Source organism: Stegastes partitus, unplaced genomic scaffold (assembly GCF_000690725.1).
Source record: "Stegastes partitus isolate 25-593 unplaced genomic scaffold, Stegastes_partitus-1.0.2 Scaffold0, whole genome shotgun sequence".
Classification (NCBI taxonomy): Eukaryota; Metazoa; Chordata; class Actinopteri; family Pomacentridae; genus Stegastes; species Stegastes partitus.
The window spans coordinates 2,132,217-2,204,305 of record NW_007577731.1 but is presented as its reverse complement, the minus strand read 5'-3'; the positions used below and the strand labels follow the sequence as shown (position 1 = coordinate 2,204,305).

General features: G+C 43.7%; 1 protein-coding gene across 1 annotated transcript; it reads right to left on the bottom strand.

The window, feature by feature from the left end:
* Positions 1 to 24,981: 24,981 nt before the first annotated feature.
* Positions 24,982 to 47,074, bottom strand: LOC103362031 (BMP/retinoic acid-inducible neural-specific protein 3-like). The gene is made up of 7 exons (XM_008288316.1): positions 46,812 to 47,074; positions 42,583 to 42,785; positions 36,768 to 36,991; positions 33,508 to 33,613; positions 31,040 to 31,276; positions 27,320 to 27,542; positions 24,982 to 26,116 (listed from the first exon to the last, which is right to left on the bottom strand). Exons 1-7 carry the CDS (start codon positions 47,072 to 47,074, stop codon positions 24,982 to 24,984), a joined length of 2,391 nt encoding a protein of 796 aa, XP_008286538.1.
* Positions 47,075 to 72,089: the final 25,015 nt, after the last annotated feature.

Below are 72,089 nucleotides of genomic sequence, written 5' to 3'. Positions count from 1 at the left end.
CAGCGGAGACAAATTTATGCCGGTTGTGTATTTTTATGCTAATTCAAAAACTCTTGTCGTCGGCTCTTAAACTGTGTTGTCTGTTGGGGGGAAAAAAAGTAAATGTTTTCTGTTGTTGGAGCCAAAAGAATAAAAAAAGGCCATTAAAGGCACTGTGTGGTTCTGCAGTTCCCAAAACAACCATGATGAAACTGGAAAATATCGATTTATTTGCTTTAATACATAATACGTTTTTTTTTTTTACGGTGGTTATAAATCCACTGTTATATGTATTAAAGCTTTTAGAGGCTGACAATGTTGCTGTTTGGAAGCTTTTCATCATTAAATTGAGAGCAAATGTGACACTGGCCATCAACAAACTTCCCATGTTGCCACATTCCAGCCTCAGTGGATTATTTTTTTCTTGGATATCGGACCACAAACCGAAGACTCGAGTGTGGGAACTTTGTGCTCCCAGAGGCAAGAAGATGATGCATCACTGCGTGACACAGCATCTGTCATGTGGGTGACAATATTTCTTATCTCAAAGTTGTGGAAATCTCATCCGGTGCTTATCGACAGTGACTTAGAAACTTTGGTTTTCCCTCTGAGGAAAGTGGATTCTTGGCTCTAGGCCTCCTGAAACCCAGGCATGTTTATTTTCATTTGCAAAAATACGTCTCCTGAGACTGAGCAAATACTGGAAATGAACCAAAAGCCACAGATGCACCTGACATATCAACAGAAATGACTTTTTTGTTTTCCTATGAAGTCAGACAAGAGAAGAAAATACAGCACACGTGAACAGGTGACACATCAGCACCCGTCCTTTTTGGTATCTTTTGGTCAAATGCATCAAAGCTCAGTCGTGCTGGCAGTTAATTCGCCATGTATGTGAATGAGAGATGATGTAATGCTAGCACGTTAGCGTTAAAGAGCGGCGCTGCAAGAAGGATGTTAAACTGCTGGCGGTTGGTTTGCGGCTATTTTTACCTGCCGAGGGAGTTTTCACACGTCCTGGCGGTTGCAGTTTACATCCCCCCCCCTCGGCTGATGCTGCTGCATCCATAGTTCCGTGTCCCAGCTGCAAACATCACACCCTCACGCTCTGATCGTCACCTCAGGAGACTTTAATCATTCATCGCTCTCTACCACTCTCCCAACATTCAGAGCCAGTGCGTGGACCGCTCAACCGGAGCCGGTGGGGCCTTGGAGCTGCTGTGTGCCGACACCAGGATGCACATTACTGAATTATTGTTATTGTCCTGTACTATTCTATTCTATTCTATTCTGTTCTATTCTCTTCTGTTCTGTTCTGTTCTATTCTATTCTAATTCAGCATCTTCTTGATGATCCTCTCCTGGTCTCACTTTATTTCCTTTCCAGCGGTTTGCCAACGAGTCACGCCTCTTCTGGCTGAGATTACATCAATCCTATTTCTCACATCGGACACGGTCCCTCGGCGTTGGAGACGTTCCTGTGGCAGCAGCAGCGGCGATGACAAAGGGCCACGTTATGAAAACCAGTCGGCAGTATCGCTGCTGACCACTGATGAGGCAGCATGTGACCTAAACCGCTTACATAAGGTCACTGTTGCTTCATGTTTTAATCCTCATATGTATTTGCTAATCTATCTCTGATGACGAAATAACAAATTGGCACTCCGAAACATACCACAACATCTGGAAAGGAAAAAAAAAAAAGGATTCTTCTCACATTACAGTCATGTTAATCCGATTATTGTGAAATTTTCAGCCTATAAAGAAGATTGAAAAAGCTAATTGTGACGGGAAATGAACTGCATCAGATATATTTTTACTGAAGGGTATTTTCAAGCTTCTGAAAAACAGCTTTTATTCTGGAATTTGCAAACCGCAGCCAAAGTGGAGCGTACACTCTGAACCAAGTGTGATGTTGAGCGTTTGTCCAGCAGATGGCGGCAGAGTCATGTCGCTGCTGCGTCGTCAGTGTCACATCCCACCAACCGCCTCTTTGTTTCAGCACCTTCTGTTTACATGAACAACAATCTATTCTCCTGCATACGTTGTTTTCAAGGTTCAGCAGGAAACAATAAGAATACGGTGAAGAAAAGGGGGGAGAAAAAGAAAAAAGTTTCCTGTCGAGCTTTGTCAGTGGTATGTGAGGAGTTAGGCATTCAATCCAAACAGCAGATTGCTTTGAACTCCAAATAGTGGAGACACTGGGCACGGAGCACAAATAAACCATTAAAGTGAAGGCCTTAGACACACTAAGCACGCTTTGTGTCATTTATAATAGGATTGTGTGAGCACGTATGCCTGCGAGCGGCGAAATGCGTCTTAAATGCTGTACGTGGAAGTTGTGTATTATTTTAATGCATGCAGCATTTTCTGCAGATAGGAGAGATGAATAGAAACTGGCGAGAAAAAGCTGTTTTTGTTTTCCCGATCAATTTTCTTACCCTGCAGAAACCCCTGGGTACTTTGTATTGTTTTTGTCTTGCATCTCCCCCCAACGGGCCACATTATCTTGCATATTTCCATAGCAGACAACAGAGAAAGTGTTTATAATGCTTTCATGTGTTATCCACCGGGAGCAGATATGCATGCGTAAGCATATTTTATCACGTATGCCGGTATTTAGCTGTAAAGAAATCCAATCATTTCAACTGTATCTCTGCCGTTTCTTTTCTTTCAGGGTGCACTTGAACAAAAAGCCAAGGTGGATTTTACAGTACACAGCCGTGAGCGGTTTTCCTCTATGAGTACGCTTTAGTTAGGTGACTTTAATGCATCCTCATAAGAGCAGCCTCTTTCGAGACTTATTTTGTCTACTTGGACCAGTGGGTGTGACTAAAGCCTAATGGGAATGGATGATGGCTTTAAGAGCACCTGTCTGAAGATGATAGCTTAAATCAGTATTCTCTCTTGCAATGCGAGGTGGAAATGGGGGCTGGAGTTGAGGCAGTAGCGATGTCTATCCCCTGATCTGTGAAATGGCTCAATCTCCTCGGCCGATTCACTGTTTGATTGTTATAAATCTTTTGGAATCACATTATCTTGGCACCCCCTTTACTGACAAGTGTGATTCTGAGCGTGTGAGGAATAAAAAAAACAGAAGCTATATTTTCAAAAACCCATTCTGCCGTGTTGTTTTAAATTTACAGTTTCTGCACTAAAAAAAACAAAAACAGATCAATGTTTTGGTTGTTCCTTTATGAACCTTTGTATATTGAGCCTGGCGCTATGCACACAGTTTGGACTGAGGATTAGGAATCTACAGTCATGCACACACAGCTCTGTGAGGCAGTATTTTTGGCACAGCGGTGCTTTGAGCTAAATGCTAATGTCAGCTTCACAGCACGCTCAAGACTGACAGTGTAAGATGCTGATGTTTAAAACATGTAATGTTTACCATTTTCACCATCTTAGTTGAGTGTCTTTGCATGCTGATTCGCTAATTAGCTCTAACCACGAAGCACAGTCGAGGCTGATGGGATTGGCCTTTCCCAGGTATATGGTCATAAACAAACTTATTGGAAAAATGCAAATGTTGCAGCCCGATGACAGTGCAACAGCAGAGTCACTTAATGAAATTTTAAAGAGATTCCGTCATCAGTAAGTTTTGTTGTACTGTGACCGTGAACGTCTGCACGAAATGTCACGCGAACCAATCAGTAGTTGTTGAGATTTTTCAGTGTGAAACCCTCCACACACTCCACATATTGTATAATATCTTCTGCACTAATACAGATGGGTGACAAATGAAAGAAAGACCTGAATACATTAGCGGAGAAACACAACAAATCCAGATGCTTCCACACAGGTGCCCTGCATGATACAATTAAACAATTAACATCCAGTTGAGCTCTGTGGTGTGAATAAAAATGCTGAGCAGCTCTAGTTGATTCTGACTTTGTTTGAAAATAGGAAGATGTGACTAGAAGAGAGTTCGTTGTTGTTGGGGCTCAGACGGCAGGAGCTTCAGTCAGAAAAGCTGCTCAACTGGCTTCAGCAGGTACAATGACTAGAAAGACTTGTGCATTTAAAACTGTGGAGAAGACGTCAGTAAACAGGCTCAAAGTGTTCGACACGTCAGGCCAGTCATGCAAGTACAGTCTATCCGCGGTAACAAAGTAGTGTCGAGGTGTGTCAGAAAGGTTCCAGGACTGGTGTCACCAAAGATAGATTTCAAACCCAAACTACAAACTACAAGTTTTGCCCTTCAGATGATCAACCAGCACGTCTACAAAGAGATCCGTTTGCTTTGTTCAGAGAAGAGGCCAGAGTTGTGGCAGCACAAGTTGTGGCTGCTTCACCATGACAACCTGCTCACAACGCCCTGAGCATCCCACAGGTCCTGGCTGAGAACAACATCTCCGCGCTGGAGCAACCTCCCTACTCACCCCACCTGGCTCCGTGGGGCTGTTTCCTCTTCCCCAAGCTCAAGGGGGTCATCAAGGAGACCCGCTTAGAAGACGTGAACGACATCAAGATGGCTGTGAAGACGAAGAATCCTTCCAGGAGTGCATGGCGGCGTGAAAAAGAAGGCTGGGGAAGTGGGTTAGACTCCAGGGGGATTACTTGGAGGGGAAAACTTGTAGTTTGGATTTGAAATACAGTCGTGACTCGATAATCCGACGCTAAATGTAAAACCTTCTTTTATGTTAGATAGCAAGGCTGTTGGAATGTCAAGACAGAGGTTGTCTTGACGCATGCGGGACACTTTTGGGTCGTATGAAGTTCACACAGCAGATCACATACAAGTCGCATTTAACTGGAAATGTGAACGAACTCACAAACAAAAACAGATTTCACAAAAAAATCTGAATTGAGCATCAAGTCCTGCAGTGTGAACGTAGCCAATCTGTGGGATTGTTCAGTCAGATAATACGCCGTTATCCTGATTGGTGATATAAAATGTCATGTCGGAGTCAGAATCCAAGGCTGTCGCTATGTTCAGGCTGTTTTTCTATGGGCTACCTGTCGGATAGCAAGGTTTAGGATTGTTAAGGGTCGGATTATTGAGTCACGACTGTATATCTTTTGTGTCACAAGTCCAGGAACTTTTCTGACACACCTCGTAGAAGTAGGGTGGCAGTGCACGAACCCCTCATTACAAAAAGATAAAAGCGCATTTGAGAGTTCAGTCTTGCTAAAACCACTGGCCCTGGTCTACAGGGAGGTAGAAATAATTTGGATAAGTCATCCTTCACTATGTTTTAGATAAGAGCATTTGTGGCGTACACCACGAGAACAGTACAGGCCTGAATGCTCGCCTCTGTCATTGACATCCACAGGGCAGGACGGGTCCCTGAATGATTTATCGAGTATAAAAATCATTTGATGATGCTTTCAAAGTCACCAAATCTCAACCCATGGACCGATATGTAAGACAGTGCTCTCACCAAATGAGGGAATATCCTTAACAGAATAGTGTTTAATCCTCCAGTACAGTTCCAGAGAGGAGTAGTGAAGCTAATCTGGCAGCCTGGATGTGGCCCATGCTGATATTTTCCTTTAATTTGTCACCTTTCTGCATGTGAAAAACACCAATATGATGTCATTAACACACCCACATAAATACGCTTCCTCCTTTAAAGGACCGGGAGGTTTATTCTATTCTTGTCCGTGCTTTCCTGCAGAGTGTCACAGTTTGACCTCCAAGTTCACAGTTTGCTCACAGTCCTGCCCATGCCACCCGACCGCCATTAAAGGGAGAAATCCGAACAATTTTCTGGACGTGTTAACAGAGAATTACAGTCGCACGGGGGAGAGGAAAATGGGGAAAAATACGCCTGCAATATGTTCAATTTTGAGCAAATTCATCAGAGCACTTAAGCTAAAAGGGTAATTTCATAAATGGAGATGAAAGCCATTGAAGTGATTTGTCTTCCCTCCAAAGAGATTTCAATAGTCTTTTCAGTAAGAGGGAGCTATTTGGAGCACTGTGCTCTTATAGGACCATTAGCTATAACAAAGAAGTCTTTTTCGGCAGGCGACGCTAAGAATATCACTAATCTTATCATATTTATGTTGCAATAATGAATGAATTTATGCTTAAAGTGCAGCGCTAAAGATAAAAGGATTATAGATCGCACTGTTTTCATATAAGACACATCAGTTTGTTAAGAAAACCATATTGACTAAAGCGCCTTTTTTATCTCTCCTTGCTCGTAAAAAAAAAGTAGCGCGAGCCAGAGGGAGCGGGATCAGGTAGGATATTCACAGCCAATGCTACCGTTGTGTGTTCTCAGCATACGTAATAGACTATTTTAATTAGATACGCTGAATATTTTAAGAAACACGCCTTCAATATCAAACATTCCTTGTGTCTGAGGCTGTCAGTCAGGAGCGCTGACAGAAATTTCAGGCCACAGTGAAGCATTTGACACCAGGGCCCTTATAGCTGCTGTGATTTTGTCTTCATGATGTATTTAAGATGTTTCTGAGCTCCGCACAGACAGAGGGCTGTTAAATTATTTGTCTCCCTCCGCCCATCTTGCAGCGCCCATGCCTGCGGTTCTTAAAGTTTGATCATTATAAAATATTTTATCATTGTTGAGGGTCATTAACCATCTGCAATAGCAGTAATAAAACGTAGATATAGTTCATCCCCTTAAGTAATTCACCGAGCCTTCAGTTGCCAAATTAGCATATGGCAACGGTGCCCGTGGAGGCCGAGCTCGAATGTGAGCCGTTCCGTTGCAGCGCAGCTTAAAATGTCAGTTTCGGAGTGAGATGAAAACTCTGGAGAGTTTTAACGACCACGTTGGTGATATAAGAGCGTGTTCTTTTAACTCACTGGGGCGTCGCGGCGCTGCTAAAGACAGACTGCTGAGGACGAACAAGGGCAGCGGGAACGAAGCAGAGCTTAAAGCTAATCGTAATCCCCCCACACTGCCTGTTGGCGCTCGCTTTACCCTGGAGAGCTCTTATGGCTTATCAAGACAGAAATGAAGACTTAGCCCGCGCTGATCGTGTTTAATTAAGAATCACTTGCGGATGCCTACTGCGGGTCTAACGTCTCACTAATAGAGGATAACATGTCTTAAGAGACCCAGGTCACTTTGGAAACACCTCTCATGGCTATGATATGTAGATAAGAGCCGTTTCCTGATGCGGTGTGTGGAGGTGATACGCAGGTTAATCGCAGCGGCCAGTCGTTTAATTAAAACTGTATGCATAAGTGATCATGCGTTCGAGTGTCCTGTAAGACGTAGTCCCAGCCCCAGTTTGTCTCTGTGAGGGAGTCGCATAGAGAACGAACTGGAAAGGGTTCTTTATCTGGTGAGTTTTGGTCACATGCACAAAGAAGGGCATTTTATGGCCCTTAAATATACCGTCTGAGTTCGAGTTTGGTATTTAACAAGACTGATAGTCGACTTCAATTAGCGTTGTGGGGATGTACTTGGAGCGTGCAAAACATCAGAGGACTGAAAGTATCGCCCAGCCGGTGAAGTCCGAAGGAAACTCCAAAATTTAAAGGACGTGTCAGTCCTGATTTTAGGACTCCTTAGTGTTTGGTCAAGACTAATTTACAGAGTATTTTAACTCTGTAAGTTGCTCTGAAGTCAGTGGCAGTCCAGAGGATTCTCAATCAGCCGGCTGCTGTTGGTAATGTGCCTTGTTGAATCAGTGTTTGGAAACTAGGGATGCAAGATACATCGGCGACCACATCGGTATCGACTGATATTTATGTTTTTCCCATATATCGGTATCGGTCTGATCAACAAATTTAGTTGATGTGAAAACCCGATGATTGTCTAACATCAGCGCCTTCGTCTCCACGTTTGATATCGCTGCTGTTTCACAGATGTTTATACTTAAATGGTCCTGGACTTACATGTGTTGAAATGTGTTTTACTTTTGTTATGTAATAAAGAAGACTACGTGGTCTAATCTGGGCTTCTTCTGAATGGTTTTCACTTTCTCACAGTGCTTAATTATACTCATTTTTCAGTGTGAACAAAAACTGAATATCGACATCAGTAATATCAGTTATCGGCGATATCAGAAATCTTAATATCGGATGTCAGTATCGGCCAGAAATTTTAATATCGTGCATTACCATCATAAATAATACAACAGTAACTTCTAAAAAAGCCTGTTTTAATGCTGGTCTTTTTTAAAATAAGGACTCATCAACAGATCAAACCAATCCCATGATGCCGGAGATGCACAAATCCATCCTGCTTGGATAATAAATAAACACGGATCCCAGTGCCAACGACCCCAGAATCATCAGATTTACTGAAAGCACAAGAACGTCTTTTGTTCTGCTTGAGATTTTTCCTGGCTCAGTTATTGTAATGCAGAGATGAACTAACGGCCACGTTGCCGTGGAGCTGCACCTGCCATGACCCCCGTCAACGTGCTCTGACCCGCGAGCTCTCAGTAGTCATTACTGCATTATTAGCCGTGGCGGTGTGTTGTTTTTCCCCCTGTGAGTCCATGTGTGAATGCCATCACGGAACACAAAGGCGAGCACTTCAGCAGGTGTTTGTACGTCTGTGGACAGATTGTTTTAGTGAATCCTCGTCTGTATTGTAGCTGGTTTTGATCCAGATTACATAAGTCCTCAGTGGACGGACCACACGCATCTATAAACTACATTTTGCTCTGAGTGGCACATCTACAAAGGTTCCATGGCTGCATCTTTTACTGCTGGGATGCTATTGCATTAGTAAAATCTGTCCACAGTCAAACATACAGACACCTGGCAGAGTAATGCACCATCTTTATTGTACTTCCTGCTATCGTAGGTGTCTCACATGTGCCCTGACAAACAGACGTACGAGGTGAAAACAATTCCAGCGATACAAGCTACACTATTAGAACTGCTAATAAATATAAATTCATTGTTCATGTGCAAATGTATAATAATTTGCTTTGTCATCTGGTAAAAATGATACCATACAAATCCATCCATCCATCCAGTCATCCATCCCTCCATTTGTCCATCCATCCATCCATCCATCCATCCATCCATCCATCCATCCATCCATCCATCCATCCGTCCCTCCATCCATCCATTTGTCCGTCCATCCGTCCATCCGTCCGTCCATCCGTCCATCCATCCATCCATCCATCCATCCATCCATCCATCCATAACCCTATCCATCCAATTAATGAAATAAAAAAATAAAAAAATCAGCCGTCTAAGTTCATAAAGTAAATCTGCTAATCATTTCATCCCGTACTGGTTACCTGGCTGTCTCTGTGTTCAGCTCTCAGTCATCACTTGAAAGGGAAAAAAATAAATAACAGGGAGCCTAGAGGGAGCAGTTTACATAACTGGAGTGTCTCAGAGCGCCACCGGAGGTTTGTGCAGGGGGGCCGGGTGTGGTGGGAAGCTGCGATTTAACAAGTGTGCCAAAATAGAAACTGACAAGATCCTCTGTTCCTTTGTTTGTGGCTTCATGAGAGAAGTGATGCATTTTTTTTTTGAAAAATGTTTATATAATGACATTTATTTTTAGTCGTTTTTGTACGTTGCCAGCATAACTTTGCGATGACATCAGTTTGGTGGTTTTTGGCGTTCGGGTTTGATGTAAATAAACAACAATGAATTAAAGAAAGGATGCTTGCAGCGACACAGATTTATCACCTGAAATTCCCCTCAGCTCCTCAGAGTTTTTCATCCCATTGTTCTATCTGGTAGGAGCTGTTATTTCCGAGCCCTGTGTGCGCTCCCTGAGCCCCAGCAAACCAAAGACAGCTCGCGGCCAGCTGGCATCGAAGCCATTTTAAGGTATGAAGGGAGTATTTTAATGGAAGACAAATATATAATTAAGGTTTATTCTATGTCAGATCATCAGTTTTTAAGAACAAGTTCTGCTCGACAACAACCCTGATTTGCTTGAAAGTTTTACAAAACAAATTATGGATATTTATAAAGATGTGAAAATGTTTTATTTATCAAATACTTTTTGAGATAGACCACTGACCCACTTTCTGCAGGTTTTTTTTTTTTTGCACATTAAAATTTGGCACAATTAAAAATAAAATCCTTAATATATTAAAAGTAACACTGGACAAGCAGATCAAGTAGACTCTGATTATGGATGAGTTGAAGAAAAATTGAAGCTGTTGTGAAAAGTCCCGTCTCACGAACAAATCAAAACGTTAATGCGAAAGATGTTTTCTGAACTATATGTAGTTACAATAATGCAAAATGAAACATATAAAATACATTTTAATATGAAATACATGGTCACAGAAATGACAAGGAAGTTGTTTTCGCTGGATTTCGAACAGAATCCTGGAGTTTCAAAATAAAACTAAGAAAACAGAAAAATGATCTCGGAAAGTATTTGATATGTCGGTCTAAAAATTCACAGATATCCATAGTTTATGATAACAGTGTTAACCCAAATCAGAGACGGTCTAGCAGAAGGCCCCTGATGATTTGAGATGGAATGACCTCCATGCAACTTTGAAACCGAAGATGATTTTTAAGAGGTTTAATCAATAACCACAGCGGGACTTTGTGGTCAGTGTGTTTCGTTGTAGCCTCTTTTTACACAGTCCGTGCTTTTTTTGTGTGTGTTATAAATTTTTATGACCCCCAAAAGATTTTTCTTTTTCTCCGGCTGAGAGATTCTGTTTTGCTTGGATTGCTGCCCACGTTTCCATTTCCAAGTGAAATGAAATGCAAGTTCACTCTGATTATGAAGGTACAGTTCAGCGGGCGCAGCGAGATCGTACAGGTGCAAATGTGTTGATCTACATCGGGCTGCATGAATACCGTTCAGGGAGTTACGGAGAAAGAACTAAAACATCATCAAAGTCTGAAAAAAAGTGAAATTAACCGATACATCCCCGAACATTTCCTCGCAGAAGTCATTTCAAGAGATCGGTTCAGTCTCGGCGTTCACACAGTCCATCAACCCCCACAAACACATCACTCCCTCGACTTTCATTCATCTCATTCGATGCATCGAGCGGGATACCCGGGGCACAGAATTTGGGATATTGCTCCTAAATCACTCCATCTTCTTCTGCAGGATTTATGAGGACGGAGTCTCTGGTCAGACCTGTTGCTGTCACCCTGCATGTCTTTGACGCTTTATGATCTGTGAAATAGACGCTGCAGATGTTTGGAAAGCTGACACGTCTTCTCTTCTCTTCTCTTCTCTTCTCTTCTCTTCTCTTCTCTTCTCTTCTCTTTTGACCTGCCAGGGGAGACGAGGGGGCCACATGAGGAGGATAGCCAGTGACAAATAGAGAAGACGCAAGGTTATCAACTCTGTCAGACAGTCAATCAGGTTGACTAACGGTACAACGGCGTCGGGTTACACCGTCAGGTGGACTCTCATTCCCGAGCCGTGCTCTGTGTAATTTGTTTTCGCTGTCATATTGACACAGCAACAATAGGCGTTACAGACAGAGAATGAAAAAAATACGTCATACCTTCACTCTGCATTAATTTCAAAAGGAACTCCATCTGTAGTGCAGCTCAGCCGATACCCTTTTCTTTTCTTTTCTTCTTCTTGCCATATTAGATACTGTAAGTATGAGCTAAAAAACAGGCTTTCTATAGTTTTGATGTTTGCTGGAAGGTGACACATTTATTTACACAGTATAGCCTTCCTAAAAAAAAAAAAAAAAGCCTCTCAGCACAAAAAAAAAGGCAACACAGACGAGCCAACCTAGATCTGATGAGGAGTCAGACAGAAAATATAATGATGGAATTCAGTCTAAAAAAAAAAAAAAAATCACAACAAAGCACAAGGAAACAAAACAAAGTAAAATAGCACACCATGCCGCCTGGCCCGTCTAGCCTCGCTCAATTTACCCAGCATGACCATTTCAGAACATGAGCGATGGAGCAAGAGGGGAAAAAAACAAAAAAAAAACACAATAGAATGTTTGACGAGGCCCATTTTCTATATCCTGCAGGTCTGAAATAAACCAAAAGCGTTGAAGAACAAACGACCTTCAGTTCATTAGCATGTGTGAGTGTGAGCATGCATTTTGCAAAGCGCTCATTTGTCTGTTTAATCCTTGAGAATGAGATTTGCATCGAGGAGATCAGTTAGCGCAGGGCGGCGCGGTCCAAACGGCCGCTGAAATTCAGCCGATTTGTCTCAATTTGCCCATCAAAGTCCTTTGAGCATCATTGTGATCCCATTAGCGGACGTCTCTGGGCTGAAGATGACTTCATTGAGCCACGGAGAGTCGGATCTGACAGCTCGGCGAGGGAGGGGGGGGCGAGAGTTTGAATAGCGATGGGGGTGGGTGAGAATGGAAAGATGGAAGGAAGGTATAACAGAGGAGTGTGTAAAAGACACCTGAATTGAGAGTAATGAATCCAGAGAGGAGCACAGACATCTCTTTCATCTTCGGGCAGACTTGAACTGCTCTTTCATCATCATCATCTGAAAAATGTGCATGCTCATAGCACAGACGCATTTACCTGCAGGGAGGAAAGACACATTTCACTTTCAAAGAATATCCTTTCCCCACTTTCCCTCTCGGTATTGCTTTTCAGGTCCCGCAGTGTTTGGAAGCAAGAGCGAGGAGTCATTAAAGGCACGAAACACACCCACTGCGAGGAACACAGGCAGGTGACAATTATTTACCCTGAAATTAGCCTTGTTATGGTGCCTGATGAATGTGTGTGCAAATTAAGAGTGAAAGCTCAGAGTGGCAGGCTCACAATGCAGCAGAACAAGGGCAAGGAAGTGTTTGGAGAGCTCCTCATCAGGCTGACAGAAAGCTATGCGAGGAGCTATAGCTTCTTGTTTTGTTTTGAAAGCTGGATATATTGGAGGGGAAGGCTGGCCAGTTTTCTTCTTACAGTATGATTTCTTTTGGACTGTTGTCACAGTTCGCGTCACACCGCATCAAGTCAGTCGTATCGCTGTTAGCCGTGCTAGCGGCGTGGCTGTAGGGACGACTCTGTTGGTCAGGCCTGAAACGTCTCAACAACTGTTCCAAGTATTCCCCAGAGGAGGAATTTTGCTGTTTTTATGGAACGTTTTCCAGCAACTTTGATGATATCCTGACATTTCACCAGCAACCAAACATCTCTGCATCCTCTCCGTGGGTTGGGTTGCAGCTTTATGACGTTGGTTTATAAGATTGGAGTCCCGTCTTTCTCAGTAACGTTTCCAACTGTTGTACCATTCCTCTCATCCAGTTAATATAATATGTGCCCAAAGTCACCACCCTGGTAAACCCCCAAAAAATGGAGGAGACCCTATTTTGCCCAATCCTGTCCTCCAGTAAATACATTCCCACACAACTGATTGTATTTTTGAAAAGAACCATATTTTCTCTCTGAAAGTTACGACAGTGAAATAGTTAGGAAATAGGAAAGCTTTCAAAAAGAGCTGCAAAGTCCTTGTGACAAGCGTAAGCCTTGTCAGAGGATCTTAACTCAGAAGACCGCCGTTTGCATCCAGAGTGGTGCCATCCTTAGGCTTGAGTTTTACTTGCTCGTTTATGGTTTGGTGAAGTTTCGGCACCGTATATTTTTTTTTTTTAGGAAAGTAGCATGCTGCGGATTAAATACAGTCTCTCACAACACGTCTGATGCTTCTCCTCCAAAGTCTCTCCCTGCACATGGGAGGAGAGGAGGTTGTTTTTCATCAGTCAGAGCTTTATGGGTGAGTGGCAAAGAGAAAGCCACTGTTAAAAAATGAAATCTTGACAAGAGTTTGCCAGGAGGCATGTGGGAGAGTTTCTTTAGTGTGATGACACCAAAATGGAGCTCGTGGGCCATCAGACAAGACGCTATGTTTTGGCGGACACCAAACACTGATCATTACTATGGACACACCATCCCTACCATGAAGCATGGTGGTGGCAGCATCATGACGCCGGGATAGTTCTCGGCAGCAGGGCCTGGACCGAAATCCCGGAAAACAACCTGATGCAGTCTGCAAGAGAACTGGGAGTAGATTTGTTGTCCAGTCTTGAAGAAAATTTACCCATAGTCCTCACGCGAAGTTTGCTGTAGTGGGGTGTTTGTTGGTATTCCGGTATACGGTGGGCTTACCAACACAGAGCATGAGTCTGTGAAGGTAGGTCGACTCAGAACATCTGCAGTGTTACACCTTTTATAGGGTATGTCAGAGGGTAGGGAGGGCCTGTATGAGAATTTCGAAGTGAATCTTGGTTAGCTAGCATACAGTTCCTTACTAATGACAAGAGAACAATGAACAAAAGGTGGTGGAACTGAGCGCCTGTGACAGGAGGCGATGGAATCAAAGGGTCTGGTGACCATCAAAAGAAACGAGAATGACTTTCTTCATCACCATCAAGCTAATGATCTCAAGCATAGACCCAAAGCTACACAGAGAGGGATTAAAGACGGCTAGGGGAATGTTCTGGAGTTCCTGAGTCACAATCACCTCAACTGACAATTTGTGGCTGGATTTGAAAAAAACTGTTCATGATCCCGATTCCTGTGTAAAATTGGGGCTGCAAGGTTGCCTCGCAGCAAGAAGGTCGCCGGTTCACGTCCCGGTCAGGACACCCGGGATCTTTCTGCGTGGAGTCTCCATGTTCTCCCCGTGCAGTGTGGGTTCTCTCCGGGTTCTCCAGCTTCCTCCCACAGTCCAGAAACATGCTGAGGTTAATTGGTGATTGTAAATTGTCCGTAGGTGTGAATGTGAGTGTGCTTGGTTGTCTGTCTCTAAGTGTAGCGACCTGTCCAGGGGTGAACCTGCCTTCACCCTGAGTCAGCTGGGATAGACCCTAGTGTAGATTATGGGTATAGATGATGGATGGGATGGGGATGAGTAAAATTGCAGTGTCTAGATATGCACAGCTGATAAAGACCAACATAGACTCAATGCTGCAGCCGATGGTGCATCTACTAAATACTGACTTAAACTTGTGCATCTGTTTAGTTTATGCTTTATATTTTGTAAAGTCTTGGCAAGAGGCCAAGTTAAAAAGGACCCGGTTCAATGTAGAAAAAGCAGAAAAATGTGAATGCTTTCATATAAGCTCTGTATATTTTTTTCCTTTTCCAGGTTTCTGGCTCCTGCAGCTTTAAATCTAAAAATAATGGTCCCACATGGCACATGAACCCCAGTCTCCTGGGTGCAAAATGCTGTGATACACGTATTCCACCACCACCACCACCACCGCCGCCCTTCCATCCTCTCGATGCAGACTTTGTGGCTCTTTGAAAGTGGAAACGTTTCCGTCTTACATCATACTGTTACCTTACCGGGAGGAAATGTGTTTCTTTCAAAACGTAAATGAGAATGCACTTTAGTTGTATGGGAGCATAATTGTGTGGCGAAATGGTTAGAGATTGGCATGTGTGGGTTTGATATGCCATGAAATTAGACTTGAGGCTGAATTGTAATAACATTAGAATTCATCCAAACCCATCAGATCACTTTTTTTTTTTTTATTAGTTCAAGACGTTTGTTTAGAACCAGGTCCCTGCATTGCATCAGCCTGAGCCGTACTTTGAGTTTAGGACTAATTAGCAAAAGCTGGCATGCTAACAAGCTGCAAATGCACACCAAAGCAATTTTTCACTTGCAGGACCATTTGAGTTTATTTTCCCCAAAGAGCAGAATGTACCGACAGTACAGTGAAGCCACCTAGCGTTGCACTCATTGACCACGTGGTGTTGTGCCTTAATGGCAGAACTCATTAGAAGCTCCAGCGCTTTGTGTTATTTTCCCCCGGTCGCTCTCATTTTGCTTCTCTTATTGGATCTGTATGTTCACAAACCCGATAAAAGCGTGGGATAAGTCAAGTTGAAAAGCATTTTCAACTCCCATCAGGTTCTTTTTTTTGTTCCAACTACTGTGCATCCATTGACTTTATACAGTGTGTAATTGCAAGGTGTCTAACATTACCTTCGCTTGAGTACAGCTTGAAGCTATAATGGGAAACTTGAACACATAAATGAATATCAAGCCTTTGCCAATCGAGTTCACCCGGTGCTAATTAAGCCAGCAGCAGGTAGATATCTCTCTATATATCGCAGTGGTCGGGTTTCTGTGGCAACACAAAGTGATGTGTTTTATCAACCAGCAGAGCTTTTGAGTGGTTATCGAGACGAAGTGAGCAACTTGGTGGTGGAAAAACTAAGGAGGAGTCCAAAAAAAAAAGTTTCTGATGCTCCAGATAAAACAGAAACTAAGTGCTCAGAGGAAGGATTACAGTTTTTAAAAAAAAAAGAAAGCGAAGGCCTTTGTCATAAGAATGCATTAACAGAGTTTGTGTAATTACTCTCACTGTCAAAAAGGGGAAGTTGCACACTTAAGCATGAACCTTAGCATTTATCTCACAGCAGGTAAGTCCCTAATAGCTGCGGGCGGCTGCTGAACTTTGTTTTTAACTGAGTGCAAAGCCACGATGTAAAAATAAAAAAAATAAAAGCCTTTCTCAGGTGATCTGAACCACTTCTGTCAGCGTGTGCGCGAACAAATGTGTCGGTGAGTCAGCGTGCGCCGCTGAACTAAAGCTCAGTGGCCTTACTCGGTCTACATAGAAGGACATGCGGTGCTCGGACCACCCGGCCGGATTCACCGTGACCCAGTTAAGCTGCTGCTGCTGCTGCTGCTGCACAGACAACATGGCTTTGCTCTCTTAAATTCCTCCTTAATTGAAGAGACAGCTTAGTGAGGGAAGATGCAGCAACTTTCAAAGGGCATTTAGGTAGGTGGTCTATTTTCACTTGAGGTGAGGTTAGTCATCGGCTTAGTCATCCAGTAGTGTGACTTCACTCCGCTTCCCTTCCGCTCCGAGAGCGCCGAGGCTCGGACCGGAGTTACCGCAGCAATCATTAGCACAATGGCAGACGTATAAATCTAATCTCAGCCATCGACAATCTACATCTTGATCTGCTTATTTATTCTGCGGGTGAATTGCGGTTCGGGGGAGATGAATTGCGTGTGATTGTGGGACATAATTACTACATCCAGCCGAGGTTTTCCAAGCGGGCCCCGTGAATATGCCAGTTTCCCCTCAATAATTGGCCGCAGGATTCCCGGCTGTGAGATTGCTGTTTGTCCGGTTATGGCAGCTTCTGCTTTCCATCAGTCCCCGCAGGCCGAAAGTGCTGATTCCGAGTGCTTTTATAAGAGAACTTATTCTCTGTTAATCACAAAACGGTCTCCAGATGCCTGTTTTTTTTTTTTTGTGCGAGTCAGCCCCAGTTTGATTAATGGGATCTGGGAGAGCTGGAAGTGCTGCCAGGCTCGGAGGTGTCACCCAACTCTACTGAATAAATGAACAGGACTAATTGTTTGTTTATGATTTGAAATATTAATAACCTTGAATGTATGAGGCTTTCAGTTGGAGTCACCGTTTGGGACGAGTGTGCGGCGTGGCGGGTGTAGCTTCACATCGCCATTAGGAGAAGCAGCTGCCCTGGCATTAGGACGCGCTTCATGTTGATTCCGCATTAGCTGGACTTTGATGTAATTATTCCCTTAAGAAAGAGAAACCGTGTCTATTTATAATTAAAGTATCTTACATAATATTTTTGTGAAGTTTTGGGGGGTAAACATTTGTAGGGGAAACTGCTGGAGATCTGGAGATAGAGTCTTCTGTTAATGAGGTGATGCAACGTTCTCTCAGAGCTTGCCGCGCGTTGCACATGTTCTTCACTGAACTGTACGTCATTCACACGGAAAAAACAAAGAGGAGCGCGATCGCAGTTCTACTTACATGGCCACGGGGACCTTGGACGCATGCGAAAGTGGCCTTGATGATTATTATTAAGTGTGATTGCACTTCAAGGATGCTCAAGTTCCAAGCTGACAAGTATTCCCGAGCCGCTGATTAATGGACTATTACACAGTGTGTTCTGCTCTAGAGCCACTTAGAGGAAACATCGGGGTTTCGGCGGGATAATGAGTACGCAGAACGCAGGACGCGTTTATGTACGAGACCTGGAAATCCAAACCGAGAGCTCGTGTTCAAATGTTGCAGTTTGGAGCTCCGGTGGGCCTCGTCGGGATTTTCGCTCTCTGCCTCCCTAATGCTGTGAGTTTTAAGAGGATGACGCTGAATCAGGAGACTAAATCCCAACTCCCTGGTGGCACAAACCCCAGGCAAAGTTTTGTTTACGCTGTGCTTTATCAGTGATCTGGGAAGCATTGTAAATCCTTTGCATCTCCTCTTTCATCTCCATACGGCACCTTGATCCTCAGTGCGTCATTAGTGCTGCGGCAATAATGAGAGATTGGGGTGAAGAATTGCAACCTTCTGGTTGCGTTGCTTTGTACTGTGTGTGTGTGTGTGTGTGTGTGTGTGTGTGTGTGTGGAGAGGAGGCGCAGCAGCACTACTCATTATAAAGAGACTCTATGTAAATCCAAAAAGCCTCTGTTGTTGTTAATCTTGGTAAGGGAAGCCATCCTCAACATTTTATTGTGCAGCAATACGGCTCTCAAAATAAGATGATGATGTTGATTATGGCTGATGGTAGGAAGCAAATTGCCAGGCCTGAAATATTCTGCAGCATCTAATCAGAAACTTCATTTCATTTTTATCGCACAATGGACATTCTTTCCGGAGGAGCAAAAACAAACCAACACGTCAGTTTGCAGATATATAGGTGGAGCGCTTTTCATTTTGAGGCGCAGCAGCTGTTATTTTAGCATCTTTTTCTGCTTTTGCAATGTTACCGAAGCTTCAGTTTGCTCAAATTTGAAGTGGCATGTCATTTTGCTGACTTTATTTTTATTGTGGCCGATGTCAGTCAGAATTTTTCTTAGCTTATCCCTAACTTAAGCACTTCATGTATCTCACAGTGGCCCCCTTAACGCTAACTACTGTCACCTGGCCTCAGTGGGAGCATCGTTCCATCAGTCTCGGCTATTTCGTGGTATTTTTAGTGTCAGGAGATGGCCTGCAGTTCATGCTGATTGAAAGGACTTTCCGCCCTGTCAAAAGTAAGATCCTGCGCTTAATATTTGCCACTATTGACGTACAAATAGGCACATTTCACAGATGCATTACCGATAATGTCACTTCAGTCTAAAATAAAGGCAGCATTGCATTAAAAAGCTGCCAGTCAGGCTCTAAAAACAAAGCTAAGATACAGTGGGAGAAACTTTATGTGCCACGGCGTCATATTTAAACAGCAGCTTGTCAGATCTCATTTGGTTTGCAAGTGTCATATTACACTGCTGGATTGGCTCCACATTATTTGATGTCTTATCATTATTCCTGTCGACATTAGGCCCCTTATTACTGCTGGCAGAACATAGCCCCGCTCTTAATTTTCTAAATTAACATGTCCTTATGCTAATTGAATGGGGTTTTAATAGCTCTCCGTAGACAGCATTTAGAGTGCAAGGAAGAAAAGCTATATGAATGCCTCCGTCGCCCACCCACTTCTCCTGCAGACAAAAGGGATTCTTATTAAACGCTAATGGCACCTGTGGACATCAGATTGGGACACAAAGCAAAACAAACAGAGTCGCTAAAGCAGGCAGTTTGCAGGTATAAAGCCTCCAAAAGAAAGTGCTTTGTGTGTTTTTTTTGGGAGGGAGGGATGTAAAACACAAATGAGAAACATGATCGTAAACTGAAATACAAATATCAATAACCGGCGTCTCGCTCCTTTGTGCGTTCTGTTTATCATAAAATATCCTGAAGAGAATTGATGCTCTCCAGTCAGCTTCCAAGGAAGGCCTCCCCCTTGGCTTCTAAAGCAAGCTGTCTGGGCTGCTCTTGACGTATCGTCAGCTATTATTCCTGATGCCTCCCATGGGGTTGTCCTCTCCATAAACTCTTTCCCTTCGCTGAGCTCCTGCCTCCCATCACCAGAATGCTTGTTAAACAGACACACACATTAGTCTAACTCATGTTTCCTCAGAGGCCCACAAGCCTGCCAACCCGGAGCTCCTGCTTATCAGTCAGCCTCTGCCCCTCCACCCGCCCGCCCCTTCCATGTGTGCATAGCTGCTTGCACACATTTATACTCCTGCCCTGCCCTCAGATAAAACCTCTCAAAGTAAGTGTGTACACTTTCTTTATCCCGGCATCCTGCCTCGTAATCGCTTTCCTGTGTTTGGTTTGAACTGTTGAGATATGACCCAGAATCCATTAGCAGCGGAGGACGTATGCAAATTCTCCACTTGACTAAAAACAGGATTATTCAAAAAAAAGGAAGAGTCTTGGAAATGTGTACATATATATATATATATCTTCTGATATGTGGTTTAACTTCATTATTGCACCATACTATCGCCAAGCTTATCAAAGAACGCCGTGTTTGCTGCATAAATCTGCTCCGGTCAAGTCAAAGGCATCAGTGTGTCTGCTGCATAATACACTAATGCTGAGGTCAAACACATCAAAACTGTTCTAAAGTATATGAGATAAAATAATAAAAAAAACTTACCCTGGGGTAACTCTGAGCAGTACAACCAGCAGACAGGATGTGTGGATGTGGGTCCTGTCTGTGCATCCTGTTTCCCTGAACTGTAGAAACATCAATTTTGTGCAAACAGCAGGCTCCTCGTGGCCACCAGAAACAGGCCGTTAGACAAGTATTAGCAGGAAAATAAACAGATCAGCCCCTCCTCGCTGTTCTAATCGAATCTTTGGTAATTTAACTGAATGATTTCCTCGTTGTAGGTTTCAGTTTTTAGCCACATCCTGGCTGTTATTTAAAAATCTGCTCCTGTTGTTTGTTGGCTGGTCGATGCTCCACACAACTAGTCCACTGGGTATTTTGTCTTCACTGAGTTTTTCCTGATCTGACAATTTTTTTTAAAAAAACTGTGAAAAGCACATTTATATGATTTCTTTTGGGGGAAAAAAAAGATGAAATTAGATGTTCACCAATCACAGATCATGCAAGGTGTTAATCCTGTAGCTGAGTTCGTTTTTAAATCGGAGCCTCGTTGATTTTTCTGTCTCAGATTTTGATTTTTCTGCCTCTCTACGAGTTGCCGTTGCCGACTCTGTCCCCGTCGCTGTGGCTGCTCCCCTCGTTAGCTCTGGCAAACCAATCATCGCTAGTTACCATATTTCTACTGCAGGAAAGTCATCGACAGAAACCGGATTTAAAACTCCATTATACAGTAAAACAAAACGAGATCTCACAGGTTTAATCAGCATCATTTGGAGTCATTTGGCAGGAGCTCGAATGTAATGGATGTTCATTTATATGTAAAAGTCCCACACTCCAGCTTTAAGTACTTTATCTAAGAGCCAAAACAAAAAGAGAGAGAAATTAAAATTTAGAAGGTCTGCATACCACAGATGATTAAATTGCCAGAAATTTCCATTTTTCCTTTTTCTTTTTTCTTTTTGCAAATCCAGCCCACATGATGCACATCCATTTCCCGGCAGTGATTTGTCACATAATGAGGGGGAATTTTGAAGCAGAGTGTTAGATGAGGAGATTAATACACATTTCATACTAAATATGAAGCTGCAACCAGATTCCAGTGAGTTTAGAGACACACATGTGCCGGAAATGTACGTTTACACAGTTTGTCATTAACGTACATCTTCTAAATGATCTAATAAACCACTGACGAATCCTAAATTACTGGTTTGCAACTGATGTAATACTTCCACCAGCTACAAAGTATGAAAATGAAATAATTATCATGTTACAGATGAGCCTATTAATGAGAAGTAAATCGTTTATAACCGTGATTACAAGCTACATTCTACTGAGCTTAAATAATGCTTAAAAGTGTGTACTTATTCTAAAGTGTTACCTTAAAATCTGCATACTGACACTAATCCAGACTACGTAACTCATTATATCTTCTTTAATAGCTGCACAGCATGAGACATGTTAGCTTCATATACGTTTTCTTTTTACTCTGGCATGCACTGTGCATACAGCTGGGACATACTACTCTGTAATAATGCTGCACTTTAAGCTTTGACATGTATTCATTTCAGTCTGCAGTGAAAAATGAGGTTCATCTGTCTGTGCGCTCTCAGCAGCTCCAGCTTGTTTATACAGCTGTGACTCGATAATCCGACACTAAATGTAAAACCTTCTTTTATGTCGGATAGCAAGGCTGTCGGATTGTCAAGACGGAGGTCCAGATACAAGGAGGGCTTGATGCTGGAAGGCTCATTAGTTGTTAATTATTGTTCATAGTTATAATGACCAGTAGGGCTGGTCCCAATAGAACTTTCTGCTCTCTGGATATTCCGGCCCAATTCATGATGAATATCAGAATATTCGGTGTGGTCGGGGGACACTTCCACCCCGGGGCAGCGCTCTGACAGGGTGGAAGTGTCCAGAACACACAGGCAGTACTTGGCTGCTGATGCTAGTTTAGTTAGCACTCACACTTCTGTTTCCACCATCGGTGGCGGTGGCGGCGGTGCCACTCCCCTGCCGCTGCCGCCGTCCATGTTTACACTGAGCACGCTTGCTGCGTGTGACGTCATCGTGTTCTCTTCTGTGCATGCGGGACACTTTTGGGTCGTATGAAGTTCACACAGCAGATCACATACAAGTCGCATTTAACTGGAAATGTGAAGGAACTCACAAAGAAATCCTCATTGAGCATCAAGTCCTGCAGTGTGAACGTAGCCAATCTGTGGGATTGTTCAGTCAGATAATACGCCGTTATCCTGACTGGTGACATAAAATGTCATGTTGGAGTCAGAATCCAAGGCTGTCGCTATGTTAAGGCTGTTTGTTAAGGGTTCTGTTTGTTTTTCCTAAAAACCTGTCGGATAGCAAGGTTTAGGATTGTTAAGGGTTGGATTATAGAGTCACGACTGTATGTTCATCAGACTCCATGATGCATCTTGTGTCAGACTGGAACGTGCAGTAGGACTTCCTGGTATTTGATACACTATACTATGTATTTGGACATAATAAATCTTTTCCTGCATATTGTATCGTCGTGTAGGCCGCTTGCTGTTCCATCCGTCTCCTGGCTTCGTACTTATCGTACCGACATCTGGAGCGCTATCGACCTTCTCCTCCAACTCTCGACAAGGAAGCGGATAAATATATTACTAATAACGTCCTTTGTTGTAACGTCTGTACTCCTCTTGTAACAGATGTACAAAGTCTATTCAGTATCAGCGTTGGGACCCTTTTTCTTCTTCTTTGCGTGTAATCCTTGAGGTTTTATTCCAAAGATATTAAAAGGTTTGTTCAAAAGCTTTGGGGCAAAGCACTCGAGTTAATGGTTAATTCAAGCTTGTTGTTTACTTAATTGTTTCCTATTGGAGAACACTATTTGTCCTTTTTTTTTTATCCAGTTAAATCAAATTAACACAGCTGCTCTCTAAGTGCACGAGTCCGAAGGATGATGCCTCTTGAATCGAATTGGACCATGAATAGGATAAGATGTATGTCGTCAAACCTGCTTACCAAGCCTGAGCTGCTCTTTCTTTCTTTTCTTTTCTTTCTTTCTTTCTTTCTTTCTCGTCTCTATTCTCCCCTGACTCACCCCAGAGGTCCACTGGACTGCTTCCAATAACGCTGCACCACATTTTCACACCCAGATGCAGAATATTTGCTTGTTAAAAAGATTTTAAAGTCACAGCAGATGCTCACTACTTAGCGAGAAGTTAACCCTTTACTGGGACGTCATCCAGATTCAGCATATTCTTCACTCTCAACCTTTTTTCCCTGCGAGCCAATTAAAACGTTCAGTGAAAGTTGGCGGATTCTGGCGTGTTAAATAGGACCGGTACAACTTCTTCTCGCACCACACGAACCGCTTTTGACTTTTTAGAAGGAAAGTTTGACCGAGAAAGGAAGAGGCTCGGTTATATAAAGGCAACTTTATGGACTGATTTTAAACATGATATGACTAAACTAGCCAATACTGGAGTTGTGTGATGTCTGATAGCTCAATAAAAGACTTACAGCCTGGAGACAACAAGGCTGCGTCTCAAGATTGGCCAATAACACTGCAAAATCAATGTTTAAGCTCAAAGGCAGTCTTTGGAAGATGCTAAAAGTTGTGATGAAATCAATACCTCAAGCACATTTTTTTTTTAAAGCCTTGCCAATCAATTCTGTGCCATATACACTGATTAAACAGTTTTTTTTTCTCCCCTGCAACATTGCAGCATGATACATCATACAGTAATGTGAATGACAGTGGGGTGTTGCTGGTGGTAGCTGCAGTACGCTCAGCAACTCATCTCACAATCAAAACCGCATCGGCAGCCTCGTTCACATTCATTCTGAATGACAGCATCAGAGCAAATTGTGTCTGGCTTTAATCTCAGGAGAAATATGTCTGGTGAATCTTGATGAAGGTACGTCTTTGCTACAAGCTCTTTAGATGCTCGTCTAATCAAAGCCGCTGCATGCCGCTAGCCCGCGGCTCCACCGTCGACAGCCCTCGGGGGATTAAAGCTGATTTCCCTTTTGGCCAGAGTCACTTTTGTGGGGGTCCAACTCGCTCTGGCGCCGGGTGAGAGGACTACCCTTGTCACTGATACCTTGCTTACTGTTGTTTGATGCTGGGCATGTCTCTGCGGCGCTCCAGCTCATCTATCACAGTAACTGTGAATGGCGTACGGGGACGGCAGAGGAACAGAGGAAGGCTACTCCCGACCCTCCCTCCTCTCACTATATACTTAGTAATCTGTGCCAACGCTGTTCCCTGAATGGAGAATGGAGACCTTGTGTTCTGAGGCTCCAGATGGGCAAAAATAACACAACACACACCACTGAGACTCTCCGGGGGAATGGAGGGTAAGAGTGTACGACAAACTAGGAAGACTGTGAAGATAATTCAGAAATGACTCACATGTAACCTGATAATAATGCCAAAGACACTCTCCTAATGAGGCAAATTAGAGCGTTTGATGCTTAAAACTGTTAATAAATAATAAATCGGCACGTTGGTGTAAAACTTTCAATTGATTTTTATGCTTATTAAGCCATGTTTTCAGGAGCTTTAATCCATAACATTACAAGGGAATTATAAAAACATCAAATTTAATTGCACATTGTGTATGTACAGCACAGTCTTGCACAAACAAACCACACACTTGACACAAATTGATCCAGCTGACAAAGGATACAGGCCTGTCTGTGGCAAGGAAATAGTACAAATCGTCAAACGCTGGCCATTAGCTGCACAGTTTATTCGCCTCGTACTCCGTGTAGTTTGGTTGTCTGGCACTGAAAGCTTGCAGGGCAGTGAGTATCCTGGTCACGTCTGCGCTGGACAGTTTGAGTCTGTGGCGGAGCAGACAAGCGAACAGATCCACGTGCGGGGCCCCTGGAGGCGAGAGGCGGTTAACCCTGTAGCGCAGCTCCACCAGCTGCAGCAGGGCCGAGTCCTGCGATCCCTGAGTGTACGGGTAGTCTATCTGCAGAATCAGGTCCTGGATCGCCTCAGGGTCAAAGTGCACGCTGTACCCGAACAGCTGCATGCTGTTCACTTTCATGTAGCCGATGTTGTTGGACGGCTCGGCCGCCTCCAGAGACTCGTAGTACAGCGTCACGTTCTTGTTTCCGCCCGTCGCTCCCACAGCGTCCCTGATATTACTCCTCAGGTAAAAATGAACCGTCTCAAAAAAGCTCTTCCATCTGTTTCCCAGAGTCAACGTCCAATTATAGCAGTCCAAGGGGATATCCAGCCTGGTCCGCTCCCAGTCGGGGTATCCGTGCTGACCTATAGGCATGGTCCAGCTCTCTGAATGGCTTCCTCCAAAGGGGTTCACAAACAGCGACAGCGCCGGCTCCACCGTGCTGTTTCTGGTGAGGCAAAACTGCAAGGTGAGTCCGAGGAGCACATGAACTCGGTTGGATTTCACCCGGTTGCTCTTGAGGGTGAGCAGCATCCGTTTCCTCCAGGAGGGATCGAACCAAGTGTTGACGCGCACGTCGTTGCTCACGAACACGGCGTGCAGAGAGATGCGAGGGTCACGCCGCTGCAGCAGGTAGCGCAGCTCCAGATCCTGCAGGTCTCTATCGCTCTCCAAACCCAGGTAGGGGTCGGTGGGGTCGGGCACGGCGGGCCGGCAGGCTCCCTGGGTCAGGGTGAAGCCGGGGTTACAGCTGGAGCATCGCGTTCGGTTCTCCGCGGAGCAGGAGGCACAGCGTGGACCGTCGCCCACTGAGCAGGGAATGAGGCCCTGGCAGGGAGGGTGGTTGTAGGGGCAGGAGCAGCTGCGACTCCCATCGCTGTAGACGCCGACCTGGTTGTTCTCACTGCAGTACAAAATGGAGAGAGCGTAGCTCAACCAGAAGTGCAGAGGCCTGAGGGAGAGACAACAAGTGTTTCAGTGCCGGTATCAGGTTTAGAGACAGCACGCTGCCGTATTGCCTATTATATAATATCTCATTTGTATTTGTCACTTTTCGTGATCATACAATAAAGGAAATGTTTTGCCCAAGAAGATTAATCCTGCCTCTGCTGTTGTTTTGATCTGCGGCAAAAACAATTTGAGCCAAACTCAGACTCAGCTGGAGTTACAGAAGCAAAATCAGATCAAAATGAATATTTTAATCTGCTGAGTTCTCCTTATGTGGCTTAGACGGGTGGCGATGATGCACAGGCTCACATACAAACAGATTCAGCACTCAAACATGTCTCAGAGCTTTACTGTCTTCTTCTGAGGTTTAGATTACTTCTGGACGCATAGTAAGTTACAATGCTTTAAAAAATTCTATTGTTTTAAAGGATAAATAAAAAAATACTAATATTATGCCTCACAGGGATACAAAAATAAAAAGCTGACTTAACCAGGTACTCTAAGCCACTATTGAATTTCCTTTTTTTACAACCACAAGGGGTGTGATAAAGAAGTGTAATTGGATCGCGGACCGAGGAGGCAGTTCTCGCGTTGGAGTAGTACGCTGATGGATTGTGTCATTTAGTTAATTTCCCTGCCAGAAATAGCTATCAACATGGAGTGTTCATGGGAGAGGAATAAATCTGACTGAAGTTATGACCACAGTGATGTGCGATAGGCCGCCGCAGTAGAACATCCAGGTGGAAGTGCTGCTGAAACAGCAGTAAAAAACAGTAACAGTAAAAAAGAAAGTACAAGAATATACAGTATATAAGGGACGTGCATTACCGTCCACAGCAGCTTTAGCTCCTGCATGCGGTTCTGATAAAATAAACGAACTATTAGATGAGAATTTTTAGGACGGCGGATTGATTGCGATGCGGTTTAAAGCTGCAGACGGTGAAACGTGTCTGTTTGGCCAAACACCATCCCGTTTGTCTCCCACCAGCTGGAACAGAGAAGCGGCTTTGCTCCTGTCAGCACTTTTCACCTCACTCCACAACTACTTTTCCTCAAGTGCCTTCTAATAAGTACCGTCTCGCTCTGCTGCTTTCTCTCATAGCCTGCCGCATAAATCATTCTCATAATTATAAGTTTTGGGGAGCACCTTGGGTTAACAGGCTGCAGTATAAATATTCCTCCCTCTTGTTCCTGTCTCGCTTCTTACCTCGGCCTCTGCAGGATTATTTTCGGATGTTTTCGGCACCTCTTGCTAAGGCTGAAGAGCTTGTTAGTGGTGCGGCGAGCTTTGGTGAAAAGCTGGTTGCTACTGGTCTCCAGCTGCCTGTAGCGCTGGAGCAGGCTGGCATCCGTCCTCCACAAGTGTTCCACGACAGATGTGTTTACAGCGTAATGGGCTGGCAGTTTCCCAACAAAGCTTTGGAACTCCTCTGATAGGAAGGAGAACATGAATAAGTAAACTCTGCCCGTGGCTATAAGCCGCAGGGTAACAATATCCAAAAAAGAAAGGAAAAAAAACAAAAAAAACAAAACAACAACAACTCTCAATTCCTCTTTGTTTGTCCCAGAAAATCAAACAGCTCAAGAGGAGCAATAAAAGGCTTGCCAAGAAAGTATGTTGTGTTATTTTGTTTGGAGCTGATCTCGTCAGAGAACAAACTCTTTTCTTTTAAAAGATGTTAGTCACACCTGTTGTCTGTCTGTCTGTCTGCCTGCATATACCTTTTAAAGAAACCGGCCTCTAATTAGACATGAGTGACACTGAAAGCAAAATTGCTGTTCCTGCCATTAACAGTGTGAGAGTAAGACAGGTTGCCATGGTAGCGGTAATCCATCCATCCATCCGGCTGTACCCGCTTATCCGTTAGAGGTTGCGGGGAAGGCTGAAGCTCATCCCGGCTGGCATTAGCCGAGAAGCGGGGTTAGAAACCGGACGAGTCACCGGTCCGTCAAAGCACAGAGGGCAGACAGCCGCTCACAATTCACACCTACGGCTCGTTTAGAGTCACCAATTAAGCTAATACGCACTTCTTTGTGCTGCAGACGGAAGCCGGTGACAGTGCAAAGCCCTGCACCACGATCAGAACCGTAATCATTGTGTCAAACCCAACAAAAAAAACATTAACGTATGTCAGGAAAGTTTGTCGTCGTTTTTGTGTTGATTTGAGGAAACTTTAGCAACCTGTCAGCGCCGCATTTGCATATAAGAGCAGCCGTCTCAAAAAGAGGCTTAATTAAAACTATTAAAAAGCAGTCAGTACCGGCAGCACAGAGGTCAAAGGTGCACGACTGCCTTTAAATGTCAGATCACCTAACAGCACCGTATACAGTCCTATAATATCAAAGCACATCGTTAGCTTTACCATCCAGCTGATTCGTGCCGTCACATTTGCAGCAAACACCCGTGTAAATTGTTGCGCAAATGCCAGTCGGGGCTACTAATCTTCTCCGCGGTGGTATTGTGTGTTTATGGTAATCACAGCAGTGTCTCCAAAACAATGCAATAATGCATTATAGCGTGCTTGGACACGGGCCAGGTTTGCTGTAATTGCGAGTTCATTTATTTGTGTAGATTCCCCCCCCCCGTACCGCTGAGGAAATAAATGTAAGAGCCATTAATGAGGAAAATACAGCGTATACTTACACGTGAGGCCTTCTGAGCCGGTGTCACACATCAGGGCGAGAGCTTTGAACTGGAGCCGAGTCGTAATTGGCATTCGGATTTCATAGTCATCCCCTTAACCCTTTTTGTTTGGACAGATTTATGCAGAGGTTGCTTTTTCATCACGAGAGGATTAAATTATGATTACTGTAAATTAATGACATGACTTTAAAGTAATAGTTTGACCCTTTTGGGGCCAATAATTAGCTTTGCTTTGCAGAAACAGCGGGAACGAAGCGGGGAAACAGCCAGTCTGGCTCTTTGCAAAGGCAGTGAAGTCTGTCTGCCAGGATCCGTCCTTGTGGCTCTTTATTAAATTTGCACCATCAAATTGCACCAAATGCTCTCATTGTCCATTTTGTTTGATTAATAAAGAACTAGATAATTGTCTGACAGGTTAAATTGCAATTGCTGAAGCTTGAGCTGTTGAATTTTATTTTTGAATAAGAAAAAAAAAAAAACAGACTTGATTGAAACTTTCCATTTCTGTGTTTTGTTTTTACCAATATTGCCTGCAGGCCGCATTATTATTATGCAATAATTTATGGGCTGCATTAGGTTTTTTCATACATATGTGAACATTATTCACTGACGTATTGTTTCTGTTTCAATCTGATTTCTTGGCTTTTTTTGTTTTGCCTTCATTTAGTGGAGACAGACAGAAAAATGTTGGAAAAGAGAGCAGTGGATCAACGTGCCGTAAAGGTCCAGGTCAGCCAGGAATTGAATCAGGGACTCACTGCTTGAAGGAATTCGCACCCATGTGGTTCATCCCCAGCTGCTCAGCTGTGGGGAACTGTTATTGTTGCTGTTCGGATTAAACCGCCTTCATACCTTTTTGAGTGTGACTGTGACCCAGAAGGTGTGTGGGTGTATAGCCACATCAATAGCGGAATTAAAGTAAAGATAACATTATTATAATAAAGTTTTAGACTATAACTTTATTAATGTCAGAAATATAGAGTTGCCTAGAAACTAGACTCCCCCGGCTGGCGAATGGTACAGTCCAACTACCAGCGCAAAATACCGAAATGGAAAAATAACATTTTTTTTGGTTCAAAAGTCTAATTGTGAAGCAAAAACCCAAAAGTAAACAATTAAAAATTTAAACCGAGGGAAGATTATGCACTTGCGAAGTAATCAAACAAAAAGGATAATAAAAGTTTTAATCCCGTTTTTCATTTGAGTCACTTTGGTTTATGCAAATTTGCACAAATAACTGCACAGAGCTGCAGAGACTCTACCTGGACCTCCACAGCTCACAAAGTTTCTGTTATTGCAGTTTGGTTTTTGTACGAAATAAACAAACAGAATACGATATTTCCTGTGGGCTGCAAGGTGACTCAGCGGTTAGCACCATTGCCTCACAGCTAGAAGGTCGCCGGTTTGTGTCCCGGTGAAGTTTGCATGTTCTCCCCGTGCAGCGTGGGTTCTCTCCGGGTTCTCCGGCTTCCTCCCACAGTCCAGAAACATGCTGAGGTTAATTGGTGATTGTAAATTGTCCGTAGGTGTGAATGTGAGTGTGCTTGGTTGTCTGTCTCTAAGTGTAGCCCTGTGATAGGCTGGTTACCTGTCCAGGTGAACCTGCCTTCACCCTGAGTCAGCTGGGATAGACTCCAGCCCCCCATGACCCTAGTGAGGATTAAGGTACAGAGATGATGGATGGATGGATAATAAAAGTTTTAATCCCGTTTTTCATTTGAGTCATTTTGGTTTAATTTGCACAAATAACTGCACAGAGCTGCACAGACTCTACCTGGACCTCCAACACATTTCTAATATTGCAGTTTGGTTTTTGTGCGGACTGAACAAACAGAACACGATATTTCCTGTGCATCTTTTTCGCTGTGTGCTGCTTCACGGCGCTTTAATGAGAACAGACGGACTTGTTAAAAACTAAAAGCAGCCCTCAGCACATTCAGGGCATCGGCACCATCATCTGATTTGACACGATGACTGACGGGCCTCCTGATTCGGCGCCAGTGTTTGACAGTCAACAGCGCGTTTAGAACAAAAACAAGAATCGCTCCAGCTCTTAAATTCAAGTTTAAATTTGTTTGGTTTTGGAGGTGAGGGGGTGGGGGATGACCTGTTGTCCTGCATACCAGCTTTGTGAGGCAGATTTCTTTTTTTTTTCCTTATAAAAACCAATGTTCCATCTGTGTTTTTTTTATTTTAGTTCTCGTGTTTTTTTGAAAGCACCATTCAGGCTGACATTTTCAAGTCCCATTTCAGAGGGTCAAAGTGAATTAATTTCTGACTCACCAGACTCTTCAAACTCCTGGTTGGTCAGCCTCCAGGCGTCTCTGATGCGCAGCAGGTTGTTCTCCAGAGTGTCCAAGTCTGAGTGGGGGCAGTTGCATTGCGGAAAGTCCGCGCTGCACTCGCACCAGCAGTCGCTCTTCTGGCAAACAAACTGGCCTTCGGATTTACAGCCAATGTAGTCGAGAGCTGCCTGAATGAAGCGGCTCTGTAAATACTCCGGTAGGATGACCTGCAGTCCTGTGGAGTGTCAAAGACAAGATATATATATAGAAAATAAGTGCTCACCAACATATAAATGATATTTTCTGTTCTCCTTGTCGTCTCCAAACCCCGTTAAAAAGCCAACAATAGATGCATCCTTTTAAAACAAGCATCATCTATATATCTTGTTAGTCCTGTTGTCTAGAAGCTATTAAGCTCGTATACATCATCCTGCAGCTGCAATTATTCACAAGAAAATCAAACGTGTGTTAATCTGCTTCTGAAAACAGTCCCCCAGAAACTCACTGTTTACTGCTGCTTCATAGAATTCAGCTGTTTTATCAAATTACCGGCCACAAAATTATAGATTTGTGCCCACATTTTCACCCCTATGAACTCCACACTCTGCCAACAGGTTTAAAAGGCACGTTGTCTTTTACAAATTGCCAAAATCACACTTGCATTCTTCAGAGCCAGAAACTAATCGTTTGTGACGAGCCGTTCTGTCGGAAACCGAATCCAAGCTTAAACTAGCGACACTGTGTCAGAAATATTCCACGTCTACCAAAAATGTGAACATCTGCACAGAATCAGTCGCACTGGGGCTATTATGCGTAAACAAAAACTACCACATGACACAAATCACGGGACAGGATTGGCTGGCAGTGACACATGGCACCAGGGATTTCCGGCTTCTTTCTGGTGTTAGCGCTGATGCACGCTGACAGTTTTTGACAGTGATAATAACATTTTTATGCTCTATTAGGGCTGGGCCATATCGTACCATGAACTGGTGTGAAGTTAGGGGATGATGTGAAACTGAAATATAACATTTGAGTAAAACGTGCAGCGCCATTGTTTTGGTCCGGTCTCATGCACATGGAACAAGAAGCACGCCGGCGACCGAGGAGGAGGGTGAATGCAGTGCTTCGACCAACACAGTAGCGCTAGACCCGGATATCTGAGTATTTGGTCGTTGTAGTTTTGTCTGGATAGCAAATTTGAGATCCAAACATTCGCTGGCCACTGCCGCTACCCCCCAGTTTTGAAGTATTTTGTCTGGCGTCGATTATATCGTCAGTTATATTGTTATCGCTAATTTTCCCATTTATATCTTGACAAATATTTTTGGCCATATCGCCCTATGCTCTGTACTGTTAAATGTTACCTACATGTAGAAAACAACTAGCTGGACCGATCTAAGCAATAAACCCAAAATCAATATCTTATCATCTGTTAATTCGGGCTGTATCTCGGATATAGCCTGAGGTCTAGTGCGACTAATTTGGGTCACAAATAAAGCATTTGCATTAACCAGGTTCTCTAAAAACACAAAATTCTGAGCTTCTCTGTGCCTTTTGGTTCTCTTTTGGAACCAAAAGTCACCTGACACAAAAAAATCAGGGACTTTCCGGCCGAACCGGGCTGAACTGCAGGCTGTGTACAAACAGAGCACACTGGAAGAAAGTATTAAAAGTAAAAGTGTGAAAATATCAAAAATGTTCCCCCTTAATTATCCATTACACCTGTGCGAACTTTAAACAATGTTTTTGATTCCAGATTTAGTTTTTAAAATTTTTCTAAAACAAAGCTTTAAAGAAATTCAGCTTTTTGGCATTACAACGATGTTACGCTGCATAACAGACATTTCTGACTTCTCTCTGTTTCTATCCATGGCTGTGCTGTTTCCATAGAGCTGCAAGACTTTATTTGCTGTAGTGAAAAATGAGCTCACAGTGAGTAAAAATATGACCAGAGCAAAAAAACACCCAGAAACTACTCGGGGGGGTTCAAAAGTGTAAAGGCTGAGTTTTAACTATTGGGCTTCGTAATTGTTCAGAGATGGACTGACCAGCTGTTGGGCCTTTTCTTGGGATTTGTTAACAATAAGAGAAATTATAATAAGGTTTCTCTAAAGCAATAGCTCTGACTTTGAGCTTCTTCCGACTTCTTGCAGAGATGTGAGGACGATAAATATTAAGGCTACTGGCAGCAGCTGCTCCACTTAGCTCACTTGAGTCAGGGGGAAACAGCACGCCTGTCTAAAGGTGAAGAACCTACCACCTACCAGCAGCTCTAATTAACATGCTGCAGCCTGTTTATATAATTCATATGAAAAGCAGTGTGAAAAAGACAAGTTGTGGTTTTAGCAGGCAGACAGGCATGAGAAGAGTATCAGACGCCTCATCTAATTCTGCCAGAGAGAGAGAAGGGGGAATGTTTTCCAAACAGGAGAGCGTAGAAACAAGTCATGGTGTTGGATTTACCTTGCAGCTGAACCTTGTTTTCTGGACTGTGAACCAGCACCGAGCTCACAGTGTCCAGATTGTCATAGTTGCTGCATCCGAGTGGCCCAGTTCTGGTTTCAGTCACCTGCAAGCACATGGAAAGAACACAGCAGCGTGACTCGTTCTGTCATTTCGTTATGCAAGTCTAGCGGAGACACAGTTCAGCCGAGATGGTTTTTCTCAGACAGCCGCCACTCTTCTCTCATAACCTGCATGTTTCGACTCCTTCTCCTTGTTTTAAGAAGAGAAGAATGCACAAAGTGTCATCAGAGGCATCTTAAGCCTCAAAAGGATTTGGAATGCTGAACGATGAGTCACTGTGAAGCAACGGCGGAAAAGGTCTTCAATTAAAACAGAATCATTTGTCCTGATGCGAGAAGAAATCAGCTGAAAAACTTTTAACTGATTCACATCTCGGCTTATTCCTGAAAGTGATTAATCTCCATGTCGGAGTTGTGCGTTCACAGAGACGTAAATACATAACCTGTGCGCTGCATTAGCATATGTTGTTTTTTTTTCTTTGCTCTTTCCTATTTCTCACCGTGATCCCGGACGCCATATGTGACTTTAATAAATGGCCACACGTCGCAGGTGCTGCTGTACATCGCTCATAAAACGAAGCGCTCGTCTGCCCCTGCCCCTTCCCTTTTCTCTCGCTCTGATCTTCAATCTGTCCGAACTCCACACCCGCCGCAAAGTGGCAAATGAATGGAAGTCAGCCCCGGCTGGAAATTAATGGAATGATATCTTTAATCCATCAAGCTGATGCATAACCGGAGGAACACGTTCTCATTTGGGGGGGCACTTGTCTTCATCAGTGGCTACTCGCTTTAGCATCTACGTTTGCCCCCTCGGGCTGATTAATGCGCTCACTCTAATAGCCACTTCAGATGATAAAATGCATGATTGGTGTTTTATGCTACAGGACGCGCAACCGCTGCTGCTCTTTAAAGCTCGCTTCCCGAGGAGGTGGAAGCTCGTGTTTTTTACCGCTTCTTTTTCTGCCGCCAGAAAACAGTCATTTAATTGGTGTGCTAAAGGTGGTAACCTATGAAAGACCTCATTTATCAGATGGTGATAAGAATCACACGAAATGCTTCTTTGTGCATGCTAAGAGATTTGTAATTTTTTTGGCCTTAATAAAATAACACGTGAGAGAAAAAGTGTAAAAGCAGATTTGACGGCGTCGCTGCTCCCCTGCAGTCACAACAGGTGAATCTGCTCGTGTCAGGCCACTTCTGTAAATAAGCATTTGTTCTTAATCCCACCTGATTAAAGAAGTTATGGGTAGAAAGTCCCTGAGCTGGTATTAAGGGATTTGTTTGAGTAAGTTGTCTTCAAGTTAAGTTCTCAAAGTGTCACGAATTAAAACTTTGCTCTACATGTATGTCAGCGGCAGAGAGTCACAGTTATTTAAATATTTCCATTTTAAGTCACCGTATACTTCTATTACACCACAGTGAAGGTGGAAACGCTGTGCATTTTTACTACACTGCATTTATTTTAAAGCTACGGTTGCTCTTTTATCTATCGAAATGCAATCCATATGGTCTATCAAAGGGATATGATTATACATTGCATCAGCTTAGATGCGACTACACCAGGAATATTGGTCACTCAGAGTGAAGATGCCTTGAAGAGCAAATCAAAACCGAATTCTTTATGTTACATTTATGTCACATCTGCATCAAATCTGCAAAGTGAGAAGCTAAAAAAAACATAATTTTAACTGGTGATAAGTTGTTTTTAACCTCTTAACAGTCACCAGAAGAGTTTATTACTCAAAACGAAGCTCAACATAGTCAGGATTACTTAGCTGGCTCGACAAAACCCAAAACTGGGTGGTCATCAGCTTTCTCTCTTTTTCAGGATATGTGCAAGCTATCTGTTTTTTGTGCATTTAAAACAGACTAATGGCCTGTTCAGTCAAGAGAAACGTGTTTTCATGAAGCTATGGAGAATATGAAAAATGCATAAAGCACATTTACTGCAAATGATGCAAGAGAGGAACAACATTTTCAGTCGATAAATTAGCATTCGCCGCGTAGGTTAACGCATTTCTTTTACCGCTCGGTGCACTTGACATGACAGCTGCACGTTAGCGCTCTTGAACTCTAAACTTCATCCATTTAAACATGATATTAAACGAATGCGCTGATGGTATGGATTGAACGTTCTCTGAGAAATACCAACAGACTAATCAAGGTTCTAATCGGCGTGTGAAAGCAGTAAATCCGGACCGAACAAAAGCGATGCATTTTCTGCATCACAAATTGAATACGTGTATGTTTCCATGGCAACACGACACATGCAGTTTGCGGCACCGTTCTGTGGGATTACTAACGTACGGCTCAGCGATGTTTGCAGACACTGAACGGATGGATTGTGTTTCCTATTGCTGATTTAAATCCCAAACTCTGAACCAGGATAGCTGCGCAGCATCAGTTACCATGGTGACGTAGCAGGTTAAACGAGAACGACGAGAACATGCTTCCCTAACCGACCCGCTTTGTAGTCCAGCCATCTAGGGACTAGTTTAAGCTGATTCAGTGCAGCTTGGCCATGGACGCTAACCTCTGTCGATGTGGACATGCTACTAATGTTTACATCGGTTTAAAGGTTTTACAGCTTAACCGACCACTTCAACCCTTTTCTCCCATAAGACGAGGGATGTGGGATTTCACACAGGTATGTCGGGGTTCTCATTGTTGCGGCTGGAAGCAGCATGTCCTGGTTGTTGTTATTGACTTTACTGTGTACAGAGAAGCCGTGTGTTTTAGGCTCATTTTCAGAAACTAGAAGCTTTTTCTTGTGGGGAGGCCATTTTAAAAAAAAATTAAATAATATATTTTCATAGCAGGTGTTTGACTACCAGCATAAGTTTGTATTTTGACTTAATAAACACCTCTAAACTCTTTGGTATGCAACCGTACGCTGAAGAACGCTGGATCAAAGTCGCAGTACCAAGAACTTAATACAACTTAAACACAATAATGTGTGGAGGCATCAAGTCTGAAGTGATTTCTCCACCCTGAGTGAGTCCTTTGTGAATGTTCAATAAGTTTAACAGAACCAAGCCAGCCCGGCTCGATGCTTCATATCGGGCCGTTCCCACGTGTGAATGCTGGAGGCTAACAAACCGTGAGGCAGCAGAGCAACACCTTCCGGCGCAGAGCATACAGCTTCTTCATTTCCCACCGGACTGCTGCCGTATATACACTTTCCTTCCTTCCACGTACCCGTATGGCGGAGGATGCGATCTGGAGGTGGTGCAATCTGCGCAGGGTGCTCTCTCTGTCTGTGAAGTAGGAAGCAGCCAGCTGGTGGAGGGCTTCGAGGGTCACCGTCCCCGTTGCATTCGACTTCCTGCTGCTGCTGCTGCCTCGGCTGCCCTCGGGCCCCGAGGCCGAAGACTCCTGGCTGAGCTTCCTTTTGTCCACAAATATCGTCAAAGACTCCTCCCCTGGTGACAGTCGGGCAGAGAGAGTGAGAGGTTCATTAGCTCTGACGGAGCAGCACTAATCACCTTTCATTAGTATCTTTTCAGATATCGGATAGAAAAGCGCAGCGGTGATTAAGTGCTGTGGGGGAACTGATGGTTTGGATGATTGGAGGAAAAGGCGCAGACAAGGTCTCTGCATCTATTAAACTCCTTATGAATAAAAAGGACTTATTCAAGATCATTGATCAAGTTTGCTTAATTATTTTAATTAGCCTAATTAGAATGGCCAAAAATTACATAACAAACAAAGCAGACCTCGGGTCAGCGCTGCCTCCTGTAAACACTGCAGCAACGCCGCTGTCACCTGAGAGAATCTGCCTGTTTCATGAAGTGTTTTCAGACTTCTGACATTTTGTTTGAAGTGTGCTCTTGAAGAAAAGTCCTAACATTGAAAACCACAGGTCTCCTTTTTGAGAGGTGATGTCACTTTTCTCTAACTTGCCTCATCTTCTATTGCGGCAGCTGATTTTCCCAATTTTCTCAGTGTAACTTCAGAACTCCGTGTTCTCGGGTGAATCACTACATTCACCAAAGAGGTTATGAAAAAGGCCCGTTACTAAATGGCTGAGTTATCAGTGAAACACATCTAGTGTCTGAGGTTTTCAGTCAGAGGAAGGATGAATGTGTCCGCAGCAGATGCTCTTTATCAAATCTTAACAACCTCAAATCGTCCCTTAACTTTAACGGCGTGTCAAGGCCGTGTTGTCAATACACGTCTTATTGGCTTGATTCCCAAACGTGTTTGTCATCACCAGCACTGACAGCATCACTCCATATAGGAGGGTCTCCATGGCTGCAGCTCAACCTCTGCACCGCACAGAGAGCAGGAACATACAGCGAGTGTATAAATACACGAGTAAACACATCCACCTCCACACACGTCCTGGTCAAACAAAGACCAGCGCCTAAAATCTTCTGTTGCAATAACTTACACTGTTAGTGTTTCTTATTTCCCTGCAGATGTGTTTTCCTCAGAAGTCGATTTAACCTGTCCAAGGCTTCCCAGTTTGACTAGAATAAAAAAAAAAAAAAAAAAAATCTATCTGTCATCTAATTCTGTGTCTTTGTTATTTCTGATTGCTACCGGAATACCTGCGCTAACCTGTGAAGACGCGTGACACGATGATAGGAACGACGAGTCCTGATGAAATGTGAAATTTGTGACTGCCATCAAGAATGACAAGAAGTGTTTTCTTTGCCAACATCCCTTTGGTAACAAAAACTGCTTTGTAGAATTTTATCTGCCACTGTTTCTGGTACCGTAATTTCCGGACTATAAGAAGCTACTTTTTTTTTTTACACGCTTTGAACACTGCGGCTTAAACAATGATGCGGCTAATTCGTGGATTTTAACGAATTTGCCTCGAGAGCGACAACGACAGAGAGACCGAGGAAGTGTGTGACGGAGTTATTCTGAGGCTGTTCAACTCCGACACAGAGGACTTCAGTGGTTTTAGTGCAGGAGGAAGATGAAGATAGCGATCAATGACTTTTCCTGGTCTGCTGCTGTAGTTTTTATTTTCTTAACCAGCTGTGCTACACGAACTGTTCAGAAAAAAACATTTGTGTATGTTACCGCTACATGTTTAATTAAAAGGTAAAAAAATCTTTCTGTGTAAATATCTCATGTTCCAACGTGGACACCTGCAGCTTATAGACAAGTGTGGCCTGTATATGTACACAACTGGTTTTCTTTTTAAAGTTAGTGGGTGCGGCCCAATAGTCCGAAGTTTACGGTAATTCCATTCATTCCAGTTTCACTTATATAGCTGTGATTTGCAAAGTCATCTTAGGGCACGTCATGTCGTAAGGGTATACTTATGTTGTAGTGAGAAACCTAACAAATCCAACGAAACCCTTTGAGCAAATGGGGAAGAAATAAAAACTCCCTTTTAACAAAATAAACTGCCAGAAGAACCAGGCTGAGGGAGGGCAGACGTCTGCCTCGACTGGTTGGGGTGAGGCGGGTGTTTCGGTTTTTCCATCGATGGACAACTTTGTTTTGTGAGGTGGCTGTGGCTTGGGTGGTAGAGTGGGTTGTCCTCTAATTGCAAGGTTGGTGGTTCGATCCCCCGCCCCTCCACAGTGGAAGTGTCCTTGGGCAAGACACTGAGCCCAAAGTTGCTCCCAATGGCAGGCAGCAGCTTGCATGGCAGCTCTGTCACCATTGGTGTATGAATGTGATCTATATTAAAAGCGCCTGCTAGATGAGATTGTCAATTGGTTTCTTTAAACTCTGACCACTGTTGTTTCCCAACCTTATCCAAGCAATGCTGGAGCTTTCTGCAAACCGAACGACAGTCACACAAAAAAACAACCCAGTCATACCACATGGGAGCTAATGCGTTTAACCCTATTCAGGACTTCCATGTTGACTTCCGGGTCTTTCAGGGTTCACTGGACGCCAAGAAAGAATATGTGCAAAATATTTGTTGGATAGACTTTTATACTATGTTAAATACATTTTCTGATAAGTTGGCGTATTTTTGGTTCCAAATGCATGACAAATGTCCCTCTTTTTATATTTAAAAAACAATATCTGTCACCTAAACCAAATGGCCCGGGGTCCGACAGACCCCCAAAGTCCTGAACAGGGTAAAGCAGTAAGTCCTGAGTCTAACTCTCGGTGCTTCCTTCCCCCACATTTCCGGTCTCCTTCTGCTGCCATTGTTTAATAAAAAATAATAATAATGCCAAAAAAAAGAAAACAAAAAACAACAAAAAAACAAACAGTCATTCCGAGCTGACATCCCTGTCGGCAGGATGACATTTGCCCTGTTCGGAGCATCCGCTCGCCCACTATATGGTGAATCAGCCGTTTTGCTGAGATGTTTTTGAATTCTCAGCAGTGGATTTCAACCCACTATACTGCGCACGGCGGGAACGTCATGAAGCACACCAGATGTAGCGCGCAGCAACGGCACCGACATCCCTCGACTTAAAGCATCAGGCCTGTCTCTCTGATGTCAGAACAAGAAGAAGAAGACAAAGACGGTTCGGCATCAACGTCGGCCGCCGGTGGAAGTGATTTTCACTTTCTGCCTGGTGAGCGTTCACTCGTCTCAACCGTTCAGTGGCTCGTCTCTTCCTAAGCAGCAGGATTTTGAGAATTACAGAACAAAATGCCAACTGAAACCATGTGCAAAATGTAGTTGTTGGGTCAAAACTGCAAATATTACCCTGATGCTTTTTAAAGCAGCTTGTTTATGAAAAGAAAACTGCACCTGATCTATAACAACAGCTGCTTTAGAGACCATTTTAATGCATTTGACTGCTTTGCATGGATAATGTTAAATCACAACTAATTTATTGAAGCTTAGTCTGTCCTAGCAGAAGTATTAAAGATGAGCCTATAATTGGATAGTTGCTGCTGCGGTCTCGGTCATGCCTGTTCAGTTGGTTAAAAGTATGCTGTGAATAAAGGTTCCACGAGCACAAACTTGGGTTGTTATAAAGTTGTGTTTTTCAGCGTTGAGGAGAGATGTGCCACTTAAAACTTATCCAAAAATAGCAACGTCAGGGTGCCCACGTGCCTCAAACGCTCCGCAGATGTTCTGACGTTTGTTTGTGCGACGGAGATAATAGCCGGCGCATAATTATGTAGCGTAGTCGTGTAGCAACAGCCGTCTGCCCTGAACGCTGTGTAGAGGCTGAGTGGACAATCCAGACACAGCTCTTTGTCAGAGCTTTCCAGAGCGATTATATGCATTGGTTGCAAAACTGAGCAGAAGAAAACGGAATTGATTTGAAGAAAGAAACCAGAAACAGATTTCTGCATCCAAGCTGCACATTCCTAAACACCATGACCTCTATCCTGTAACGTTTTGTGGGTCTGCAAACATCCACACAACTATAGTCGTGACTCGATAATCCGACACTAAATGTAAAACCTTCTTTTATGTCGGATATCAAGGCTGTCGGATTGTCAAGACGGAGGTCGAGATACAAGGAAGGCTTGATGCTGGAAGGCTCATTAGTTGTTAATTATTGTTGTTAGTTGTTATAATAACTAGTAGGGCTGGTCCCAATAGAACCTTCTGCTCTCTGGATATTGGGTGCGGTCGGGGGACACTTCCACCCCGGGGCAGCGCTCTGACGGGGTGGAAGTGTCCAGAACACACAGGCAGTACTTGGCTGCTGATGCTAGTTTAGTTAGCGCTCACACTTCTGTTTCCACCATCGGCGGCGGTGGGGGAGTGGCAGATACGCTCCACCGTTACCATCCATGTTTACTTCCGTAAACACTGAGCACGCTCGCTGTGTGTGTCATCGTCGTGTCCTCTTCTGCGCATGCGGGACACTTTTGGGTCGTATGAAGTTCACACAGCAGATCACATACAAGTCGCATTGAACTGGAAACGTGAAGGAACTCACAAAGAAATCCTCATTTAGCATCAAGTCCTGCAGTGTGAACGTAGCCAATCTGTGGGATTGTTCAGTCAGATAATACGCCATTATCCTGATTGGTGACATCAAATGTCATGTCGGAGTCAGAATCCAAGGCTGTCGGTATGTTAAGGCTGTTTTTGTGGGTTCTGTTGGTTTTTCCTAAAAACCTGTCGGATAGCAAGGTTTAGGATTGTTAAGGGTCGGATTATCGAGTCACGACTGTACTGCCTTCATTTCTGAAGACAGAAGTTATAATTCCAGCGGCTGCTAGACGTCTTTATTAAGCAAACCTTAACACGAGTCATATTTTGTACTGGAGCCGCAAAAGCCTCCACAAACACATTACAAATGTCAGCATGCAACAAAAATCTGTTGCACTCAGGTTAAGTTTTACCAAATCAACTCCGTCGCTCTCAGACTCTAAGTTCAGGTTGAGGCGAGCGTCAAGAGCTCCACTGTGTTATTAAAATGTTCTGTGCTGCATTTTTGTGTCCGCGGACAAAAGCAGACAATTACATCTTTGTGTTTCCTGTGATGAATTTCTTGGATATTGACAGCCCGAACTGTATGTTTTCTGCTGGAGTTTGGCCATTTATTGTATTTCTGGGAATAAGATAAAAGCAAACCTCAAACCTCCAAATAATCCTGAATTGCGTGGAACGTTGGCAACAACAGTTTTAAACTAAATTAGCATTTGAATAGTTCCCTCGAAACAATTTTTTTTTCTCTCCCCCTGCTAACAACATACATTTTTGAAACCCACACTTTCATTTCTCCTAATAATAACACATACTTTGTGCTAATAATTTCTTAAGAAAAGAAAGAAAAGATGAGCCACTCGCATATAAATTATAGTGTTGTTCAACAGCGATCAGGCTCCGTTAGTGGAACCACGCTGTTCTGACAGCAAACAAAACAAAACAGAAACATTTAATCTGTCGCTCCAATTTACTTGTTGTACACTAAACCAGAGTGATTTGATGCTTTCTGTGGGCCAAAAAACACTGATCCAGAAAAATTATTATATGCTTTGTTGCCTGGAAAGCAACAGACGGTAAAATCAGAGCCCCATATGCTGGGAAAAAAAAAAAAGAAGACACAAAATCACATTAGAAGCTGTGTGAATCAGGCTTCGCTTTGAAGCTCAGCGTGCTCTACTGTACCTCCCAGAGTGGCAGAGAGGAGGAAGTGGGTGCCATATTTCTTGATTAGACTCTCTGTAATCGTCTGGAGGGTTGGCCGCCTCCCCAGCTGGCGGATGGTGTGCATGAAGTCGGGGTCGAGGGGCAGAGCCAAACCGCCGCTGCCACCAAAACTGTCCCGCTTCTCCACCGCCAGGCTGTTGACCTTCCATCGACCAAACTCCCTGCAAATGCAACAACAAAACACACACACACCCACAGAGAGACGTTTGCTCACTTTGCAGAGGCCTTTAGTTGCATTTGAGGGCTCTGGGCTGCTGTTTAACGAGCTGTAGGTGTGCAGTGTACACTCACATACATTAATAACATACCATAGATGAAGCTCCTCTCAGGAGCCCTAATCATAAAACACTTTCATCTGTCTTCTTGTTTGATTAAGGCTGTGGTCGCTTATTTATCCACCACAGATATTTTCATTTACACTTCTTCTTGGAGTGACATAAACAGAACCACAGGGAAGCCACGACGAGGCCCGGCTCCTCTCAATAAGACATGAGCTCCCTCGTAAATAAGACTTATGAAACTTTGACGGGCGGTCCCTATTGTACTGAAAAACATGGTATTTCTGTCATGTCAATCTGTTTTTCTGCATCTTCACAGTCACGCAATAAGAGACTGTTATTGACGTATGTTTAACGCTCAAGGGTGGTTAATCAGTAACTGACTTCAATAAAGATCCCAGCACGCCTGCTGAGCTCACCATCAAAGATCAGAAACTGTCTTGATGCCAACTGGAATAACACAGATAACATAACTTTTAGTATTCGGTGGTTAGCATCATCGCCTCGCAGCTACAAGGTCGCCGGTTCGCGTCCCGGTGAGGACACCCGGGATCTTTCTGCCTGGAGTCTCCATGTTCTCCCCGTGCAGCGTGGGTTCTCTCCAGGTTCTCCGGCTTCCTCCCACAGTCCAGAAACATGTTGAGGTTAATTGGTGATTGTAAATTGTCCGTAGGTGTGAATGTGAGTGTGCTTGGTTGTCTGTCTCTAAGTGTAGCCCTGTGATAGACTGGTTACCTGTCCAGGTGAACCTGCCTTCACCCTGAGTCAGCTGGGATAGACTCCAGCCCCCCTCGTGAGGGTTAAGTGGTGTATAGATAATGGATGGATGGATGATTAAAAATAAAACATAAAAAAGGAAAATCTACTCATTTACGAATGTTGTGAAATTTCCCATCAAAAAAATCACAGCGAGCCCACCCAAGGTTCGATATATTTTGCAGTATTAATTGAATAAAAGTGGATCGTTTACTCAGATTTTGCGATACATTTACATGTATTTCTTGTACAAGGCATCCAGGGATCAGCCGACCTTTACACTTGACCTCTTTTCCTTCACTGGATTCAGCAAAGTTTGCTTTAGAGCTGCTACCACTTGACTGAGCAGCAGACGTGTTCCAGCCATTTACTCAGTACTTTAACCTCAATTTCAACCGTGTTCACTTGCTAACTAGTTTTTATGCTCTCTTAATCACAGCCAGTTCTTTTTTTATAGCAGCCCGGAGCCTCAGGCTGTCACCAGCTGCCTGTTAGCTTAGCAGTCACTTTGTTTTTCGAACAGAATAAAAAAAAAAAAACATGATATAATGTGTTTAATGCTGCTGGTGAACACATTTATTTTTTTTAAACTTTTGCATTTGGCTTTCTAGGCTTTATCCTGTGTTAAGTTAACCAGCTGCTGGCACTAACTGTATATTCAGAGTGGTGTTTATCTCTTCCCAGCTCTCTAATTAAAGATCATTAAATAAAACTGACAGAAAAATATAATTGATGAGCTTTTACATTTGGGAGAAGGGAGAGAGGCTTTCACGCCATGACCTCAGTGTTTCTAGAATCGGCCACAGCTTGGATCACAGCTTGTGGCGTCGGGGCTTGTCGAAAGCGTGTCCTGTGCAAAAACTCGATGCAGCAAATCAGCAAAGATCAGCATCGCGCCGATTTGTTATCCCGCCTGTGCTGTTATTGTCCTCCTAAATCTGTGGATGCAATTCGCCAAACCATGATTTATATTCTTTTCTGCTTTTCGGAAATCCCTCCCCAGAGCACCTAGAGTGGCTGAGCATCGCTGTTACGGGGTTTGCAGTTGCTTGCACGAGCTTTAAGTAACTGCTGTACGGGTGAAACAAAAACTTATTGGGATGCAAGGCTGTAACTCCCACAGCGGCAGAGAGGCGCAAAATATAGTCCCACATCATCAGCTGCCATCATTTGTCATCTCTTGCCCTTTGGACACGAGTCTCGCTGAACTCTGGGTATACTCACAAACCGCCTCTCTCTGCCGCCGCCGCTGCTGCTGCCTCCCTCCTTAGCACCAGTTAATGTCTACCTCTCCCACAGTGCTGCCTGCTGCTCTGTGTGCCTCCCCCTCCTTCTGGGAGGCCATCAAATCACTGCCACGAGAAAAATGATCGGCAGAGAAATAATTGGGGAACCGGGACGGTGTGGAGTGTGTCATTACAGCCAATCATCATAATGAGAGGACAGGCTGAGAGTCCGTCTCTCGTGGACAGATGGGGCATTGTAGATCCAGCCCAGGGTTTGGCCTACAGCTATTCCATCAGCATGTGGCACGCAAGAGAGAGAGAGCGAGAGAGAGAGAAGAGAAAAAAAAAAGCTTATGCAAACCCTAAGGCCTACTGTATGTATAGAAAGCAATACAAATAGAAAGAAACAGTGATGAAAACAACTTTGTGAAATGGAAAAAAAAAAAAAATGCTATAAAAGGAGCAGCTGGGAGCAAATCGACAGCTTAATCACATGCTGCGCTCTGACTGACAGCCACGTGATGTTTGCTGTGGTGTTACAGCTATTAAAGAGGTCAGAGGGGTAGGATAGCACTTAAAGCCTCCAGGCTGTTTAAGCAGGAATACCTATAGAGAGAGTATCTACAACCCGATGGGAACTGTGGAAAATACAGTTATGACATTTTTTTTTTTTTTAGGAATAATTGCCTTCAGTGTTTCTACAGCTTCCGTTCCTTATCTCCAAGACGTGAAATAATAAGTCACATCAGGCGGAGGAACTATAAAGTGCTTCGAATGGACTTTGCTGTCAGTTATCATCTTATTACTGCAAGTTTTTTTTTTATATATGCCTCAGCTCCTTCTCATTTTGGAGTCATCTTTAAAAAGCCCTAATCCTCCAACCAGCCTGAGAGGTTCAAAATGTATTTTACCCCGGACACAGACCTGACTGCTGAGGGGCTGAAAACCCCTCAAGAGGTGAGATATCAGCCAGCCAATACAGACGCCGGTCGCCCTCCACAAGCCGAGCTGCCTCTTTGTCACTTTCAATGATTTTCACTAATTATGGAAAACAAGAGGCCTCAAGTCAAGGGACTCTTGGCAAATTGATGCTGCAGGCCTACGAAAGGAAGAGACACAGGTGTCACGGAGAGATAAACACCACAGCTCCAAAGATTCCTGAAACAAGATAATAGAGGAATTGATTTATGCACCTATAGATACACACAAGGATGTTTTTTCTTTCTCTCTGTCTCTCTTTCTCTCTTACTTTGTTAAACCCTTGGCACCAGAAACGTCTTCAATCAAACCTCACAAGACCGCAGGAGCAAAATATCAACACGCATCGACTTTCGACAAAATCACAAACACAAACCCAGCCCGTGTGCGCCTCACACACCGACACACACCCAGGAGTTGCGTCAGAGCGGAAATATGTTGCTTGAATAAAAGCTTGCGAGGATTATTCAGACAAAAGGCAGGCAGCAGCTGCTGAGTGCAGCTCGGATGATGGTGCAGGAGGTCACTGAGGGGCACCTGGGATTAACTCCTGCTGCAGGGGTCATTTTTTGAAACATCAGCAATTACATGAACCATCACATGCAAAAAAAGAAAAAGTGCAGGTGGGATTACATGCTGGCTGGTATTCAGATCACAGGCTTCAGGAGCAAAAGGGCACACTTTGCATCGCTGCAGTGGTTCAGCACTTCAGATCTGCTCATCAGCTTGCAACTAATTTGGTGCAGGTGTGATACCTGTGAGGGCATCCCTGAGAGGGTGCTGGTTTTCATTCCAAACACTTCAGCAGCTGCTCTCGCTGATAAGTGCTCATCAGTAAAAAGATCCTGTCTGAGTGAACACTCACAGCCACCGACCTGAAACTCCTCAAAGAATCACATATGCATGCATTACATACAGAGCAAAAGAAAAAGAAAAAAAACAGCCTCACCTATAGATCTTGTATCTGGTGCTGAAGCCCTGCTGGTACCTCTCCGCAGCTTCCGTGAACTCCAGGGACTGCTGGAAGGGCCCTTTATCCGACAGCAGCCAGCCCAGGGAGCCGGGGGCGCCGTCGCTCTGGCCGGCGGCTGTGGCTCCAGAGGCGGCTGCGGTGGCGGCCCTGGAGGTCCAGCAGCAGCAGAGCCAGAGGCTGAGAGCCGCCCCCTCCCATAGCAGAGACAGCCGCTTATGACTGATTCTCTGACAGCTCATGCTTCTTCACCCAGCGACACCTCATCCTCTCCGGACTGGGAGGACGACAGATATTAGGGATGAAAAAGTGGCGCGTCGTGCAGATTTGGAGGGTTGTCGAAAATTCATCCTAAACCCTCTACATGAGAATCAACACACAAAAACACTACGATCAAGTGTTTTAATACACTGGTTGGGGGGGAAAAAACCCCAAGACGCGGAGCCTACCTGATCTGATTTGGCAATAAGAACCAAAAGGATGCGCTCCTAAGAATAAGTCAACTCTCCCGATCTTGCCAGAGCTGCGAATAAAACAACCTCAGCGACGATCCGATAACGAATCAAGTCCGTCTTCTGTCACTCGCCCCTCCAACTTGATCGCTCTGTCTTTCTCTCAACTTTATTTCGGGAGACGATCCTCCAGCATCCGCGCATCCGTCCGCGCCACGGCGACGAGAAGTTGCAGCAGCAGCGGAGGAGGCGCAGAGGAGTTCATTCTGAGGACGTCCGTTTTTCCAAGATATTTCCAAGAGGGGTTTTGGTTTTCTTAACGCAAAAAGGTAGATTTCACCATCCCGATCGGAGCATCTCTGTTGGTTTGATCCTTAAAGCGGCTGCGTAAAAGCTCCCCCCCGGAAAAAAAAACACACACAGGAGAGGAAAATGTGTGTAAATGTTGCGTGCGGGCTCTTATTCCCTCCTTGTAGCTGCGTGAGCTGGTGGATGAATGTGCGCCTGCTTCAACAAAGAGAGCTTTTCTTCCCCAGATTTTTTTTTCCTCCTCTCTCCAAGTGAGATAGCAAGAGGGCGAGCAAGTGCATCATGATGAGGGTAATATATGTACAGTGCTCACTGAGTGGACTCAAGTTTGTGAGGACAGCGGGGTGATGCTGGTTGCATCAGGACCACTTCCATCCTTCACCCCTCACATAATCCGTCCTCATTATTTGCCGCCACAGCTTGCACCTCTCCGAGTGAACGTTGCGCAGCAGAAAGAGTTAAACGCAGTCTGATAATAGCCTAATTATCTTTTTTTCTTTCCTCTCTTTTATTGTCCTGTGCCACACGCTCTGCAGCCCTGCATCACTAAGCGGCCCACGCCAGCCTCTCCTGATCACACGCACGGTTTTGTTTTTTTTGTTGTTGCAGGATTTACCTGAGAATAATTACGGGCCATTAACAGGGAAACAGGTTTCTTAGGGTAATGTGATTCAAGTTCAGGAGTGCACTCAGTCTGCTGCCCCCAAGCTTCACAATTTGCACAAAAAAACACCGCCGCTCTCCTCTAAAAGGATGCTTAAATTCCAAATTATGCAAAAGAAGGAAAATCTTTGACCTGTAACTTGTAAATAATACACTTGGAATACTCAAAGCATCCTTTATGGAGAGCTCCCATTAATGGTGGCATTTATTTCAGACAGTGATGACTGGATGGATGCAGATTGGGATTTTTTATTTTTAATCTTATAAGTTTGCCTCCTACCCCCTTTTCCCTGCAGCTACATCACCACTACTTGATGCACATGCTGAGTGATGTGAGAGGAATCCTTCAGATTACATGGGAACGCAGGGACGTGGTGCGTTGAGGGATCCACAGGTACAGCAGATGAATCTCTAATTAGACTCCGTTGCTACTGGAGTGAGAAACAGCAAAGTTCCCGAAGCAGAAGTGGGTTCACGGCGGCGTTATCATATTTGCAAGGAAGGACTTTTGTCTCATCTTGTCATTATGTTTGTCATTCACACTCAGAACCCTGATTGACAAAGACCTCCCCGCGTTAAATGGGCTGTGAGCAGAGTGTCTGTTATCCATGATGGGGTTGAATCAATAGTCTGCTTCCATCGATTCCCTTTTGCTCTAATGTTATTTGGCCTCTCTGGATGTCAGGATGCTTTTTTTTTTTCTCTCTTCTTCCTTTTTTTGAAGCTCAAATTAAGACAATTTGTCAATTCTGTAACAAGGAGTCACGTCTTCAAAGCCCAAATATCTTTGGTCCTTGTCAGCGCCGTTGACAGACGTGTGCGTCGGCTCAATCAACCGACGCTCTTTGAAATTTAAAGCAGGAGGCAGTTTTTTTTTTTTCTTGTAATCCGCCAACAGGAGGATTCGCCTCCCCAGGTAGCTGATCTTAGCATCGAGGACATCTGTAATAATAGCGACGCCTGTGTTTGTTGGTGCAACAAAAGAAAATGCATTAAATATTCCAACTTGTAATTTGCGTAGAGAAAGGATAGGGGAGAAATGAAGGAGGCTAAATGAGCTTTTCCCTTTGGGCTACACACTGTTATAGTCTCTTGAAATCTGGGTCTTTGTTGTCTGTGTGTGCTGTAATTGAAAAGTTCCAGCCCTCCCTCCCCCTCCTCCTCTCCCACTGCCTCTCCAAGCCTCCTTTCTGCCTCCTTCCACACTCCTTTCTCTATCCTAGTTTCCCGGTCCGACATATACCACAACTTCCCTTCCACCAACCCCAACCAGCAGCTTCTCCTCTTTTTTCCTCCTTCAGCTTCGTTGCTTTCTCCGTCTCTATTTGGATTCTCTGTCATCTCTCGTTTGACTCATTCTCTCCCCCCTCCTCGCCCTCCTCGGCCCCCCTGCTGAGCTTTAGGATGAATGCAGCCGATTTTGATCATTTGCGCCTCAGCCATCCACCGAGCCGAGCTCCTCCAGCAGGCGAGGAGAGAGAGAGAGAGAAAAAAAAAAAAAGGGCGGAGAGGCTCAGAATTGTCCAGGAAGATGATGTGAAAGGGCTTGACGTGCAGTGGTGTTAATACGCCTGAAAACAAATGCCTCCAGCCTGGTAATATGTGATGTGCCAAAGTAATCACGAGTCAGGAATGACATTGTGATTTCTTCCTGCATTAGGAGGCGAAGAAAGGTTTCAAATGCACCTTACATGACATGAAGGCTTCTGGCGGGAAGCTCTTATGTGTGCATGTGAAGCTCCACATCATCCGGCTAATTCTGCCGAGGCGTAGCCGAAGAGTTCTGCGTACTTCTCTCTGTTTCAATAGATAACACTCTGCAGCCTCCCGTCTGACTAGAAAAAACAAAAAAGAGAGAAACATTTTACTGAGTAATTACTTCTTCTGCACCTTTTATTGTGAAAGACTGAATTGTAGTTGATGAGCACAGTGCGAGGCGGATCATGGACACACAGTGTGCTGCGCCGCTCATTGTTCTTTGAAAGTCTCTCCAAAGTGGAATGGCGATGTAACTTGGCAGGTGGTGAATGTGAAAGTGCAAACAAAATGGAATGGATGATGATGAGGTCCCGGCTTTGCTAATTCCATTTAACTCCGGAGTGAAGACAGCGATTGGACCGAAACCTCTCCAGTGTGAGTAATTGGAAAGGCATTGCAGAAAAGATGTTTGGAAACAAAACAGCAAGTACCTCCTAAACCAGCACCACCAGCACGCTTTCATGGGGACGTGAGGGGGCCCAGGCGCCATTAGCGATCGTCTCAGCGCATTAAACATGATCTCAACGTCGAGATTTATTATTATAAATGAATCCAGGTTTGATTAGCTCGCCTGCGCTGCCGTTTGACTTTCAGCTAAGCAGTCTGTCAGTCGTGTTATATCTCTTACTGTAAGCCGAGGCAGTAAACAACAAAATGAAAAGTGCAGATGCAAGAGGAAGTGTGCCATTTCCTGACATGCCCAGTGTCTACCTGGTCAAGCGCTCCTCTCCTCTCTTGGTTATTCAGGTCAGGGAACATACATGTCCGAGGCTTTGTCAAAAGCTTTGGCTTCTGTGGCCCAGCTGCTATTTTTGCTTCTTCCCCATACATGCCCTTTCATTCTTGAGTCACACTGGAGCATTGCGGGGCTGACCTAGAATACTGAAAGCCTGTCGCACAACAGGACGTGAACATCTGTGCAGAGAAAAGGTAACTAAACTGTAACGCCATTCAGGAAGTAAAAGTGCGTCTCATGCCGGCTGAATAACCTCCTGATGGCAGCGCTAATGAATGCACTTGAAGATGATTGGTGCCTTTGAACATTGCGCATATATGCAAAAGTACACTTCATTTCCTTGTTAGATAATTATGTGAGTGCTTGAGTTCAATCTGTTGCTCGTGAACACCCTAATAAAGTGGTGGCACTTTTCCACAAGACCTTATTTTTTCAGCATATGCTTCTTAGGTTTAAAAAAAAAAAAAAAAAAGAACCTGCTAAGCTGCATATGTTATTCAACTTACTTCAGAGGTAATGTGCTTATTTACATATGACACTGAGTTCCTGTTGGCTTGTGGGTAAATATTCAGAACTTCTATTGCCTTCAGCTTTTTTTTTTTAGTGTGAATTTTTACCTTTTTGTCGGGCTAAATATGTGGAGTTTTCCAAGGAAAGCACAGTTTCTTAAAAATGTCTGCCTGTTAAATATGAAGCTGCACGTAGCTTAGCTTAGCTTAGCATAAAGACTGGAAACTGGGAAAAAAGCTAGCCTGTGTTTGTGCAAAGATAACCAAAGAAATCTGCATTACCAGCAAAAGAAAATCACTAAAGTTACATACTTTCGTCCAAAACGAAAACCAAAATGTTAAAATGCTAGGGGCCGTATGAAACTGTTTTTCAATTTCGCAGTATGCTAGGGCGGGCTTAGCCGGGTTCTAGTTTCGAAAAGCTAAAGAAAACATTGCGGAGGCTAATGTCAAGCATCCTCTTATGCTTCAAACATTCTGGAGAAGCTAACAATGTAAATGTGAAGGATTTTCCCAGAGATGACCAAGGCCTGATGGTCGGAAAGAACCGGATTCACTCGTATAACTCCGCTGCAAATCTAGCGATAACACATAATTTGATTAATCCTAAAGGAAATTCTCGTTCCAGATGTTGCTCAGATAAAATATAGCAGCTTTAAAAATAAATGCAATGTCTAATAGAACAGCAATAAGTACAATACATTAGCAAAAATACAACTAGAATAGAAAACTAATACAATATTGGGCATGGAATTCAAATATTTCACACAATATTGAATCTGATATTGCACATACCACCTAGAGAGCCACTGATGTTGTTCAGATCTAAGTGTTGTATTATTTTTAGCTGTGATTCCTGCAGAAGGAGGAGGAGTTATACGCTTTAATTGCCAACGCTGAGAAAAGAGCGCCTGTGTGATGCACCTCGGTGGTCTCAGTCTACGGCTGAAGCTGCTGTGATTGCCACCGGCGAGGCGTGCAGGGGATGAGAGGTACTGTCCATAATACTGAGCAGTTTCCTCAGTGAGCTTAAGCTACTTCTCACAGTGTATCAGCGTGACATTAATCAGTCAAACCGGGTGCCTTTTTATCGTCCAATAGCTGTATAATTTGAATACAATCCATCGAAAATGATCTTGTGTCACCTCATCATACAGCAGCATGAGTGGCAATGATGAGGTTAAAACTAAAATGTAATTAAACTAGCGTAAAAAATGTCCTATTATAACACAGCTCACACCAGTCAAGACTTGCTCTGTTGGCTAAAGTCTGTATAATGTCAACAATGAAGCCCTGCAAGATGGTGTTGTTCCAGCGCATTGCATTGTGGGACGCAGCAGGTGAGCTAGTCTGGTGGTCTTGTCTTCATTCCAACGCTACGACAAGTGCAGTAAAACCCCAACGTGTGGCTTCTACGCTTTTTGAATGAGATATAGCACAGCAGACAGAGCGGGGCTAGCTCCTTCCCCTGTTTCCAGCTCTTTGTACTGAGCTAACGAGCCACTGCTCCAGCCAAAACCGGTCCTGACCTCCCCGGGGCCCTAATCAAAATTCTGCTAGGGGCCCTTCTAACCCATGAGACATGTAAACCATATGCCACTTCCACTCAGTGACACCTGACACCCCTGTATTCCCATTACATTCCTCCCTCCTTTTTTTTTTTTTTGCTCCATCTGCCAGTGAAAGAATAAGTAGGTAACAATATTATTGTCAGTGTTATCAGCTCCATCATTAAATCCTATTCATGCTGTGGCTTGGCTGAATGCTTGATGCATATTGTTTGGTGAGATGTGCGTCCAAACCGTCCAGTATGTACTGCTAATCAGCATTTTGAATTCAACACTCCTCTTCAATCCGTTGTTTCCCGTCTTGTACCAGGGTTAACTAAACCTTCTAATTATAGTCTTGTTCTAAAGCTGTACGCGCCTGTAAGGAGTGACATGTTGTCCATATATCGAGTGAACCGGTCCCTACAGAGGTCGCTGCTAGAAACTATAAATTTCCTTTTGCGCATGCATTTTCCTGTGCAGCGTGGTTATTTTTTTCTTAGCTGCAGGTTATAAACACCTCTTAGCGCTCATCACTCTCTCATCCGTAGCCTTGGGCGCCGTAGGGGCCTCCTGATGGATGCTCGAGCAGTCGGGGATCTCCGCGGCTCTTGATCTTCTGCTGTGAGTATCAAGGTTGGAAAGCTGCATTTGTTGGTTTTGTCTTGCCGGGATTTTCTCTTTGTGGTTTGCATTCTTCTGTTCTGAAGGATGGTCTTTGGCAAGTAGTCTTGAGATGTGTACCAGGTGACTTCTTCAGCAGGTAAATAGATGTCTTATATATTCTTAAGTACATTCTGAGAAGTGGCATCTATAGCGTTTGCTCTCAAGAGCCCCTAGCTTTTGAGTGTCCGACTCTCACATCCATACACAAGAGACTACCAGAGTCTTGTCGTACTTGATCTTCAGAGGGGAAGCTGGCGTCTTGCGTCTACAGATGCTAGTAAGTCTTGTCATGGCTGAGATTGTAGTGTCAGTTCTCGCTTGGATTTCTTCTGTAGAGCTGCTTATGTCGCTTCCACCACTGGAAACGGAGGCGTGGAAGTCTTGTAGCGTTCTCCCGCTAGCTTTGATTCGAGTGGGAGGCGGGACCCTCACATCATTCGAGGGGCTCCATGCAGCTAGCATAATGAGCTCTGGCTCTAGTTTTATTTTTAGCATACAAACATACGAGTGGTACAGCGCCTATAAAAAGTATTTACCTCCCTTGGAAGTGTCCCCTTTTTATTGCTTTTCAACATTGAATCGAGGGCAATATGATTTGGCTTCCTGACAAGAATTGACCAGGAAAAAGATTTCCATGATGGTGCCACCACCGTGCTTCACAGTGGTGTGTTTGTGATGATGAGCAGTGGTCGATATGGTAAATGGACTGCACTTATTGCGCTTTTCTACCGTAGTGGTACTCAAAGCGCTTTACAATGTTTTCCTCATTCACCCATTCACACACATTTATACACTAATGCCGACCAATGCCTGCCAACTTCGGGTTCAGTGTCTTGCCCAAGGACACTTCGACTGTGGAGGGGCATCGAACCACCAACCTTACGATCAGAGGACAACCGCTCTACCACCTGAGCCACAGCCGCCCATATCTGCCAGTCTAATCGCCAAAAAAAGCTCAGTTTGGATTTCATTAGAACAAATAACCGTCCAATTGACTTTAAAATCTCCCACAAACATTCCGGCACACTCTAGTTAAGATGTAGTTTTGAGCTTTTTCAACAATAGCTTTCTCTTTGTCCAACAGTTGTATGGACAGTGTCTCCCATTTCAGTTGCTGAAGATCATAAGTTCTTCAGAGTCATAGGAGTCTTGGTGGATTTTCACGAGTCTCTTTCTCGCAGTTTTTGAGGACTGATTAACCAGTGACGTGACGGATACTGGTGCCTTTATACTTTTATACTATTTCGCTCGTCGCCTTACAGGTAGAAGGTCACTGGTGAGTCTCCATGTTCTCCCCATGCAGCGTGGGTTCTCTCCGGGTTCTCCGGCTTCCTCCCACAGTCCAGAAACATGCTGAGGTTAATTGGTGATTCTAAATTTCCCATGTGAATGTGAGTGTGCTTGGTTGTATAGATAATGGATGGATTGATGTTCTACTGACTTCTAAAACCAACTGGCTGTGTTGAATTAGGTGAGTCACTCTAAGTGGGTTGAATGCTAATGCAATTGCCTATTTTACGTTTTATGTTTCCAATTAGTTGACATTACTTTGTAGAAATCTGTTTTCGCTTCAACATGAAAGAATCTTTTTATTTTTTTTTTAGTAAATTCTTGTCCCAAAAGTGGAATTAAATTGGCCATGATTCAAGGTTAGAAAGCAATAAAAAGGGAAAACATCCAAAGGAGGTGAGTATTTTTAATAGGCTCTATATCAGTCCTCTAACCAAAGATCCCTACAAAACAGCACTATTTCCTAAAACATGACTTTAACATCCTTTTTTTATTCTCTCCTTTTTTCTTTTTTTTTTCCTTGTCTGAAGGAATGTACAGAATTTTACCAATTACCATTTTTACATTCAAACGCACCGTGGGCATGTTCCTGAAAGAGCTACAGCGCACAGAAAGAAAGAATTTAATGCTGTAAGACCATGGAGAAGTTTGGCAGGAAAATGAATAAAAAAGAAATTGAGCCATGTAAGCTGACATTATGTAAATGAAGGCATCTCAACGGGATGTCCGTGCAGTCGCCAGAGTTCAAAAGAGAACATTTTAGTAACTTTAAGCAACTTTTGTGTTCAGCGGAGCTCTCTGTTCTTCACACCTCTATTAAGGTGATTCAGAAGATGATTGGCCATTTTACTGCATTTAAAGAATAGTGATTTTTTATTTTTCTAAATCTATGTCCATTCCTTCTCGCCATATAACTTTATTTTTTTAAAGATGAATGAAAAGCAATTTATAATGAGCCAGCTTTTTCCTGCATGTTGCCCTGCACCACTTAATGAGAGCACATTTTATGGTGAAAGAGCTTCAAAACTGTCAGATTTTTGTCGTAATTAAACACAGAACAGCCAGATCCTTGTGAGTTGCCTTTTGACATATTTTTTTTACGTTTCTGTGACGCTTTGAAAGAATGAATTAAAGCTCCTCTATTCTAATTAGAAGTTGAGCAATCACCTTGAACTCGTCGAATATCAAAGCTGATTGTTTTATTGTTTCCTTCACAATGAAAAATTCAGCGCTCACCTTGAGTGACGCCAAACGTGCCCATTCATCCGTTTCTCCTTGGACCGAGATCGCTGCCTTTTGACATCAGAGCACCGAAGAGACGCAGCACTTGTTTTTTTTTTTAATCAGTTACTGCAAATCCTGCTCCATTCACTCTCAGCTTCTTCAGCTCCTGACTCAGTCGAGATAAAAGAGCAGAAAATTGCATAATAATAATAATAATAGTCCATCGCTACAATCAGGTGCAGAGGTTCGTCCTTCGCGGTGACACGTCTCAGTGCAGTCTTGCTTACCTCAAAAGGCGGGTTTTGCTTGTTTTGGTGGAAAAATTTGCATGTGAGAGCTGAGTTTTTAAAAAAATTTTATTTTCTTGAACAGGTATTTTTTCCATACGGCATCAAATGAATTACACACTGTACATTCTTGCACATTTTACGACCACCTCATTGTTTTATTTTATTTTATTCGCCCGTATCAGGAGTTGTTAACATCATAACATGCCATGTAGTGCCACTTTATTCGTATTTTTTATATTTAGTTTTTAAAAAAATCAAATTTTTATTAATTTTTTACCATTTCAGGGTCAGCAGCAGAAACAAGCTACAAACCCTGCCATACAGTATTGTTCCCTCTTAAGTGGATATGAAAAAGTTATCAGACAAAGCTGACTACTTTTGTGCACACAGTCGTGAACAAAAGCTTACATACACGTGTAAAGACCGTGTACATCGTGGCAGTCTTGATTACGATTGATTACAACTGATGACTCCGGTAAGCCGATTTACATAGGGCACATTTCATAAACTCATTAGACTCAGCCACAGACACTACAAGTCTGAGGAGCTCAGCAAAGATCTGAAAAAGCAAATCGTTGACTCGAACAAGTCAGGAAAGTCGCTGGAAGCCATTTCAAAGCAACAACAGATCCCAGAATCATCTGTGCAAACAGTTGTGCGTGGTACAGTTGTGTCACTGCCATGACCAGGAAGAAAACACAAAATATCACCGACTGCTGAGAAACAGTTGATCAGGAAGAGCAGGTCTGCAATGAATTAGAAGCTGCTGGAAGACAGGTAAGAGGGGTTTACTTCACCATGAGCTGAGAGGAAGCCCTTCTTCCAATAGTGGCACCTTAAGGCTCAACTGAAGTTTGCTCTGGTAAGATGAAACAAAAATTCAGCCATATGGTCACAATGACGAGAAATATGTTTGGAAAAGAGAAGGTAAGACCTTCAACCCCAAGAACACCAAACCTACCACAAGCATGGAAGTGGTAGTATCATGCTGGGGGCTGTTTTGGTCGTGGTGCTTTACACAAAGTAAGTAGATCCATAAAAAAAGATTACCTCCAAATTGTCAGGAAAACTTTAAATCATCACCCAGAAAGTTGGGTCTTAGACACAGTTTGGTTTTCCAACAAGACAATGACACCAAACGCTCACAAATAATAGAATTAAAGTTTTAGACTGGCCTTCCCAAAGTCCTGAGGTAAACCCCATCGAGAACCTGTGGACTATGGCAAGGAATCATGTCTGTGTTAGAAAGCCAATACATTTATTTAACTGCACTGCAGAAAACTGTAAACTTGCCAGAAGCTTGTGGATGGCTACCAAAAGCGACTTGTTAAAAATGGACATGGGATGTTTAACCAGACGATAGATTTACTGTATGTATATTTTTGACCCAGCAGATTCTGACATTTTTCTAAAAGACCTATAATATATATATGAAAGAACAAAAGTGCATCTTTTTTGTGTGCACAGTTTTTAGTGACTCTAGACTAGACTGCCATGATATACATGTTCTCAACAAGTTGCTTTGTTCACGAATGTAGCCGTTAAAAGGCAAAAATTTGGATTTTGGAAGTTGGGATTTTGGCCGCTAACTTCCATTCTGTGGATCTGTTTTTATCGTGTGCCAAAATTTCAAATGAAAAAATCCTCCTTTAGAAAGTTCTACGATATTAACTTTTTGTCTTTTAGTGGCCGATGTAGTTCAGCTGAATAATTAAAGGGCCTCTTCAGTGATTTTGACTTTTTTTTTTTCCACCCAAAAAATCCTGCCTGAAAAATCCTGCATAGATGTGACTCTACACTGTTGCTTCCACTAAAATGTGTAGCTCTATAAAGCCCCTGCCACTCTCTTCACTTACCCCTTCCTACGCCCTGCAGCTTGAGCACACCAGCTCACCTGTAGCTACCTAAACAGTCTTTAATAATGGGGCTTCTTGGACTATGCTAGCAAGTTAATGTGATTCAGGCTTTTTGATGGCTTTGGAAAACTCTACTTTGACACTTTTAAGAAAACTCTGAATATATTTTCAATAACTTTTGGTTTCTCTTTGTAGTCTTAATATTTTTGCTATTTACATTTATTTTATTTTGCTTTGCTAATTAACTTCACAAGTTCTAATCCTCTTTTCCGTCGCGCTGCTTTGCATAAATGTTTGCTGTCTTCCGACAGTGATTTGGTCCACTTCGATTGTTTTTAAAGCGTGCTCCGTGGATGAACTTGATTCGACTTGATTTGAATGTGAGACTTTTTGACGTGATTTGTTTTCGCTCAGCGGATTATCTACTTCACACAGAACTTCTCAGAGTCCATCTGGTCGCCGTTATAAATATCGTGTCGTCATGGTGTCTTTCTAAGTCACTTTCTTCTTAAAACTTTCACTCGATACTCGAGTGAGATTAGTAATCCGTGACAGCCAACGCCGTGGGTTTGCTTTTCAGCCGTCTGCAGCGCGTCGCCACTCGGCTCAGACTTAACCTGGACAAAAACAAAAGCAAATACTGTATGATGCTCGCCGTGATGGAGTATTGATCTCCAGAAAGCCACAAGTCTTTGCAAGTAGATTTTTATACCCAAGCGGGGGAAAAAAAAAAGGAAAAGAAGTGACCGTCTCAGCGGAGATTAAAAGTGCAAATTTATCTACGAGGAAAAGCGGTTGTCAGCGCTTCATAAACATAGAAAAACACTTATTTATCAACGCGTGTGTCATGTGCAACTGTTCAGCCCGCTCCTTGTCACAGTTAATAAAATTGTGGTGCTCTTTTTCATTTTGAATCGTTTCGAATCATTACTTTTCTCAGCTGCGACTGTGAAACACTAATGAACTTGCACTTCCCATGCTGGGATGCTCTATTGATCGACACAGTTGGCCTCAGAAGCAGGGTTGAGCTCACGGTGCGTTTCAGTCAGAGAGTCGGCCGCTCGGAGGGCCGCCGAGGATTACTGGATGAACTATTCAAGTCACCTTCGTCACACAGAAGTACAAAGTCATCATTTGATTATTATTATATAAGATGAATGCTGCTGGCGCTCCGTCTGACAGCCTCCCGACGCTCCTCATGCATCATAATTGCTCATAATGTATTTTTGTGAGTGTTAGCGCAGGCATCGCTTTGCAGAGCTTTGGTGAATGTGTAATGATTCCTTGGTCAGTGGCGCATTAACACGTGGAAAGAAATCATCATGAGCGCATTGCCAGGGTTGGTGTTATTTGAATACATCACATCACGTCTAATCCAAACAATTGCTAATATATCCCTCCTCGCTGTGGGCAAAGCTGTGTACACACTCTGAAACCTGTTGCACTGTTTCTACAGCGACGTGTTTGCTGGCTCTCCCGAGCACCTCCAAACTTTTTCAAAAACCGTCCAGGTGACAGTTTCCTGGAACCGAATGTGACCTTCAGTTCTCATTAGATTAGAGCGCGTTACTAATTTGCTTGGGAAATTCAGTTGCCAAAAACTCTGCAGGAGACACATTATACTAAAAGAATGTATAATGATGTATTCTAAGCGCAAGGTCAGACTTTATCTTGTATCCTCTGGTCAGGGGAAGGAAGAGACAGAAAATCATTTCTCTCCTCTCGTGGTTTGTGTGATTTGGATAATGTATTTATGCCCTTTTGATGAAGCTGTTAACAGACCAGAAGGAGCGTTTACAGCGTTGGTTAGTTCCCCTCTTCAGTCCCGGATCTCTGCTGTTACCAGACAGGTCGTCGTCCAGAGCTCCAGAGGATGACTGGCTTTCTCTTCTCCAGAGTGTGGCATTTAGGGAAATGTTTCGACAGCATTAATGGATTGCCACGAGACCTGCTGTAGACAAATGTGGTCGCCACAGTATGATATTGACTTTGCTGCTCCCCTGACTGTTCATCTAATGTCACCAGCAGGTTGAAATTATTTTAACAGTGCGCTACATGAATACCACAAAATAATTTATCGACCAACAGCATTTCGACCCCACTTGGATCTCTGTCAGACGTGACCTCCGTCCCCCCCTTTTTATCTTTTGTTGTATTGTTTTGACAGATTTTTTTACGGACCGTCACGAGTCCCAGAGGTTAAAGCCTAATGAATGTGGCGATCCCCTGGTGGATCTGCTGGTGGCACTCTGAGGTTGACCTTTTTGGTTTTTGGTGAAACAACTACCAGATGGATTTTGGTGAAATGTGCTGAACACGTTCCTCTCAGGATGAATTGTATAACTCTGGTTTTGACTACTTTTCTACAAAACTAGTCAATTTCTGTCAGGTTCAGCTGCACTTTATACTTTTACTGCTAATTTGTAAACATGCTAACATGCTAATGGGACAAATGGAATACTTTGATTAAGGGCAAAAAGTTAAGCTGTCTGATATGATATATATTTTAGTGTTGTACTGTTTTATTTTACGATAACATTTGTAAAAATAGCTTACTGCCTTGAGCACATAAACTTGTGCCTTACTAGCCTAACCAGCAGGGGGCGACACCTCTGGTTACAAAAAGAAGACTGATTGTACTCAAGAGAAAATGAACCTATGTTAGAATTAAGTATGTTTCGAGCTATTATGTATTCTGAATCTGTATTTTGCACTGAGCCTATGATTCTGTTTGTATTTTCCTACTGAGAACAGCATACGTCCTTGAAGATAATATGGCCGGTGAGAACCGGTTTGCACACTTGGAGATAGCGGAAACTCCTCTTTTCTATTAGATACGATTGTTACTTTAGCTACACGCCGTACCAACAACATCCACACACACTGCTTACTAAATATCAAGGACGTGGACAGAGCACAGAAGGATGCCTGTCCACGCCATTAATAACTGGCCAATTAAACCTTATCTATGTTTGGGGCAGGCCCAGCCCAAGAAGATATCTGTAACCTGGAACCGAAAACACTCAGTTCAGCTGGACATGAGATTCCTCTCTGTCCCTCTGAATTCCAGCGCTGCCTCACTTTACCTGTGACTAAAATAAATAAATTATACAACTGAGAACTGAAGATTTCTCCGGCTTGTTCTTGGGCTTCCAACTGAAGAACCGGATCTAACACCTATTTCTCACTTGATTTGTTGCCTCAGTAAACCTTTTCCCAATCAGTTTATGGACTCAATCGCTACTCCTGCATGTCCTTCAACACCACATGATGTGCACTAATACCCCTTTTCCACAAAGAAGAACCAGGTGCTAGTTCTGTGCTGGTGCTAGGGCCAGTGCTTAGTTGGTTCCAATCTAAGAACTGGTTGCTTTTCCATCAGCAAGGAGCCAAGTTAGAGCCACGCCATACGTCTCTGCATACGTAGCCGTTTACCGAACAACGCTCGCGCCACACGTAAGTCCACACAGGACTCCAGACTAACTTTTTTTTACCGGTGTGACCAACTTTCTCATTTGGTCACACCTTCCCACCTTGTAACAGGCAAAACATAAGACTTGCACAACATTTTCTTATTGATAGACACTACAATTTACAATGTTCCCGAACGCCCCACATAGCAGGCTGTGGTAGCTGCTGTTGGTGGCCGCGGTGCTCAGACCGCTGTGCGACCAAAAAGACCGCATTTTTAGGCATAAATACCGCAGCACACCAAAATTATGAAAGTCCTGTTTTCCACCACTGTGGTGCTGCTGGTGGGACACAGTTGTACCGGATTTCAGGGTGCAACAGTTTGTGCAGAACTTCCGTGTGTCCCGGGACTCATTCCAATACATCTGCGATCGGACCAGAGACGTCCTGGTGAAAAACGACACAAATCACCGCTTGTGTGTCCCATTCATTCATTCATCGGTCTCGGTGGTCACGATAACCCCGTTCCCAGCCCCTGACGTACTCAATGCTTAGCTCTGGCCCAGCAAAGAGTTGGTGTTCGCTAGGCACCAGTTTTGAGAGCCTGGAGCCGGTGCTTAGCAGGTGGTAACACAAAGAACTGGTGCTAAGTCAGGCACTAGCACAGAACTAGCACTGGAACCAGTTTGGTGGAAAAGGGGTATTAGTTAATTATGGTCCCATTCAGAGTAAAATAGACAAGACAGCAGGTTTATGTTTTAGGGCTTGGCTACCTTATGATTAAGGCCATGACCAATTGGATGTGTAGATTATCCTCCAGCCAGATTCAGCCATCCCGCTTTGAGTCTGGTTTTAACAGATCAAGATGGCGACAGCTAAATATCCCTATGGTGGTTTTTGAAGTGGTAGTCCACAAACCAATGGGTGACATCTTGGTGGCAGCGTCCATCTTTTATACTAGTACGCTGTTCCATCTGGGTAGCACGTAGCTCCTGAGCTGTATTTTGAGGACGCCCTGCTCCAGTCTCAAGGGCATCACAGACATTATCTGATAAAAAGGTGAATTTTCAGGTATGGTGTCTCAAACTAACCATTAGTGTTTTGGTGGATGTTTGATTTTGCAAGCTAATTTGCCTTTTCAAATGCTCACCACGATGTCAGTCGTCCTCAGGGTGCTTTCAGAGTAGAAGAGTAAACTAGCATTAGAGCTGCAGCTGATAAGTGTGAGTGATGTGTTTATTATGACCAGTATGGTGCTTAAAAATATCATGCAGTGGCAAAATCAGAGGAATATTTCTCCTGTTTCAGTTAATTAACTGTACTATAAAAACAGCGCACTTAAAGAAAAACTTAGTACGCTTATTTAGGTCTTGTGTTTACTGCAGCTATATTTAATTTGTCATGTGGTGCTTCAGTATTAGATGCACAGCAATGCAGAAGTCAGTTTTTAGCAATTAAACCTGCATTCACCTGCATGTATGTCGTAACATAAGTTTTCATCTGTCTGCTATTTAGAATACAGACCTTTCAGCTACAGAGAGCATCGTATACATCGATATATTCTATTAAATGTCTTTTTTTCCCTTTCTTGTGTGAGTCATTACAGATATGATCTGCTAAACATTACACCTGCTAAGCATCAATATGTTTTGCATTATCACTGTGAGCGTGATAGCGTGCTGACATTGCCATTTAGCTGAAAGCATCGTCGTGCCGAAGCCGAGCCGCTAACGAGCTACGCCGACTCTTAGTCTTGTTTGTGCCTCATTCCGATAAAGCACCTGCTTTTCTTCTGTAGCGCAGAGTCCTTGTCTCGGAACAAAAAAGCAGGACACCTTTTCACTTGGATGTCATGTAACATTTTGGATTTGGCAGTGAATTATGTCACGGCGAGGCGTGCTATTGACGTGAGGAATTGTTTGCTTTTGTGCTCAGAGACAGACATGACATGACATTCACTCTGACCCTCTTGCTGTCAGGATAATCTGCCCTGTCAGCTTTCATAAAGGACCAAAGGACCACTAAAAGGAGTCCTTTGACTAAAAACTAAGCCTCTTACTTGAATTTTAAGTCTTTGCTCTTTTCATGTGCTCGTCTTCTCCTATTCCCCGTCTCTGTGTATATCTGTCTGTCTACTTATCTGTTAATCTGAGCCCCCAGCCTCTCTCAAAGTTGTTTCAGGAGGAACTAAATACGCTGTAAACACTTCACTTTTTCCAGAGGTTATTTGGAAAAAAAGAAAAAAAAAACAGCCACAACCTGCAAGCATCTGTGCACAGATGCAGTGTTTTCTTTTCACTCCTCTGGTCTGCAGCTCATTATATGGAAATCACTCCCCCTCTGTCACCGGCACCTGTGTAGGAGCCCGGGAGCAGGAGGTCCTCATTAACCTCGCGCTACTCTATGTTTGTCATGACAACTCGTGCAGCCATACACTCTGCGCCGCACACACGGCGACACCCGCCCGATGCTTTCATGTACTAAGTTCTTAGTGTGCTGGAGACAGCGGGTGTGAGATTATGCTGTCCAGTGGATGAAGTGTGTCCAATCCTCCCGCCTGGAAAAGAGATCAGGAAAGAGTGTGCGCGCGTGTGTGTGTGTGTGTGTGTATGTGTTTGTGAACTAGTTTTATTTTGCTTGTGAGTGTCATTTTGAGCTGCAGACTTTTTTTTTTTTTTTCTGAGGAAGGGGGGAGCAGGGTCATTTTGGCCAGTCCTCGTTTCACCCAGCTGAGTTGGGAGTTGAGGATTAGGATTTAGGATTAATTTTAAATTTAGGTTTTGTGCTGGGCAAGGCAAAGGAGTAAACTCAGAGAGATGACAGGTTTCTAAATCACCTGTTTTTAGGCTAAAATCACACAAAATGACCTGTAGTGCTTCGATAACGTGCTGGATTGAACATCGCCGCCATAATCGATCGCGCCGAACCGAAAACATTTCAACAGCTAGTTTCACTCCAAAGTGGCAAATTAGATTAGCGGCGTATAAAGATGTTTTGTAGTAGATGGAGTTGTTTTGAGTGAGACAGCTTTGTGGCCCGCAGGCCTCTGAGTCGCGCTCTCTGTTTGGGTTAATGAGTCATGATAGTCCGAGCAGCAGCAGCAGCAGAGTCTGGATCTGCATCAGCTGGACTGGTTCTGCTGCGCACCGGCTGCATTTTAATTGACAGGTTCACTGTGGGACAGCGTTTAACATGCACCAGCGCAGGAATTAAACACCAATGTAAAAGAGGATTAAAACACAAGTCTGAATTGTGAGTGTGTTTAAAGCAGCTGGCGACACGTCAGCCGTGCTCGGCGCTCCTGCAGCTTTCTGCTCCGGTTATTAGTCACTTTTTTATCAAAAGAGAAAACGCATCTTCTCTCGCCTCTGCGCCGTTAATGACTGACCCGAGTTCACTGATTTCCCGAGAGCATCCACGAACACGTCTTTATACTTCCCAAGCAGTGCAGTCTCGCAGTACTTTTTGATTTATTTTCACTTTGAAATTAAAGCGTCCAGGCGTGATGTCAGCCTCAGCCAAGGTGTCTTTGACTGCTAGTTATCATTTATTGCCGCTAATGTTTGTTTAATAGTGACCGGCATACAGATCAGAGCCGTGGCCCGGAAGCAGGTGCGAGACCGCCGACGTGGCGCTTGCAGAAAACGAAATGAGAAACCACAATCGCCCATCATCAGGGGTTTATGAATCTCATTTGAAGACGTGGAATTCCACATTAGAGGGATTTCTCTTCTCGAGTGGAATACTGGAGTCCCAACTGAATTAAGCGCTTCTTCTTCTTCTCCTTCTTCTTCTTTTTTTTTTGAAAGATTAAGCACAGAAATTCACATGAAAGATTTTTTTTAATCACAACGGCAGCATGTGATGGCCTGTTTAGAGTAACTCCCTGATCAAAAGGATTCTAATTTTCACAGCTTTAATCATTAAGATGAACAAACTTCGTATTAAAATGTTGAATTTGGAGTGAGGATATAAATAGATGGGGATCAAAGTGGGTCTTCTCTTTGCTTCTTTGTTTTGAAGCGAGCTGCTTTCATGGAGCCCTTTGGGTTTTTAATATCACCTGAACAAGTTTCATTCTCTTTCCCCCCCTCTGTGTGTTTTTTCGCCACTGTATTCTAATTGCTTTTTTCCACCAACTTTGTTCCCGTGCGGTGAAATACACTCAACTTTTTAACCTTGGCGAGGCACTCGACGGCGGCGCTGACACGACAAAACATCCCACGCAGCTGAAGCCCGACAAAGTTCAGCAGCACTTTAAGGTAAATCTCCACCTCACTTTCAACCTTTTGTTTAAGATGGCACTCTCGTAAATATAAGTACATTTCAAGGACCTTTCCGTGGCGTGGAGTGCATAAAGCCGCAGACATTTTTCAGAGCGAGGATCTCATTTCACAGCCAGTTTGTGGTGTGTCTCTTTTCTCGCCTCTCGGCCGTCGGAGACCGGGAGGAGAGGCGGCGGAGACTCGGAGCACAGGTCAGGAGGTGCAGACACCATCATCGATCCCTCTCAACTGCATCCCCGGGAGCTCTGGAGTGGGGACATCAGAGAGCAGCGTGCCTGTGTGTGCTGCACGTCTGGCTGAAGCTTGTGTGGCTGTCTGAGTACCGCCAGGAGTAGGTGCAGCCTCACTCGCAGCTTCTCAAAATAGAGTGAAATTCCTGCTGGGCCGTTAGAACAAATATTTGTTGGGAGCAATGTGACACTCAGCAGCAGCAGCAGCAGCAGAAGCAGCGGCGGCGGAGGGGATTTTTATGTGTAAGTAAGCACAGTGAGGTGGTAGTGTAACATCAGAACAACGCTGCCCTGGAGGAAGACTAAACAGTCCACTTATCACAGGCCTTTGCGAGCTATCATACCTAATGACAAGATTTTTATCTGCATATCTAAATTGGGAAATCTTCAGCTTGAGCTCATTAGGCTTATCTTCCTGGTCTTTGTCAACATACTTCTGTCTTGCCTCTGAGCACCATATCTGGCATAATAGAAGCCCATTTACTGATACCTCATTAGGACAAAGCCAAACAGCCAGTGCTAAAATACCAGCACTGGAGCTCATCTGCATTCCAAATGTGCAATACAAATGGGAGTACGAAATGAACAGTGGCGCAAGGCGTGAGTCCCCATGCTTCACTAAGCTAAATTAAAGAAAATGTTTTGTGTATACACATCCGCACAATTGCACCGCCCGCGCGCGCACACACACACACACACACACACACGTCTCACAACACTGGCGCGCGCACTTGCATTTTGTCTGCAGATTAAAAAGAAACGCATCAAAATATTTCTTTATAGCCGTGGAAGACTCACAATCAATATGAAAAGTGGTGGAGCGTAAAAGTTTGAGAAAATAGAAAAGAATGCAACTCACAGAGGATTCTCTTTTTCTTTTTTTTTGCTCCTCGCAGCCCCCTTTTGACAGCTTCACTTTCGGCGTGGAAGGTACCTGCATCTCGCATTTCAGCACCGATCAGAGCTGTTATCATTCAGGCTTCATATCTTGCAAGTTCTCTTCTTTTTCATTATTTAGGCCACTGGCCAAAAGATACCTGGAAGCAACAGATTTGCAGCAGTGGTAGTAAGAAGATTTACTCCAACAGCTCTTGTACTGCATTTGAGCATTTCTAGTTACTTCATACTTCTACTCGAGTACATTTCTAGCCTGACAAGACTAGACATATACACCAGTGTGTCCATGTTAGTCTGGAGTCTCTATTGGACCCACTTGAATCATCCCACAAACAATCACAGCAACTAAACATGTGACAGAAGTGACTCAGTGGTGTTCCTCTCAGACCCCACATTTGGTGTATTTGGCTCGGCACAGGTGGAACTCTGTTTGAATTCAAGGGCACAAATGAAACATGAGCTCTCCAGCTCACCTGGTTCTCAGGCTGCTGCATGCTTATGTTTTGCTCTTTTCTCCCCACAAGGCTGTTCTGACAGTTCAAAGATCTTACATTAAAGAGTCAGAGGGTTGATTTATCTGTTTACAGGCCTTAAAGTTTTCGAGCCTCTTTCAGATGAGCCGGTAGCACTTTGCCCCCTAACCGTCAGAGTTAGTTTCATGTACAGTCCGTCTCCTGAGCCACAGCTGCCCTGTGGTAGAGCAGCTTGTCCTCCAATCCCAAGGTTAGTGGTTCGATCCCCCAACAGTCAAAGGGTCCTTGGGCAAGACACTGAACCTGAAGTTGCTCCCAATGGCAGGCAGCAGCTTGCATGTCGCCATCGGTGTAGGAATGTTTGTGTGAATGAGTACCATGAAGGTAGAAAAGCGCTATACAAGTGCAGACCATTTACTATTTGTTCATTTAACCCCTAAAAACCCATCTCTGTGTATCCAAGTTACATATTTAGAGGATTTTCTTCCCCATGAAAACAATCCACTTCCTGCTTTAAATTGGCTTCGATGTGACCCTACGTTGTTGCTTCATCTAGAAAGTGCAGATCTATCTAGTCCCTACCTTTCTCCATCCATCCCTGTTAGCCCACTGCAGCTCAAGCACACCAGCTCACCTTTGATTATTCTCTAACATGTGTCATCCAGGTCATGGTTATTCTCATAGTTTAATCGTAGCAGCCGGACTTATTTGAGTTCCTTGAAGACGTTCCACCTCTCATCCAAGAGACTTCATCAGCTCTGACTGACTAGTTGGGAGTTCCAGATACCATGAACCATTAACACCTGAGTTTGGGTTTCAATTGGGGGTTTGTTGCTCCTCCCCCTGTCACAACGGGGTTCGTTAGGGTCTTTTGTGAACAAGTGTGGATGTGGTTTCTTCCTGGGGAGAGATCTAAAGACTGAATTGCAAACAGGTGATGCCTCAGACCTCCACCTCTGTTCAGGGATGGTCTTTCCAGTTTGACACAGATTAATTCTTTCACCCCTCTCTCAAACCATCTGTCCCCTCTGGCCAAAATCTGTACATTACTGTCTTCAAAAGAGTGTCCTTAGTCCTTGAGATGCAGATGGACTGCTGAGTCCTGTCCTGTGGCGCTGCTCTTCTGTGCTGAAGTGTTAATGGAGCCCTAAGGATATAAGTACCTGGAACTCCCAACTAGTCAGTCAGAACTGATGAGGCCTCTTGGATGAGAGGTGGAATGTCTTCAGTTTAAAACGTCTACAATTAAACTACAAGAATAACTCTAATATTGTTACAGATTTGCAGTGACAATAGAGGAATTCTGTTCGCTTCAAACATACAGCAATGACATGTTAAAACTGGAGTAATGTGTTCATACATGCTTGAACTGAAGATCGATTCCCAACAACAACAAGAAGAACAAGAAGCCTCAAACATTGCAAGTTGACAGGATTGATTCCTGAAGTTTGTTACGTATGAAACCCTGGAAGCTAAAACAGTGCTTTTGTGATGGTCATCGGTCCACTGTGATTTCAAAGTGGAAACAAATAGCTCATTTGCAAAAACATCCATCCATCCATCATCTATACACCGCTTAATCCTCACTAGGGTCGTGGGGGGGCTGGAGTCTATCCCAGCCGACTTAGGGCAAAGGCAGGGGACACCCTGGACAGGTCGCCAGTCCATCGCAGGGACACACTTAGAGACAGACAACCAAGCACACCCACATTCACGCCTACGGACAATTTAGAATCACCAATTAACCTCAACATGTTTTTGGACCTTGTGGGAGGAAGCCGGAGAACCCAGAGAGAACCCACACTGCACGGGGAGAACATGGAGACTCCACACAGAAAGATCCTGGGTGTCCTCACCGGGACGCGAACCGGCGACCTTCTTCTAGCTGTGAGGCAACAGTGCTAACCACAGAGCCACCTTGCAGCTTTGCAAAAACAGAAAACGCCATTTTTGTAGATTTTCATGTTTTTTTTTTTTGTTGTTTGCTTGAGATAAAATCAATCAAACTGAAGCTGAGTGGATCTGACTCAGTAGAAATGACAGAAATAGAGATAACTTAAGTTTGACTGATGTTGTCTCAGGTAGACGATGGAAAAGTTGTGAAGGTTTACGAAGATGGAGTTATCTGTTTTTGCAAATGAACTCTTCAAATGTTCAACCATGTCACTGACTGGCTCATTTTGCTTATGATGCATCATCTAGCATCCAAAAAAACACCATACAGTCCAAAAAAAACCCTAAATGATGGTCCTAAATGTTGAGGTAATCCAATAGTTGTAGCTAAATAAAAAAAAATGTAGTTGGATTTTTGTTTTTTCTTCTTTCCTCCTTTCCCTAATCATCTCATGACCTTTCAAAATTAGATCTGGTGATTGGAGAAGTAAAGTCTCAAAAACAGACAAACAGCTTACATACTGATGAATCCGCTGACGAATACGTTCTGCTCATAATGCCCTTATGTACTCAACAATACAGGATCCAAACCTACAGGAGGCTTTATTGTTCTGTTTAATTGTTACACTGGTATTTTTTAAAGAGGTAAAAGGTGTGAATATTTCATCCACCATTGCTCCACATCAGAGCAGCTTCTTGTGAATGGACGTTAATGGCCGCATTAAACACGAGTCATTATTTCTAATGATCGAGCTTCAATTTTTCTGAATATGTCAGAGACTTTTAAACATGACATTAACTGCGTGAACAGCCGGCATCCAGGTTTATCTGTCTCGGTAGGTTGCGGCAGGCACAAAAACCCTTTTCTGCAGTAGCCACTCGAAGCAAGGACGCTGCACTCAGGTCTGTTTCTTTACATTTTTGTGACTGCCGGTGCCTGCAGCAGGTAGCTGTCAGAGCGCAAACAAAGACTCGTCTCAGATGATCTTGTCTCTCAGTCCCACTGGCTTGGCTCGGTTCTGATTCATCCGTGAGGTTTCTTGCATACAGTAATTTTTAATTAACAGAGCAGGCTTTGATGAAAATTGATTTGCAATTGAATGGGGGATGTGATTCAGAAAAAAAAGGACCATACATTTCTTTTTCTCCCCTTGGCCCTTTCAAAGAAATATAATTTGGCCTTGTCCACTGGCATTTTAACTAATTAAACAGCGACAAATCTCACTCACACATTAATTATGTGTTCCGAATGCTGAATACAAAGGTATAGATGATGAATTCCCGGCGTTAAAATTGTTCATGGCTCGGCCGCCTGAAGGCCAACGAGCTCTTTTCACTTTGAACAACGTCTTGTTTCTTTCTTGTCTTGAATGGATGTTTATTTGCCAGACAAATAGACATCTAGACTGTCCTTTGCATTTCATTATGAAACAATAGCCTGCAGGGGTAGGAGAAGCAAAAAAAACAAAAAAACAAAAAAAAAAAGCAGCAAATAATTCATTTAAACTAAAAGAAAAGCCCATCTCTGTTCTGGCTCACTGCTGCCCACAAAGGCTGAGATAACAACCTGATGGCAGCGATGATGAACCGTGTGCAATGCAGGAGGAGACAAAGGGGCTCAGCTTTAAAAGAGCCCCAAAAAAACCCTCAGAATCCTCTCTTCAGATCAATGTCAAACAATTATCTGTGTCATTTTTACAAATTAAACCAACTTGGCCATTAGAGCCCTTCGTGCAGCATAATGCGCCATATTTTTCTTTTATAATGCACTTTGCAGTCTCATCAAGTGGAGGATACAAAGTGCACGTTGTCCAAAAGTGACTATTAGGATAAAGGATGCTAAAGCGTACAATTATGTTTGAGTCTTGCAATTTGCATTTGTTATGTATAAACAGATCATAAATGCAGCTACCGTACAATTATAATGACTGCAGAAGTCAGCTCTTTATGTGACTTGTGTTCTGTGGGAAGGGAAGAGCGCACTTTTAATGTGATTTATGTCAAAGTTTCACCATTAATTAATGTATTGTGATTTTATAGCCTCGGCGGCGCTATACTTCGCAGCTCCGTATGTTCGGCACTGAAATCTTACGACGGCTTTATGGAGCCGATTGTGCGGTAACCTGGAATGATTGTCGTCTTCTAAATAGTTGCGGCGCCTTGGAAAGCGTACAGTATCTGTGTCGCCATTTTTCCTGTCTTCTGTTTTTTGACGTGGAGGTCACAGAGTCGAGACGTGCCAGGTCTCTGTGAGCTTTAAAGCGGTCTAAATGAAGCCACCAGAGCACAGATGAACACCTCTACTGTTTCTTTGTGTCTTTTCTTGACAGCGCCGGCTCTCACTCTCAAGACGCCATGCCGGATTTTTTCTCCTCGTGACATATAGCCGTTGAAGTTGATGCAGCGACCTTGTTAACAGTAACAGCAGATACGAACCATGATTGCCATTCATTCGGAGTCGTTTTTGTCCACCTGATGAATCCAATATTCACTCTCCATTTAACTTTTTTTTTTTTTTTTTGGTGCCTGCCTACTCCCAAGGGAAATATCGCACTCCATGAAAGCTAAATGTTAAAATGCTGCAGAGTGGGTAGCGTACAATGCATTTTTACAGCCTTTTCATTGGAAACAGCTGCCCGCTGTGGCAGAGAATACCGCGAAAGCAACGCGGGCGAGCCGAAACAGTGAAGCGGTGGGCCGTAAAACTAAAACAATTATCAGAAAATTGGTGGAGAGATCTCTTACAGCTGATCTATTGTTAATAAAG

What these genes read in the sequence shown, in the direction of transcription:
- LOC103362031 (XM_008288316.1), bottom strand. Translation starts at nt 47,074, where the DNA reads ATGAGCTGTCAGAGAATCAGTCATAAGCGGCTGTCTCTGCTATGGGAG. An exon ending in TCGCATCCTCCGCCATACGG is followed by an intron (nt 33,614 to 36,767) that starts GTACGTGGAAGG and finishes ATGTGCTTGCAG; the next exon opens with GTGACTGAAACCAGAACTGG. An exon ending in CCAGGAGTTTGAAGAGTCTG is followed by an intron (nt 27,543 to 31,039) that starts GTGAGTCAGAAA and finishes CCTTCCTATCAG; the next exon opens with AGGAGTTCCAAAGCTTTGTT.